This window comes from Anolis sagrei, chromosome 1 (genome assembly GCF_037176765.1).
Source record: "Anolis sagrei isolate rAnoSag1 chromosome 1, rAnoSag1.mat, whole genome shotgun sequence".
Lineage (NCBI taxonomy): Eukaryota > Metazoa > Chordata > Lepidosauria > Squamata > Dactyloidae > Anolis > Anolis sagrei.
The window spans coordinates 218,908,768-218,969,715 of NC_090021.1; the positions used below are offsets into that span (position 1 = coordinate 218,908,768).

The 60,948-nt window shown below is 39.6% G+C and overlaps 2 protein-coding genes across 4 annotated transcripts in view; one reads left to right on the forward strand and one right to left on the reverse strand.

The window, feature by feature from the left end:
• The window catches only part of OSBPL11 (oxysterol binding protein like 11), a 76,354-nt gene extending 54,021 nt beyond the window's left edge, over positions 1-22,333 (forward strand). For both annotated transcript variants that reach the window (XM_060775172.2, XM_060775163.2), the window contains exons 6-13: positions 1,247-1,448; positions 5,300-5,445; positions 9,342-9,482; positions 9,816-10,314; positions 14,042-14,228; positions 15,068-15,250; positions 18,987-19,140; positions 20,552-22,333. In XM_060775172.2, coding sequence (XP_060631155.1) covers positions 1,247-1,448; positions 5,300-5,445; positions 9,342-9,482; positions 9,816-10,314; positions 14,042-14,228; positions 15,068-15,250; positions 18,987-19,140; positions 20,552-20,629 — 1,590 coding nt within the window. In that variant the 3' untranslated portion in view covers positions 20,630-22,333. The remainder of the gene's footprint in view (positions 1-1,246; positions 1,449-5,299; positions 5,446-9,341; positions 9,483-9,815; positions 10,315-14,041; positions 14,229-15,067; positions 15,251-18,986; positions 19,141-20,551) is intronic.
• Positions 22,334-24,412: 2,079 nt separating this feature from the next.
• Positions 24,413-58,427, reverse strand: LOC132774781 (TGF-beta receptor type-2-like). 2 transcript variants are annotated; one of them, XM_060775216.2, is made up of 7 exons: positions 58,160-58,427; positions 38,302-38,452; positions 37,499-37,649; positions 30,134-30,948; positions 27,228-27,369; positions 25,841-25,968; positions 24,413-24,732 (listed from the first exon to the last, which is right to left on the reverse strand). In XM_060775216.2, the coding sequence occupies exons 2-7, from the start codon at positions 38,314-38,316 to the stop codon at positions 24,523-24,525; spliced, it is 1,461 nt and encodes a 486-aa protein (XP_060631199.2). In that variant the 5' UTR covers positions 38,317-38,452; positions 58,160-58,427; the 3' UTR covers positions 24,413-24,522. The 2 variants fall into 2 exon arrangements, with proteins under 2 accessions (XP_060631199.2, XP_060631190.2); XM_060775207.2 differs by having other exon boundaries at positions 37,499-37,701.
• Between the last annotated feature and the right edge of the window lie 2,521 nt (positions 58,428-60,948).

A 60,948-nucleotide genomic window follows, 5' to 3' on the forward strand; every position in this document is an offset into this window, starting at 1 on the left:
TTTTTTCAAAATCCAATTGTTGCAGGGACAGAAAGTGAGGTGAAATCTTCTGAATAGGGGCACAGACAGCAAAACAAACATTAAAGGGTGTCAATCCTTTCCTACGCTATCCAAAACTTTTTTTAAAAATGGCTCAAGATGCAAATACTCATTCTGACTTACAAACAAATTAGACTTAAGAACAAACTTAGAGAACCTATCTTGTTTGTAAACTGGGGACTGCCTGTGTATGATACGTAGCTTTGGGATGAGACTGAACTAAGGCTTAATAAGAAACTCTGTATTGATTATCTTCAACTGAGTCCTAGAAAAATTGCTTTAATCAAGAGATAATGAAGAATCTTTAATCAGGAGTCTTTAATTTGCTTAGTATTTTTTAAAATGTGTGTGCACCAGTAAGCATGTGAAACTTGGGTCTTTTGAAGTGGAAATTGAAGTAAACTTCAGCTTTAAATAGACAAATGGACAAATATGACCATTTTTATCTTGTGAAATGGATTCTAAGGTGTTTGGGAGCTAAATGAAAATATAATAGCCAATGATGTGGTAATGTAATGAGTGGGTTTTGACTGGAAAGAAAGGATAGTAATAAGGAGCAACTGTAAAAAAGTTGAAAAAGTGAGCAGAAATTATTAGGATTAAATGCAATAAAAGAGTGTGCAGTTGGATAAAAAGCATACGTTGATTTTAATTGTCATAATTGATGACACGTTGATTAAGAATTAGAGCCAATTTTGTGCTGTCATAGAAGAATTTATGCGTAAGATAACAGGCAGCATCTCTGCTTCACTTGTATTGATAAGTCTTTAGATGGGGTATGTGTTGAGTTTTCCTAGAAGCCTATTACGTACCAAGATTCCTATTAGTTGGGAGAGAAGAGCAATCATGACTGAAGATTTGATAAAATTTGGCCTGCATTCAACAAGGGTATACATTATTTCGAATGAGTTCTGTGATTGATGAGTTGTGCTATCCCAAGATTTTGAAAAGTTACTGAAAGCAGAATGGCTAACATTTCAGTCATGAGGTAACAGATAATGCTCTTCAGTCTCTCTTCAGTGTAATTTGAATGCTTGAACAAATTAGATGATCACAAGTTTGGATTAACAGGAAGGAAATGGTCTTTTCATATGGTTATATTCAGATTTTGAATTAATTTAAATAGCAAGGGCTTTTTAAATAAGTGAGAGTTTTGATGAAGTTTCAGATATCTTAAATTACAACAAATTATTTTATTTGTGTGTAGAAGATGTATCAGGCTGAGGGACAGCAAAGAGACCTTGTAAGAAGCATAGAATGCCTTCCTACTTCTGGTCATTTTTCTTCCTTGGACCAAGATCTGCTGATGCTTAAAGCAACTTCCATGGCAACAATGAATTGCTTAAATGATTGCTTCCACATTCTCCAACTACAGCATGCATCACAACAGAAAGGATCCCTATCTAGCGGTGAGTTATGTTTTCTCTGTTATATTTTTTTTAAGGTAAAACTAAAAGTAATGTATTTTATTTTTGTTGATAAATCCAAGCAGTTGCTAACTATCTACTGTTTTTTATATGCTGACATGACTCTGCATTTGAGATTATGCTTGTGTAAGTGACAGTCAGCACTTTTTAGCCTTTTTAAGGAGATAGTTGCATGAGATGAGTATAATACTGACATCATGCACTTCTCAAAGTCATATCTTAAAACTTATCAATATCATTTTGTAACCCTATGGGAAAGTCTGCATCCCTTACCTTTTAGAGGAGAAGAGTTGTGTGTGGGTTGAGCAGGGCAGGCACAGAATTGATAAAATTCAACAACTTCATCCCTGTTGTCACTGGAATGAAAATCTAAATTGGAGATGGTCTGAATTCATTTTCTTCCATTGCTTAGAATTGGAAGTAAATTACTTTAATCCCTACCTGAATGGTTTTTAAAAAAAATTACACAAGGAAGTTGTTAGGCACTGGTAGTGTGAGATGTTCTAGTCTTTTAACACTATAACGCCATCCATAGAAATGCCATGCCTATCCTTTTTTTACTGTTAATCTAACATTTGGCTTTTCCAAAGTGTACAGTATGTGGTTCATAGACAGTTGTTCCAAAGGTAGTTGAATCAAATGGCAAATTATCATTCATGATACTACTAATAATAATTTTTATTTCTTGCCTGCCTCTCAAGGCGGATTACAACATTGCTAAAACACACATTCACCTAAAAACATTCTTTAAAGTACACATAATGTATTAAAATGTATTTTCACAAAACACATATTAAAATACACAAAATAGAGATTGAACATAAGATGCAAGTTTAAAATCCATCATTAAAACTGTCTAGGTAGGCCTGCCAAAAGCAGTAGGTCTTCACTTGTGTCTTAAATTATGATAACTGATCTAGCTGTGGGAGCTCTTCTGGCAGATTGTTGTTCCACAGTCTTGGGGCGGCCAATGAAAAGGTCCTCTGGGTGGTGGTTGCCTGTTGGGTTCTGGCAGCCTGGAGCAGAAGCCCCCCAGAAGGCTTCAGTATATGGGGGAAGGCAATCCTGTAGGAAACCTGGAGCCAAACCATGTAGGGCTTTAAAGGTCAAAACCAACATTTTATTTTGCCCGGAAACTAATTTGCAGCCAGTAGAGTGACTGTAGGATAGAGGTGATATGTTCACTCCTGGATGTTCCTGTAACCAATTTGGCTGCCATATTTTGAACCCACTGAAGAGCTGAGGAATTACTATACTAGAGCTGCATCAGTACTTTGGAAGAAATATGAAGGAATTTTAACTATTTGTATACTCCAGCTGCATACCAAAACACTTTTTGTAGGAAGCGTGTAAAAATAGCTATGTCTTGTGTTAGACTTCGAGGGTGGCAGATTTGTCATCTGATATGCACCTTCATGTAAAATGTCACTCGTGGTGTTGCACTCTGGCCTGGATTCACCTTTGCACCACACAAGAGTCCAGTGAAAGGGAAAGGTTTCCATTTGACATTAAGTCTAGTTGTGTGCAACTCTTGATGCTCATCTCAATTTCTAAGGCGAAGAGCCAGTGTTGTTCGTTGACGCCTCCAAGGTCATGTGGTTGACATGGCTGCATGGAGCGCTGTTACCTTGCCGCCAGAGCAGGAAGAGTCCAGTATTACTAGCTAAATAGTTTATTGAAGAAAACAAATATAAAAAGGCAAAAAGTAAGACAAAAAGCAATGTCCCAAAAAACAATAAGAAAAAAGACTAATAAAAGACAATAGTCCATACATCAGAGTTCATAAGAGTTATGTTCAAAAGTAACAAGGAACATGAAAAATCAGGAATCAAAACATAAACATAAATCCTCAGCCAGGAACACAGGAACTTCTTTCAAAACATGAATCCATGAACATGAGCACTAAACTTTCCCAAGGAACTTAAACATAGACTTGAACGTGGAACAAGACCAAGGTATGAACAGTAACGCAGCATTGCCTACTCTAACCCTTTTAATAAACAACACTTTAATTTAAGGACCACAAAGCCATGAGGTCATGTCTTCGACATCTGCTCTGTTGTTTCAAAGATATGTCATGGAGTCTTTGTGATATCCATAATCTGGCTTCCTCCTCCCAGAGATCGAGCCTCCCGCTCCTACTGACCTCAGATGTTTTCCCAGGGGAAAGATCTCTCCCTTCTAGCTCCTTATCTTCTGTTGCCAAGGAACGGCTAGGGGAAAGGTTCTCCTTATCTTCTAATGCCACAGCATCTCCATCTCCGCTCTGCTCTGAAGCCGTCGCTCTCTCACCAGGAGCAGACCCATTCTCCCAGAGAGAACTGTGCTCTAAAATCCCCTCATTTCCCACATGGAAAGCCCATCAGTCCTCAAAACCGCTGATTGGACAATCCCATCGTCTTAAGCCTCTGGTTGAACCACAACATGTGGCAAAATTAGACTGTAAGGTACTGATGAGATAGACTGTGGTGTTTCACTTAAATCTAATGCCTGAAGAATTATATGGTTTATCTGACTTGCATGAAAGAGTTGAAAGTATGACATAAAGCAGAACTGGAAAGAAAAGGGTGCATCATTCAGTTCTGTAACTTGATGTTTCAACTCTCAAAGTGTGTGAGTATTTGAACAGTGAATCAGATTCTGATTTTGGGTTCAGCCTCTTTTGGGTGAAGTCTTAATCTTTGATGTACATCTAAAGGGGTTTTAAAAGGCAGTACAGGCTCAACGATGAGCTTCCTGTTCCAAAACTAGAGAGTGTGTGTGCACATGTGTATATGTGATCCAGTTAATGTCATAGGGCTTTTTAAAGCAAAGGAAACTCAGAGATGATTTTGCCATTTCCATCCTCTGAAATATTGCCTATAGTGCCTGGTGCTGGCTGGTAGTCTCTTGTCCTAGTACTTAGCAGAGCTGTCAGTGCCTTAGGCTCCTGATACTTTCCTTTGCTACAGTTGGCCAGCAGTTTAGCAATATGGGAAGTTCAGTCAACCAAAATAACTGCTGTTAAATGAATTCCTCCAGATTGTATAGTCTTGTAGCTAAGCCTAGAATCCAACACTGCAGCAGATGCCAAGTTATCAGTAATGTTTATGTCCCAAACTGCCTATTCCTTTATTCATGTTTATGTGTGTATTTCTTTGACTAAGACTTTGTTAGTCTACATACAGTTGTCTTTGAGGACAGAATGGAATATTTTCATTATTTATGAGGAATTGTATCCATTCCAATAGATTAGCTGGGAGGTAATTGGAGACACCAGAATCATTAAATGAATGGGTGGCGGTTTCCAAAGGCTACAGCATTAACTTTCAAGCCATTGCTTGTTTAAGAGAGCACACTGCTGCTTCAGCTGTGAAAAAAAATGAAGTGCTTCCCCATCCCCTCCCCCAACAAAAAAACCCTGGAAAAATATGTCTGGGTTTGGCCTTTTTCCCTAGAAGTAAATTACAGTTTGGAATTGTTTTTTCATGAAACTATCTCTACAGTGCTGGTGCAGCAACCTGTCCAAAAGGATTATGTAACAACCCAGTCTTACTGGGTTCTTTATCTGGTGTCTGATTACACCTTTCATAACACCATCTCTTTCTCCTCCAGAGCAAGTGGAGTGTGTGCTGTGTGTGTGTCATCATTGCCCAATCACAGGCCTCCTCCTAATGATCAGAGAAGGTGGTGTTCTTCTGCGCCAACCCTTTTTTGGTTGTTGCTGAGCAAGTTTAGTCGCTTTATGTCTTTTTTAGGGGGAAGGGGGTAAATGACAATAGTTGTTTGGGGGGAAAAAATCTGCTACTACTAGAACATGAGTAAATTTCAGCGTAAGCTATCTTTCACTTCAGGAACAACTATCAGTTGGTTGGAACCCAAGATTTCGCTGCCAAACCACTTCAGAAATGGAACAGATCAGAATTTCTCAGCTGATCAAAACAAGCCATCATCAGTCACAGAGGAAGAGACTATATCAGGATCCGTTCAACTAACTAGGGTAAGGTAATGTAAAAGATGGTGGACTGAGTTTGTTTGTTTTTTAACCCCTTTATTTGACAAAAGGAACTGTTTTGTCTTGCAAAGAGGTTATTGTTTTTGGAATTAGATGTCTGCGTTTCAGCTGCTGTTGAAGCAGAAGAAATAACACCACATCGAAGTTTCTTCCCTTTTAACAGATTTTCTGTTACCATTAACAAGTATAAGAAGAAACAGGAATCAATTAAGTGAACTTTGTAGCACAATTCAATGAGTTGTAGAGTGTAACCCAGATTAAATGGTAAGAACAAACTTTACCCCCCCCCCCCCCCAAAATCCTACACCTCAAGTTTTCTTTTGGTTCCGAGACATTCAGATTGCATATGGTCTTGTAAAGTATTTTTTTGCTTAGCTCAGTGGATAGACTTTTCTCCTGAATTTCTGCCATTATTATTCAAATAATGAATAAATAAAGCTATGGACCAGATTGTCAAGAGGAGTTTGCAACTCATAGGGTGGAAAAGGGGTGGGGTACAAATTAAACAAAAATAGATAAACAGTCCCAAGATTAGAAGCAAAGTCCCTGGGTATTTGTCAAAAGTCTCTCAGAATAATTTGGTAAGGGAAATGTGAATTTATTTCACCTAATACAAATACAAAAATCATTTTAAAAACTGAATAGCATGTTAAAAGAGTATTAAGTTGAGGGTTCACATTTTTCATAGCTATATGATCTAATACTCTAAAAAATAATTGAAAGGATAGTGCAAAGAAATATATAGGAGTCCAGATCAGTTGTAATTAGATATACTAATACCATTTTTGACATTGCTATTTTCATCAAATCAGTGGAGCATCTTCATGAATAAAAACTGTAGCAAACAAGAGAGACACTCCCCTCCCCCCTTTTCTCTTTAGTGAAAGAAATGACTGTTTCTTCCTGTCTTACTTTGAACTAGGAAAGTAAATGACTATTGGCCTGCTCAATTAACATGTGTGTGCTCTACTTCATTTTGTTAACCTCTGGAAGCAAAATCTAGAATTTCATTGTAGTTGTCTCTTGAATCAGTTTGTTCCAAAGAAGCTGAATCTGGGTCAGTTGCACTCCCTGGTGGATAGATAGAGATAAAGCGCAGTAATGGACTTGCTGAAAACTCTGCCGTTATTAGCTCTGTGAAGAGGCTTTCTCCACTTACACTGACAGAATAAACAAAGATTCAGAGTTCAGCATAGAAAGCCCTAGACCTAGATTAGTGAAATCAGTCATTTTCACTTTCTCGTGTAGTTGATTCTTTCAAACTCTGTTAAGTTTATGAAGATTTTTTCCATGATCTTGCATTTCCCCCATCAAATAGATTAATATATTTGGTGAAGTTTTGATTGTTGCTTTTAGTATAAAAATGAACAAAAACAAAATTGTTAAGTATACCTGCTCCAAAGTAGATAATTCAGACTGCAAGGTGTCTTGAAGAGAGCAAATATACCTTTGGCTCAATAGATCCAGTTGGTCCAAGCAAGTAAGCCATGCCATATATTATCAAATATAGTACAAAAACAGAGCAAACCAGGACGGCAGGCTGTTCTGTCTTGTGGGAAAGTTTCCTCAAAAGCTAATAGGATAACAACATGCAATTACTGGATAGTGCTGCATTTCTGGTTGGGAAAAGAAATGCAGAACGATAGCACAGTTCTCAGGACCTACAGATAATGTGTCTATATCACCCTAAAGCTTTGGCAAATACTTCAGTAAAACATGTGAAAAATAAGCATTGCTACATTAGTGGTCAATAAGGAATTTACTTTTAATAGGTTTTTAGGACTAAAATAACAGAATATTGGGCATGAAACTCTGATTTTTCATGTTTCAGTTTGCTTGGCTCTAAAGTTGTGCTGCTTCTTCCAGTTAAAGGAAATTCAACATTTTTCCTGAACTGGGAGATTGTCCTTTTGAATAAAGACCATAGTGGTTAAGTAACTAAGATTTTTCTTAGTTACTTAACCTTAGTGAGGTTTTTGGGCTTGTCTTTCTCTTCAGCCTGCCTCTTCCAAGGCTTGTTTAACTGAGGTGAGATATGATACTGAATATATTGTTCCCTTTGTGCTATAAGAGCTAACAGAGTTTTGAGTTTCCATACCAGGTCATCTTTCTAAATTCTCCTGTTGTTTTTGGTCTGTAGCAATTGTGGAGTTATTTCCCCAGTTTGGATAATAGTTGTCTTTTGGGAGATCATATTGCCAGCCCTAGTATTCAAGTGCCTCTGATGCACAGATAAAGGCAAACCATTGATTCCCCCAGTGGATTGCTAAATCTTCCATGTGTGGTAGATCTACTTGTGAGTTGTCCTGAAGCGTGACATACATCTTGCAACATAAAAATAATTATAGGAGAAGTGATGAATACCCAAGCTGGGCTAGTTTAAGCTCTCTTGCATTGTTACAACTAGAAGCATGAAACTATTGCAGAAGCTAAGAGCCATCTGTGGACTCATCTGGAGGCATGTGTGCTAAAGATAAGAAAACTGCACATACAAAAACCTCTCAAAACCCAGAACTCTTGAGAGCTACCTCTGACGTATTCATTTTATATCAGGTTGTGGAACTTGCTTGTCCTCTAGTTTATCATTCCTCTAGTTTATCATTCAATATAGAAACATCTTTATTGTAATTTATATTTCACTTCAATTATTTTAATTGAAATTAATCTTCTTTATTTCTCATAATGAATTTTTCTCACGATATTCCAGAAAATTTCACACATGCACACCCCTCAGAAGCGTTTTAAATATATAATTCCTTTTCCAGCACAGTCAGATTTTTTTCTATTTAGCAAATTTGTACACTAATGTTAAAGTTGATTAATTGTTCATCTTTTAATCAATATAACAAATAAATTTGTGTCTCCCCAAAGCTCAAAAAGTATCTATGTTATGTTTACTGTAAATAAATAAGTCATAAATATTGAGTATAAGAACCTTAATTTTTAATAATGAAAATTTACTATTGGTTGCTTCATTAATCATAAAGCATGTTTCTTATTAGAGTTGACCTATAACTATTAACTTACTCTAATGGCATTTGTCACTATCCACTATTGGCTTTATTTGTTGTAGCTCTCATTATTAAATGTATATTTTTTATCATGTCAGAATCGAATTAAGTGTACAGTTATAATGTATTTAAAACACAAATAAACTTAAAAACTTGGTATTGTACTAGATTTCCTTTGATCAGTAGCTGGCCACTTGGAGTGCCTCTGGTGTCACTGTAAGAAGGTCCTCCATTGTGCATGTGGCAGGGCCCAGACCACATTGTAGTAGGTAGTCTGTGGTTTGCTCTTCTCCACACTCACATGTCGTGGACTCCACTTTGTAACCCCAATTCTTAAGATTAGTTCTGGATCTCATGGTCCCAGAGAGCAGGCTGTTCAGCACTTTCCAAGACACATTAGAAGTGAAATTGTAAATACATGCTAATTTTAAACAGAATCTATAAATTAAAACTGATCTATTAAAGTACATTTTTCACCCAGTCTTCCACAGGGAAGCAAGAACTAGGGAAGCAAGAACTGAGACTGAAGGATCCAATAATGGATCCTTCAGTCTCAGCCCTACTAATTCAGATGCTGGTTTTGGTTGCCAATAAAAGGTTTACTTGATTAAAGAATCACAGATTCTCCAGCAATTTTGCAATTCACAGTAACATGGCATAAATCACAATTAAAACTATAGGCTATACACCTGAATATAAATTAACTTCATGATTTGTTGACATCTAATGAGCAATGACTGATCATTTGTGGGATTTGGGAGGATGACTAAACTGCCGTACTTAGGAGGAAGAGGAATTCAGTTGAAAAGCCAAAATACTTTGAGATGGTAAATTATTTAAAGTGCCATTTATTTTTGGAATTTACATTAGGAACCAGAGGAAATAAATCCAGATGAAGAAGTGGAAGATACATGTGACAATAAAGAAGATGACCTTGGAGCTGTGGAAGAGCAACGTAGTGTCATCTTACATCTTCTGTCTCAACTCAAACTTGGCATGGACTTAACAAGAGTAAGTGACTAAAGCATTAATCTTTCTCAAATTGAGACGGATGTGCTTCTGTAAACTAGAAGTTGACCCACATCTGGATATGTCCTGAGAATTTAATTAACTTGGAGGTTAGCCATCATAGTGATAGAGGAGCAAAAATAACTAACAATGGCCAGTTTTGAAGTCATGCCTGCTACTTGAGCTAAAATAAGCCACAGGGATTAGTCTTGGAGTTGCTCATTGTGAATTTCTAAAAGTGAATGTTTTATGTTTAGCATTTAGAAATACAATATGCCTTGTATACCTCCAGCTCTTCGTTTGAATTGATATAGATCCTCTTTTTTAAAATTTCAGGTGGTTCTTCCTACTTTTATTTTAGAGAAACGCTCTTTGTTGGAAATGTATGCCGATTTCATGTCCCACCCGGATCTCTTCATTGCAATTTCAAATGGCAGCAGCCCTGAGGAGAGGATGATCCGCTTTGTCGAGTATTACCTCACTTCCTTTCATGAAGGCCGCAAAGGGGCGATTGCAAAAAAGCCATACAATCCAATCATTGGGGAAACATTTCACTGCTCATGGAAGATGGCAAAGAGCCATGTACCATCCGACACAAATAGTAACTCTTCCTCCCATTCCCTTTGTGAACAAGGGACTCTCTCAGAAGATTCACAGGACCAAGCAGAGTCGGACTGTTACACGGTCAGATTTGTAGCAGAACAAGTATCTCATCATCCTCCAGTCTCAGGGTTTTATGCTGAATGTGTGGAGAGGAAGATGTGCGTTAACGCTCATGTCTGGACAAAAAGTAAATTCTTAGGCATGTCAATAGGAGTGACGATGGTTGGGGAAGGTAAGTGGAAAACACCGCGCTTAATTGGGAAATAAGACTGATCTCATGTATGATAGTCTGGTATAATCAAGTTTGATGTCTTGGGAATAATCCAAATCTCTTTCTTAATCCCAGGGATAAACAAGGCCGTTGAATGCCCAACTAGTTTAGAGATCATGAGCCCATCCAAAATCTGTATTTCTGTTAAGCATAGACCATTGCAAAGAAGAAGCCCCAGCATGATTCAGTTAAGATAAAATATCCATCGACATAGGCACTGTAAAAAGGAGTTATTTAAAATGACTCTACACTGCAGTATTTCCCACATTAAGATTTCTGAAGCCCCCTAAGGCTTCCTTGTTAAGTAATTCAAGATTTGCATTCCAGTTAGTTTTGCCTTTTTCAGAATACTGCTAGACTAGAAATAGACACTGGAGCCCTGGTGGCGCAGCGGGTTAAACTGCTGAGCTGCTGAACTTACTGATCGAAAGGTCAGCGATTCAAATCCAGGAAGCTGAATGAGATCCCATTATTAGCCCCAGCTTCTGCCAACCTAGCTATTCGAAAAAAAATGCAAATGTGAGTAGATCAATAGGTACCGCTCCAATGGGAAGGTAATGACTCACCATGCAGTCATGCCAGCCACATGACCCTGGAGGTGTCTACAGACAATGCCAGCTCTTCGGCTTAGAAATGGAGATGAGCACCACCCCCCAGAGTCTGACATAACTAAACTTAATGTCATGGGGAAACCTTTACTTTTACCTTATATATTTCTGTTCATCCAATCGCAATTAGATTCAGTTGGTGAACTGTGTCACAAAATGAGCAGTAGATGTTCTCTAGGAGGAGCACACTCCTTAGAAATTCACAATGAGCACAACAGAGGACACACTCAATCTTCTGTACAGTCATTTCGAGAAATGCATCATCCTCGGAGTTGTAGTTTTACAAGCTCTTTCTCCTTCTCTGCAAAGAGTGCTAGTGCTTCACCAAACTACCACTCCCATGTTGAGCCATGGTAATTAAAATCGTGTCAAACTGCATTTAATGCTACTGTGTAGGTGCACCCGTCATTTGCATTTTAAATGAGGTTGAAACTTTTCTGTTCATTTTATGCTATGGGCTAGTTAAATGGTCATGAATCCCATAGCCTAATTTTCCCTTTTGAGAGTGATGTTTGAATAATAGAAACGGAGGTGTTCGTAACTGTGTAACATAAAAAGTACATGAGTGGACACTTGTAATCTATCATATCTTGTCTGTTTCTTAGCTGATTAAAAGCTGTGGAAAGTCTTTTCTGTAATGGCTTGTTGTGGGGGGGGAGGGAGGTGAAGAATACAATTAATCTGTCTGAATGGGAATTTCTGATTGGCTGGGGTTAAGATAATGATTCCTTTTTTCTTCATGGTCTCTGTGCACTACTGGTCAGAGCACCATTTTAGAACCTTCAAGAGCACCCTGCCTCATTCTCCATGTATTGTGAAATATAGCTCACACAATTTCTGTCTATTCCTGGACTGAGTGGGATTGCTGAAAGTTGTAGAGCAAAACATCTGGAGAATCCCAAATTGTGGAAAGATGTAGTAGCATAGTCATTAAATGTTCTGCCTTGTCTTCAAACAAGAAAGTACTGTACTTTTTGTTTGGCTTTCTCCATAGTTTGTTTTTTACCTCCACTTAAGGAATACAGATTTTTCTGGAGATTTCAAAACCGACATTCCGCTCTGCATCACTTCTAAAAACATAAAAATCTTGCTTTATTTTTCAGCTAAATCCTCCTGTCTATTTTTGTCTTTTAAAAACCTTTCCCCATCATCCTTGTCTAATCCATATATCACTGAGAAACCTTGAAGAAAACATTCTATTATCAGTGTAGACCAGTGGTTCTTAACCTGTGGGTCCCCAGGTGTTTTGGCCTACAACTCCTAGAAATCCCAGCCAGTTTACCAGCTGTTAGGATTTCTGGGAGTTGAAGGCCAAAACATCTGGGGACCCACAGGTTGAGTGAGAACCACTGGTGTAGACAAACCCCTGAGCTCTGGTTTTGTTGTAATAAAGATGTCTGTGTCTTGAATAAGTTGAAATTCCTCATTTTTTTTCTTCAGAGTCCTTGGCGTATATGATTGCATTTTAAAGAAAAACAGTGTTCTTGTTTCCGAGGAGAATTAGATAATTGAAGTACATAGGTGGCCTTGTTAATAGTTCAAAAAGGCTTCTGTTTCCAGAAGGTGTCTCTTCATCGCCTTATATCAGGGGTCCTCAAACTTTTTAAACAGAGGGCCAAGTCACAGCCCTTCAAACTGTTGGGGGGGCCGAACTATAATTTGAAAAAAAAACATGAATTAATTCCTATGCATACTGCACATATCTTATTTGTAATGCAAAAGATACTTAAAAACAATACAATAATTAAAATGAAGAACAATTTTAACAAATATGAACTTATTAGTATTTCAGTGGGAAGTGTGGGCCTGCTTTTGGCTGATAAAATGGGATTGTTGTTGTTGCTATTGTTGTGTGTTTTCAAGTCATTTCAGACTTAGGTTGACCCTGAACAAGGGCCGGGTAAATGACCTTGGAGGGCCGTATCTGGCCCCCGGGCCTTAGTTTGAGGATCGCTGCCTTATATGATCCCAATTTCCTGATCCTTATATATTCATTCACTGACTTCATTTCATCCCATTGTTGCTTTTCCACTTCTCCTTTTGTTTATATCACTGTTTCTCTATTCCTCCAGGTGTTTTGAGCTTTTGCTCCTAGAAATCCCAGCTAGCTTACCAACTGTTAGGAACTGTGGGAGCTGAAGTCCAAAACGCCTGGAGGAGCAGAGTTTGAGAAACACTGGTTTATGCAATTTCAGTTAATTTCAGACCTTAAGCACATCATTTCGGGCACATAGATGAGGCCTCCTCCGATTATTGGACATGGGACATTATGTAAATCATTGCCTCTGGGGTGAGGCACAGGATCAGCATAATCAGAGATTAGTTTTCCTCAGCATCATGTTCAGCAAATGCATTTTTGTAATCCAAAATTGTGCGGTTCTACTTTTCTGAAATAAACAGTTACTATGTCACTGCCAAAACACCATGACATATTGATACAAGGGAGATTCAGAAAGGTAGAAAACGCCTTGGCGGTCTATGGGAGTAAGTGTCACAGTTGTCCTCATTCTAAATTTATTTAGCATCTTGAATGGGAAAAGAGGGTGGAGATGAACCAAATAATTTCTGAACCAAAAACCTCTTTCATTGCAGTGATGTTATGATCCCCTTATATTCTTACTCAATATCTATAGTTTCACTGACCATGCTTTAAAAGATATCCCCCCTCTCTCTCTGAGTCCTCTGGTGCAATTCTGTTGTATGTTTCCAGCCCAAGTATGATCAAAATATAGGGTTCCCTCTTATCCAGTTTCAGATATCAGTTGGAGGGGCTTGGAACATATGATAGTTGAACTAATTGTAATAATGACAGTTTCAGCAATGCTATTTTTCCAAATAGAGTTTTTCTGCAAGTTCATAGAAGGGACTGTTGCTTTGTGATGTTTTAGATGACACCACATTGTTTCTTAGTAATGCACAATGGGGATGGTGGCCGTTTAAAGGTCTTTTAATATCATCCCTTTGATGATGCTGAAATATACTGGGACTCCTTCCCATTTTCCCTGTCCTTCTTTATCCTATAATGTAAGCATGAGATGTGTGACTTGTTTGAACATTATACCCACCTTTCTGTATTACAGGTATTTTAAGTCTACTGGAACATGGGGAGGAATATACATTTTCCTTGCCTTGTGCGTACGCTCGATCAATTTTAACTGTCCCTTGGGTAGAATTGGGAGGAAAAGTCAGTGTTAATTGTGCAAAAACAGGATATTCTGCAAGTATTACTTTTCACACAAAACCCTTCTATGGTGGCAAGCTTCATCGGTAAGTATTGTCAGCTAAGCGTAGCATATACTGCAAAATTGGTTGAAAATACAATTTTGTTATGGGAGCATTATGGATTAATATTTGAAAGAGCTTTTGTATGATCTTTAAAACAATAAATGCCATATTGACTCTGTTGTTAATTGATATTTCACACAACAAATAGTGATTCTATATTTTTGAGTCACTTTTAAATGCAGGTGTTTTCTGAGTCAATTGTATTGTCAACTGCTGACTTGGAACATTATGATTTGCATTTTCTTAGACTTTAGATACAGATCCATTAGAAAGATAAAGCAGAAAGGAAGAAATGGTTTTATTTTCTATTCAAGCTGCCAGAAAAATCTGTAATATTTTGCTATGTGGATCAATTTTATCCAGTTTAAAATATTATTCTCTTGAAAAGCATAAAAATGAGACCTAATGTCACTTATTGCATTTTAACAAAAATGCTGCTTTGCCCATGCTGTTTGAATTTTCTTGCTCATTTTACTTGTAGTATTAATTGCTGAGCCATACGCTTAGATAGTTTCATTTTGAATCTGCTTTCAGTAATAGCAAATAATTATTTTTAGAATGTAAAATTGCTGCAGTCTTTAAAAACCACAAAAAGAGAATGCAGTCATCATGAAACTTTGGCTTATTACTTTGATTGCTATTTTAAATAAACCACACAGCAAAACCTTAGGAACATATTTTTTACACAGACCTAAGTAGTGGTAATCCAAATTCTGTTGTACTAAGACTACACTGTTATATATTTGAATATGATCCCATGTAAAGGCAACATGGACTAACCAACCTGTTTTTGTGTCTTCTTTTTAACTACTGGATTGTAGAGTTACTGGTGAAGTGAAGCAGAATTCTACCAACACTGTGGTTTGTAGAGTACAAGGCGAATGGAACAGTATCCTTGAATTCACCTACAACAACGGGGAAACAAAATGCATGGATTTGACAAAGTTGTCTGTGACAAGGAAGCGAGTGCGACCCATTGAGAAGCAAGGGCCATTTGAATCCAGGTAAGTGTAAAAAAAAAGTCATGCTTTTATGATTAGAGCTTGATTGATGTGCACTAGTATCTTATTTTAACCTGTAGCACTCAGCTGTGGAATTTTTATTCCCTGCCTCTTCTATCACTTATGTTTTTATGTTTAAATTTTCTCTTGCTCCCCAAATGGATTATAATTGGCTAATAACTTATTCCTACATTAATATTAGCTATGATTAATCGTACCTGTAGATGAAACTAGTTTATACAACTTTCTTAAGAGCAGTTCTCAACCCGTGGGTCCCCGGGTGTTTTGGCCTACAACTCCCAGAAATCCCATCCAGTTTACCAGCTGTTAGGATTTCTGGGAGTTGAAGGCCAAAACATCTAGGGACCCACAGGTTGAGAACCATTGCTTAAGAGGGAACCAATTGATAAATCATAGAATCATAGAATCAAAGAGTTGGAAGAGACCTCATGGGCCATCCAGTCCAACCCCCTGCCAAGAAGCAGGAATATTGCATTCAAATCACCCCTGCCAAATGGCCATCCAGCCTCTGCTTAAAAGCTTCCAAAGAAGGAGCCTCCACCACACTCCGGGGCAGAGAGTTCCACTGCTGAACGGCTCTCACAGTCAGGAAGTTCTTCCTAATGTTCAGATGGAATCTCCTCTCTTGTAGTTTGAAGCCATTGTTCCACGTCCTAGTCTCCAAGGAAGCAGAAAACAAGCTTGCTCCCTCCTCCCTGTGGCTTCCTCTCACATATTTATACATGGCTATCATATCTCCTCTGAGCCTTCTCTTCTTCAGGCTAAACATGCCCAGTTCCCTAAGCCGCTCCTCATAGGGCTTGTTCTCCAGACCCTTGATCATTTTAGTCGCCCTCCTTGTCAATATCTCTCTTGAATTGTGGTGCCCAGAATTGGACACAATATTCCAGATGTGGTTTAACCAAAGCAGAATAGAGGGGTAGCATTACTTCCTTAGATCTAGACACTATGCTCCTATTGATGCAGGCCAAAATCCCATTGGCTTTTTTTGCCGCCACATCACATTGTTGGCTCATGTTTAACTTGTTGTCCACGAGGACTCCAAGATCTTTTTCACAAGTACTGCTCTCGAGCCAGGCGTCACCCATTCTGTATCTTTGCATTTCATTTTTTCTGCCAAAGTGGAGTATCTTGCATTTGTCACTGTTGAACTTCATTTTGTTAGTTTTGGCCCATCTCTCTAATCTGTCAAGATCGTTTTGAATTCTGCTCCTGTCCTCTGGACTATTGGCTATCCCTCCCAATTTGGTGTTGTCTGCAAACTTGATGATCATGCCTTCTAGCCCTTCATATAAGTCGTTAATAAAGATGTTGAACAGGACCGGGCCCAGGACGGAACCCTGCGGCACTCCACTTGTCACTTCTTTCCAAGATGAAGAGGAAGCATTAGTGAGCACTCTCTGTGTTCATCCACTTAACCAATTACAGATCCACCTCACCGTAGTTTTGCCTAGCCCACATTGGACTAGTTTCCTTGCCAGAAGGTCATGGGGGACCTTGTCGAAGGCCTTACTGAAATCCAGGTACGCTACATCCACGGCATTCCCCGCATCTACCCAGCTTGTAGCTCTATCGAAGAAAGAGATCAGATTAGTCTGGCATGACTTGTTTTTGATAAATCCATGTTGACTATTAGCGATGACTGCATTTGTTTCTAAGTGTTTGCAGACCACTTCCTTAACAATCTTTTCCAGAATCTTGATAAATGCCTAAAGTCAATGCAGATCATAGACTGGACTTTTACATCTTACTGGAGTGTAGTGTTAAAAGAAAATAATTTTTTTAATCAGTTGGATTGATTGATGCAGTATATTGCTAGAAAGATTTCCATTTCCTATCCCACCGTAATCTTCCAAGTATCTCAGAAGTGTCATTTTTTGTTTGTTTGTCACTGTTCAGCCTGCCAGGGCTTCCAGAACAATGTATAATAAATAGAAATATAAAAACAGGTTTAAAATGTTTCTAAAGTAAAGCTAAATCAATGTAATATAATCCAGTCTTCGCTGCCCTGAGAAGAATAAGGCAAATGGAACCAACCTTGACTTCTGCAGCTAAGGTGCTTCTACAGAGAAAGTACTGTCCTGTGTATTGACGAATCTAGCCTCCCGTAGTGGTGGGACATGCAGTAGGCCCCCCACTGAGGATTTCAGATTCCAGACAGGCTCATATAGAAGCTGAGCATCTGGAGGTGTACCAGTCACGTCTCATTGCATAATCATTGGGCCTTTACACTCAAATCTTGTAAACTGATAGACAGGTTACCTCAGTAGAAGGATAGACTGGCAATAGATCAATGCAACTCTATCTCCCTGCTTGTCAGATTTGGCTTACCGCTGCTCTCGGAAAGTTGATGATATTGACAGGTTGATACCCAACTATTCATTCAGCCAGGTTTCAATGACACATGCAAGGTCAGCTTAAATCTTGGATGGTACAATGCTTCCCAGTCACTAATGTAGGATTAAGCAGCAGCACTTCTTGAGCTGATGGTTCCATTAGAGTAGCCAGGAATCTGTTGCTTTATAATGAACCAGGAATAAGAGCCACAAGGTACAGTTTAGTTGTGGATTTCTGCATTGCCAGAGGCTTAGACTACATAAATTATATAATTTTGTAATTCAGACATATTTCAGAGAAGCAGGCTTCTACATTTTAGGGCTAAATAGGCATTTTTAGAAATGAAGTGAGCAATGCCTGGTTAAAAATCAGAAACGCTAAAAACTGGACTGAACATTATTTCCTGAGGCAATGATAGAGCAGAACTCCACCTCTTCACCTTAGTCCTTTTTTTGCCATGGCTAACAAAATCAGAAAAAAATGAAAATAAACCAATGTACACCATCTATAAATAATTATAGAGGTTGCAGAATTACCTTTATATTTATAGAGGTTGCAGTATCACCTTAGTGCAGAATTTTCATTCATCTTGGTAGCATTTCTCCTGCATTTGGCTCCATTAGTTGTGTATTATTTTCACTTGTAACTGAGCCAGTTATACCTCCTAGATCACAACCAGTCCAGGAGCCACCACTTTGAACAGTACTATTTATTTATTTATTTTATTTTTATCCCGCCTTTCTCAGCCCGAAGGCGACTCAAGGCGGCTTACAAACTGGCAACAATTCAATGCCACAACGATCATAAATACAATTAAAACACTTAGAAAACATTATAAAAATACATACAAAAAACCATTAAATACAAAAAACCATTAAAAACATATAATTGCGAATGTCTTCTTGTTAATCACATTTTCCAGTAGCATCATCTAAACCGTTCCATGTTTCGTTCTTTCATAATTCCATGATTATCTATTACACTGCATTGTCTTCAACTAATACTGTTTCAAATGGTAGCATTAAGTGTTCTTCTGTTGCTGATTATGGAATTACCGGTACTCGTTTCATATTGGGATGTATTCACACTAGAACATAGTGAATTTCAGAACTGGGCTGAGGTTCTTTCTGTTCTGTATGTCTTAACTGTTGAGCTGTATGACAGATGTATTTTAAATTGCACCGAAAAGTATCCATCCAGAGGCACTTTTGGGAACTAGCATTTCCATTTGCCTGCCTTCTAGTCCACCTCTTTCTGTCTACCTGACAATAAAGGGAGATAGTAGTTTGAATTATCCTCACTTGTAAGAAAGAAAGTGGATACTGGCATTTCACTGATTTGCTGAGAGAGCTTGTAACCGATTGTAGCCCTTATAATGCAGGAAACTGTGGCAGCATGTGACAGAATCCTTGAGGGATGGGGACATTGACAAGGCAACAGAGCATAAGAAAGCCCTTGAGGAACAGCAGAGAAATGAGGAGCGGCTTCGAGCTGAGACAGGCACACCCTGGCAGACGAAGTATTTTGTTAAAGATGTAAGTAACTAAATGGAACTTTGCATTCATAAATATCCAGACCTTCTAACCTCTGAAGAGGTTGTTGCTGTGTGCTTACTCTATGGAAAGCTTGCAAAGCATTCATCTTGATTACCTAAAACTGATCTGCAGCATGGTATGGGAATTGGAGATGTCTTCCATAAGTGACATTCTGCCCATTTCATAGTGTGATGGTGGGGCTTGGGCAGGAGATCGAGACTGAAAGAGTAGGGCCTACCTAGAGTTACTCATACTCTTAACCAGTATGCAAAACAAACTCTACTGCAGTCAGAGTTTACCCAAAAAAGTTGAACAAAATAATTCTCTCAAACTCTGGGTATCCTTTGGCTATCTTTGTAGTTCATGGATTTCTTAGCTGTGTCCTAAGGTAAAGATAAAGGTTTCCCCTGACTTTAAATCTAGCCATGTCTGACTCTGGAGGGTGGTGCGCATCTCCATTTCTAAGCCAAAGAGCCAGTGTTGTCTGTAGACACCTCCTAGGTCATGGGGCTGGCATGACTGCATGGAGCACTGTTAACTTCCCGCCGGAGTGGGATGAGTCCAGTATTACTAGCCAAATAGTTTATTGAGGAAAACAAATACGATCTACTCACTTTGCATGTTTTCAAGCTATTAGGTTGGCAGAAGCTGGGCCTAACAGCGGGAGCTCACTCCGCATCCCAGATTTGAAATGCTGACCTTTCAGTCAGGAAGTTCAGCAGCTCAGCAGTTTAACCCACTTTGCCAATGGGGCTTCCTGACAGCTGATAGGAATTGTGAGAGTTGAAGTCCAAAACTCATAGAGAGCTGAAGTTTGCTCATACCTGCTATAGCCACTTGTCCTTCCATCATTTCCCGGACTCGATCCCAACTGCTGGTGGACAAGACACAATGGAGCTGTACCTTCCTGGCTGCCCTTCTTCACTCTGTGGCTGCAGAGTGGTAGATAGAGTTGCTGAGAGGGGCTCCCATCTGATGGTGCATGAGACATGATGGAGCTGTGTCTTTCTAGCTGTCCCCTTTTTTTTATACATTATACACACTAAGACTATCTGTAAAAGCAACCAAGTCAGGTATGCCTTACATAAGTAAAGAAAAATATTTTGAACCTTCTAGAGATCATTGTAGACTTCTTCCAAAATGCCTTACTTTTCTTATAATTTCCATTTTGATTGTCAAATGTGTAATGATATACTTTCTAACATGCTGAGGGTAGCTGGGAAGGTACACTTGTGCACTTCCCCATATCTCTCTGTTCTGCTTTTCTTACATCCACAGTAAGGGACTCTAGAGTCAGCTGCTGTTTGCCTTGGTTGTATATCATTTGATGTAAAAGACACTTAACATTTACTGTGGAACTTATAGAAATAATTTTTATTTAACAGACACCCCTTTTCTATTTGAATTGCAGGGAGATGGTTGGGTTTATTATAACCCCCTTTGGAAAAGAATGGCTGCCATACAAAATCAAGAAGTGGACAACAATTAGATGGAGTTTGATCAACAGTAATCTTCACACATGTCTAATCCCTGCAACTTCCAAAATGCTGTATCTCACTTCAGAGTCCTTGGGGATTTTTATATAATTGCACAAAACTAAGTAAGCATATAAAGGCATAAAACGGCTAGGGCACTTTAAAGTTGCAGCAAGACTAAAGGTAGCGAGAAAGAGAATCTTGCCAGATGCGTTTCCCCATCCCCCAAAAACATTTTTATATAACGCTCAAGATTTTATCTGAACTGTATATTGTGTTCTTTCTAAGCACACCCTGCTGCAAAAGCTGCCTAAAGTGTTTTTTAAAAACAACAAAAATGACAAAAAAATCCTGCTCCTAGAAGCAGTGATATTCAGAGCTACTGTGCTGTTTTACCCAAGTGGATTTACCTCTGGAGTAAGACCTGAACCGTGTTTCAGAAACTAGGCTTCAGTTTCCACTCATTACTGAACTACTACTCAGTGCCCATGTAAAAGGGGGAGGGGGGCTGTCTTTTGCTGCTCTGAATAACTCTCACTGGAAACATTGAAGAGGAGGCTTTGATAAGTTTGACCTTGGAATCAGTGTTATGAACTGTCTGGATCAGGACTTAATACTTTCTAAAATATATATTCTTCAGAGGCAATATGTGCATGGCTGTGGAACAATGCGGGATTCATGTAAGCCACATCTTTTTTTAAAAAACCTAAAATGAAAGATGTAACTGGGTTTTTTTCCCTGTATCTGGAAGAGTTCAGTGGAGAGGAAGGTGAGGACAGGGCTAAAAAATTAGAGTAATTTTCAGACCCAGATTTAGCCTCATGTCCTTAATGAACTATTCATTACTGCTTTATATTGTAAATAATACAAAGAGGCTCTCTTTCTTAAAAGACCAAGGCCTGAATGATGCAGCTTTTTCAGAAAAACTGTGTTGGTTTCCTTTAAAGCCCTGCCCACACTCCCCTTCTCCTTGAATTCCCTCTGAGATAGAGTCAGTGTTATAAGCCGTCCAGGCAAGTAATCCCATTTGTCTTCGCTGTATATTCAAAGTCAAACACCTGTGTGTGCCCACTGAGTACAAAGACCTGTGACTTTGCTTTTTCTATTGCACCTGAAAAGGCTTGTTTTTTGCTATGAGACTGCATGCAGAGCCAGATGCAATCTGATATCAGGAAGCCATGTTCAGGCAAAAATGTTCTTCGTTTTTTACGATACCAATGTTTTATTGAAGTCTAAGAATTGCTGGCAATTAAGAATAGTACTGATTTCTGGCTTTCATTCTTGTTATTACTACAAGCTACCTTAATTTTTCTAAGAGTGGTGCCTTACTCCGTCTCTTCTGATGTAGTCTTCCAATCAGTGTAAATATCATAATCTGTCGATTTCTGGTTCTTGTCAACAGTGGGGGCCTCTTCCTACCATCATGAAAAACGTATGAATTCTGTGTGTGCTGGTCAAGTGTTTTGATTTTCCCCCCTTCCATATTCAGAGAAGTACCCAACTGGATTCTAGAGTGGTTAAATAAACCTAACTCATTTTACACAAAGACCTAAACGTGTGCAGAGAAAGAAGCTGGGGTTTTTATGCACAAGTGTTGAGATATCCTTGTACCTTTTTTTCTTTTGCTGTGAAATGCACTGAAATCTTAATGCGAGTAGTGTACAATTCCATGTGTGAGAAGTGGGGAGGGGAAGAAATAAAGCTTCCAAAATTAACAACTTGCTTTGTCTGCTTTCATAAGAATTTCATTATGAAGTCCATGCTGGTGACACATTGGTCCTTAGATTGTGAAATCTAGATTTCAAGCTCACACTTTATTGGCTGTTAGTGTCCTCCTCCATTTCTTTGCTTATAATATCCTCATCCCCTTCCCTTTTTATGGTTGAATAGATTTTTTTAACAAAATGGTTTTGAACCACTTTTTCTTCACAGATTGCATCAGGCGCTTTGCTAGTAGGATATGGTCATCCTGTGGAATAATTAACAAGATCACAATTTACATGAATGTTACCATCAGAGCTGTTGCTGCAGGGGAAAGCAGCCAAATAAGAGCATTCTCCCTTCTCGAAAAAATAAATTTTCCCCCCTAAAGTTTTCCTTCAGTATTGAAATAACGGGAAACTTCAACTGAGCATTTTGAACTGCAGTTATAACATCAAAAAAAGTTTGTCGGGGGGGGGGGGGGAGAGAAGGGGACAAGCAGAGTCGCCGAAGTAATGTGAACACACAAATGTATGAGTTCTAGATGTGACTGATTTTGAGTGTCTCACTTTCTGAAACATTAGAAACCAGGAGACAAAAATGTCATGCAGGGAGGAGGCAGAATTATTTTTTGGGACAGTGCCTTATCTCCAAACCCCAACCCCACAACCTCCGTCGTTACAATTGTTTTAACCTATACAAAATATGACTTGACTGCCAGTGCAAGCAAGGGAAGTGGGCATTTGTCTGTTCTACCATCTAACAGCCAATAGTAGAACAATAAGCAGTGTCCTAAAAGAGCCTTTGTAGTTCACTGTGAAAATAAATATTTGTATTATTTTGTATGATGTATAAATCCCATAGATTTCCATAGAACAGCATTTCAGGTATACTGCCAGTTGCAATATTAGGTCATGACCATGTCATGCTTGTATCTAAAGCATCTGGATGCATAAAGGTCTTCTGGATATGTTCCTGTTCCCTTGTCTGACGTGATCAAACATATTGTACCCTGCCATCTAATTGTTTAGGGATGGGAATTTTGCATTACTCAAGGTCATAGAATCACAGAGCTGAAAGAGACCACAAGGGCCATCCAGTCCAGTCCTCCTGCGATGCAGGATCACAGAATCAAGGCACACCTGACAGGTGGCCAGGTCCTGTTAAACTGCAGTTCCCAGCATTCCTTGCCATTGGTTGTACTAGCAGTGGCTAGGGTTTCTGGACACTAGTTTAGAAACACCTGGGGTGGGGCATGATACTCACTTCTGCATTAATGGAATTTGAGCAGCCTATGGCACTCTTGTGAGAAAAAAGAGGCGCTGAAAAGTCCTTGAGACTTACGTTCATCCCTTTGGAATCTAGCCTTGCTGTATGGACAAGTAAGACACCCTCTCCTGGTTAGATAAAATGTGGGCTTTGACTAGGAATGAGAATATATCCTAGTTATTAAAAGTGAAGGAAAGAAGATTACAGAAGACACTTCAGGACTGAGTTGTGTTCCTTTCCTGTTGAAACCCAGTATTATAGTGGCAATGCTTTCTATCACTGAATTATGTAACAACGCTGTTTAAAATGTTTAAGATTATAGTAAAAAAAACTTACTAAAAAAAGGGGTTTTTTTGGCTTTCACTCGATTTGACATACCTGTTCTTTTCTGATGATTTCTTAAGCTAGCGTTGAGATTCTGGTTTTCCCCACATAATGAATAAATATTTAAGATAATGCGTGTCAGTAGCTAATTTTTAAAAGGAAAATGCTCTTTGATACTAGTGGCTTACAACTAATATTGCAGGAATGGGCTTTCAATTCATGCAAGTGTAAATGTCTTACATCACCGTCCCATTATAGCTGCCTGCCACCCTCTTCCCTTTTATCTGTTCTGAGCATTTTCAAAACCACCTGGGAAAGAGAAAAAAATGTTTGTGATAGTTGTGCATTAGTGGATTACAAGACTGTGCAACTTAGCAGGCAAAGAAATGTAAAATGTACAACTGCAATACAAACGTGTAGCATACAGGCACATTGATTGCATACAACTGCTTCTGTAGGAGAAACTATGCATGTGTACATTACCAACAGAATGTCAGCCAGGCTCTTACAAATCCATGTTTTAATTCCTTCAGGAATCTAAATAGTGGGGCCTTGGGTATAGTTTTGTATAGTGGTGTGCCCATAAGTGCATCTATTCTTTGTAGTCCTTCAATCACTGGATGTCCTTATTGCTATTTTGATTTTCTTCTCTTGGACATCCCATTTTGTTGGTCTCATTGTCAATGCTGTTGTTGTTGAGGATGTCGTCACAATCTGTCTGTGCTATCAGGTTAAGCCGCTCTGCTACACAGTGTGCCGTGAGCCTAGCTTCAGGGTCATGATCCCAGCATTCTGTAATAGTGTCACAGAAAAAATGCATTCCCTACAATAAACAAGACAGATGTGAGGTTAGCAACCTGAAGCTGGAGGAAAAGAAAGTAGTTTGACTTCAGAATAAGCATTATATCAGATTACCTTGTTTCCAGCTCTGATTTTAATTCTGCCTGATTGTAAGGAAAGCAGTTTCACATATTACATGAGTTTGTGTTAGATGGTTTCTGTTATATGCAAAGCCCCCCTCCAGGTATGACAGGGAGAGCAATAGAGGACCTGGTTGACCACAATGAGCTCACAAAAGCAGTCTCCTCCCTGAGAAACCTGGCTTAATGCACTCCTATGCCTCTCTTCATCAAGAGAAAAGTTTGTCTCCTCCCTGTGTGGAGAGAAGTGATGGAAGTCTGGCTGCACTACTGTCCACTGAGAAAGGAGTCCAGAGCAAAGTGACCAAAACCTGGCTGCATTTCTGTTCACTGAGCAAGGAGACACAATCTTTTGGGGAAAGAAATGGATTTGGCCTTTGGTCTCTTCTCTCCACAGATAAAGAAATGGACTCATTCCTCTGGGGAAGGAAACGTAACCAGACTTCACTCCTCTGCAAAGGAAGGAAACAGACTACTTTCTTGATGCAGAGGGGTGCATGGCTCTACACAGCAGAGTTTCCCACCAGATTTAGCACTAAAGGAGATAGGAAGGCAAAGGCAAACCCTTTCTAAACAAATCTTGTCAAGAAAACACCTGCAGGGAGTTTTCCACATTTCCCAGAATTGCCATTGTAGAATGACATAAGGCAATGCTTACATTCATACCGTTGGAAATAGTTTTGCATCCTACATTGTGAAAATGGCCTTTGTTTCTGATTTCATTATGCCAGGTGTAGGCAACTGGTTTTTTTTTTTTGAGGGGAAGGGTACATCAACCTACTCATGAGTAGTAGCATCATTCCCGTTCTTGTCACCACTTCAGTGACCGTGGTGTTGAGCCTCTAATATTGGAAGTATCCAGGATGTCTTTCCATACCACAAAGCTCCAGTTTACACCAACTCTTTCGCTTCTGTTGCTGGCACTATATTTTGGTTCTGCAATTCCATAGGCAGTGGGAGCAACAAAAATTACATCTCTGGGAGTTGCATGTTGCTCGCTTTATAGCTTACCTGATGTACTAGCCAGTTACTTGGTATCTCAGGACGCCCTCGGCCATGCAGTACAATATCTCTCATTACTTCCATACACAGCTGTTCCCGGATCTTTGCTTGAAATGGTAGCTCATAACTCTTAACCTCTATTAAAAAAAGAAGTGTTGGTATAGATCACAGACAGAATGCATATTTGTTATTGGATGCTTGTTTCACAGAGTAATTACGTTGGGTCTTCCTCTGCCTGTGAAATACAAAACAGAGGAAGACCCAGCATAGAAACAATTATGGATAAAACCAGTAGTATGAGAAGGGCATTGTGGAGTTTGTTTCTGGGTTAATCTTTTCTAACTTAATCCCTGCTTACCCCATTCTTCCAGCCCCTCACCATCCCAACCCAGATATGTTGGGAGGTGAATATGGGTCCTTTATTTACTGCAAAGTGTCTGCTCCATCACCAGGACTAAAGAATTTGAACCAAGGTCTAGAATTAAAATTAGCACCAAGTAAACATACTGTTTTTATTCATTAGCTGCAAGTTTGGCATTACCTAGAATCATAAGAGTTGGAAAAAGCCACATGGACCATCTAGTCCAACCCTCTGCCATGCAGGAAAAGCACAAAGTACCCCTGACAGATGGCCAAACAACCTCTGTTTAAAAGCTTTCAAGGAATGAGCTTCCATATACTCTGAGGCAGAGAGTTCCACTGCTGAATAGCTCTTACAGTCAAGGCTATTTGGAAGAAAGTAAGACATTCTTGGAAGAAAGTAAGACATCATTGTTAACACCATCAATAGAATATAATATTTCTGACATTCCAGCTGGTTTCTCCAAGATAATAATTTAATATTATCTAAAGTGAGGAGTGATCTTTTAGCAATATCTCTTGTAATATAATGTTGTAACCATTATTTCTTAGTGGAAATACAGTGCTTGGTCTTTGGGAGCCTTCTGAAGCTGTATTACAACAGACCCTCTACATTCACTGGCATTAGGGGCACAGGATCACCACGAAAGTAAAAAAAAATATGGAAAAATTGCCAGAGATCATCCCTCACTTTCAGCAATCCTGATAAGAACAATCTATGAAAATATGTGGAAAGTGAGCAGAAAGTGATATTAGTGGAAAGTGAGAATCTGGAAGAAGCAGCCAATATAATTTTTAGAAGCTTCACTGACCAGCAGTCAGGTATGTTCATTCTACTGTAATATCTTGCAGAATTAGATTTGTATTGTCAGAGGGAAGTTGAATTTAATTTCTCATCCATCACAGAAAATAAGGGTAGTGGTCTTCAAGGATGGAAGTTGTAATCTAATCATTTTTGGAGAGTAGACAAATGCTTCCCCATTATGTATGCAAAGAAGCGGGACTTGGAGGATAACAACTGTAGAGAGCCTCTTACCTCCTATAACATCACACCTGGAGGCTATCTCCCATAACACCAAAGCCATGGAGTAGACATCCATTTGTTTGAAGGATTCCAGATCTTCAAGATTCACTCTGGATTCCAAGACCTCAGGAGCCATATATCTAGCTGTACCCACCTAGTCATAGATTTTAAGAGATCAGTATGTATATATGAGTGAGAAACCATGTTGCTTGGAGGCTAAAGGAAGCTACGCTGCATTATAACATCTGACTTATAAGCAGGACTTTATATTGCAGACGATTTCTGTTAACAACTTCAGAGATCCGTTTTTTAAAAAAATTCCAACATAATTGAACAAGAGATAAAGCGCTATTAAATGACATCCAACAAGATACACAGTTAAAATACAAGCTAAAATCCACTGATAAAATGCAGATTAAAATTCACAACTTGAAATTAACCCGGTAGACCTGCCAGAGGAGACGAGTCTTTAATTTTGTCTTAAATTTCCACAGCTGATCTATGATAGTATTTGTGATAGTTATGAATGTTTTTAACATTTATTTTGTGGGTTCTAGGTTGTTCAGGCTGTATGGCCATGTTCTAGAAGCATTCTCTCCTGACGTTTCGCCTGCATCTGTGGCAAGAATCCTTAGAGGTTGTGTGGACCTTTCACAGATATATAAACCCAATCTTCCTAGTTTCCAACAAACCTCGCAACCTCTGAGGATGTTTGCTACAGATGCAGCCGAAACGTCAGGACAGAATGCTTCTAGAACATGGCCACACAGCCCGAAAAACCTACAACAACCCAGTGATTCCGGCCATGAAAGCCTCTGACAATACATTTATTATGTATAGAGCTGGACTATTCTCATACAGAGTTGTCAAAATGAAAATTGGAGACTTAATTGAAGACTCTATCTTTAATTGTTTTGCAGAAGATGTTGCTTGTATGAAAATTTCCTCTTCCACCTAACTACTAAAGCTATAGGAGTCCTGTCCCTTATTTCACTTGGTAACCCTTCATTCTGAAGAATGGTATCATGGATCTAAGTGGAGATTAAGGGCCAAATTAGATACAAGACAAAAATGAGAACATCCCACAATTTTGTGTTTTCACAAAAAAGTCTTTGGCAGCTGTGAGCCTGAACTGAGAGGGACTGGGCCTAGAGATGGGACTGCTTAGCTCCAACTGTGGTCTGTTTTCTGCTCCAAGCACTCCCACACACTCCTCTGTGAGCTTTTCTATGGTGACCTGTTTTGTGAAAAGGCCGATCTGAATACAAAACAGGAGAGAGGAGTAAAAGTTATGTATCCACCAACTCCTTGCTCTCCTCAAACTCTCTGTATAATGAGTCACGAAAAGGATCCTTTGCTGCTGTTGCACAAACAAGCCCTGGGGCCACTTTTCAAAGTGTATTGATAATTTGTTTAGACCACACAAAAGAATCATGGTGGGCTGCACCTTTTCATAGAATTCGCTGATGAGCAGCCAAAAAAATGAAATTGAAAGTGACTACAGTTTCAGCTGTTTGTGGTCCATTTGCTTGAAGGTGGAGGAATGATAGCTACTCCTACAGACTTCAGGAGAGCCTTTGGATTGGAGTGAATTGAGGACCTTCCACCTATTTGTGGGATATGTGCAGATTGTAATAGCATGTAGCTTGATTGCCTTCTGTCTGGGATACTGTAATACATGGGATGGGTCAGCTAGAGTGATGACTGTGGCTGGTTCCAGGAAACACATAGCTCCCTTGCTGAAACTACACTGGGACAATTTCTGGGACAATTCAAAGTGCTGGTTAGGATATAAAGCCCTAGATGGGCTAGGACCAGATTTTCCGAAAGACTAATTTTTGCTGTATGAGCCTGGGCAATTTTTAAGATCCTTAGGAGTGGGCCTTCTAAGTCCCACTACCTTCACAAGAACATTTGGTGAGGATGCAGGAGAGAGAGCCTTTTGAACAGAACATTCTGCAATTGGAAGCCTGTCTCATCCTCTCCTTGCTCTCTTTTGGCCATTTTAGCTGAACAGGTATTTGGTGGCTACCTAGTTATGTAGACATGTGTACTTGCATTGCATTTTTAATGTTCTTATTATGGTTTAACATTTATTTATTTATTTATTTATTTATTTATTTATTTATTTATTTACATCGCTTGTATACTGCTTTTCTCACCCCAGAAGGGGACTCAAAGTTGTTTCCAACATATTTATGCCAGAATTTAATGTCTCACATACATATAAACATGTATAGAGCAACCATAACATATAACTATCAATGAGATCATAAAAAGTAACAACATTTAGAGAACTAAAACATGGAGTTAAAAACATATTAATACAAATGTTAAAATCACATACTCCAGAAATCATATTTTCAGAAAATATCACTTTAAAATTATTACAGTTAGAACATGATTTGTTATCCAATACTATTTCAATTTTTACTGTTAACTTTTAATTTATGTATCATGTTTTTACTCATGTGTGAGCCACATTGAGTCTTATTCAACAGATCATTGAATTAGAGAGTTAGAAGTGACCACAAGGGTCAGACAGTCCTACCCCTGCCATGCTTCGGACTACCATTCCCACAATCCCTTATCACTAGTCCTGCTGGCTAAAGCTTCCAAAGGCAAAGTCCCAAATGAAGAGCAAAATTTCTGCATTGAGCTTTAAGCATCTAGAAATCACATAATGTAGTGTTTCTGACCTCGTGAAAGACTATCTATTTGGGAGTCCCTTTTGCAGATGTTCATGCTCAATGTGGGGAAACTGGGATGAGATGAGACAGAGTTGCTGCACCATCTTGGGAGCAGAACCAGTAGTGTGACTTCTCCCGTTCTACATGTGTGAAGGAGATTATGAAGGCCTTTCCACTTTCCATCAAGCAGAATTAACTGCTTTTCCAGTTTCACTCTACAGCACTTACCTGTCCGCTGTTAGCAAACTCTTCCACTGACAGTGACGGATCCAGCCTCAAAGCTATTCCAAAATCACAGAGTACACATTCCTGACCACTTTTCATCAGGATGTTGGTACTTTTGATGTCCCGATGGGCAATGGGGATCTTTGGACGGCCGCAAGCAATATAGTCGCTGTGTAAGTGGGCCACGCCATTCACAATGGACCCGGCTATCTTTTGCAAGTCTCTCCAGCTCAGAATATTCCTTGACAAATAATCCTTGAGGTTTCCCTGACTGTGATAGGCCGTGATGAGCCAGTATTCCTTCTGGAGGCCCAAATGTCTCTCCTCCGCTGCGAGGAACTGAAGAACGCCATCATGTTTAAAGTTGGCATCTCGAAAGATCTGGCTTTCATTTCTCCATGAAGCATACTCCTCACAAGGAAAAATCTTGACTGCCACCGTTTCATACTGGTCACTTGAAGAGGCACGCTTGAGTTTTGCTCTCCATACTTCTGCAAACTGCCCTTTCCCTACTCTTGCATCGAGCTCAATGGGCAAAAGTTCAGTGCCGTAGTCAATATTGCTGGCACAAGCTGAGTGCACAGCAGGGTGGTTGTCTACATAGACAGATGATATCCCTTCATAGCCAGTGGCTCTGCTTGACTCAGGCAAGGTATGACGCTGTGATTGTTTCTGGGTCCATTCCTTGGCTCTCCTTCTCTGTCTATGGGTTCGGCAGAGGTAAAACGTCACGATTATCATGATGGCAACAAGCAGCGGGGGCAACAGACTGATGGCTGCTACAGGAATGATCTCCTTGCTTTGCAACATGGAATATCCTACAGGGAAAGGAGAGGTAGGGACATCATAGATAGCAAGGTTGTTTCTGCATAAGCACATAAGTTAATGTGAAGGGCTTTTCTCTGAGAAACCATAGACTCATAGAATTCAGAGAGACCACAAAGGCCATCCTCTCCATTATGATAAGAATGCTCTTTTTCCAATTTCCTAGGCCCAAGGTGACCCTCTTTTCAAACTGTGGTAATTGTTCTACCATGTTTTGGTTTGTTGCCCATTTTTATAAAATACAGTGTGAGTTTATACATTCAAAGTATACAAAGTCATGCTCTGCCTTGAATACCATATTTTTCATGGGTGCAAACCGTCAAACCACCAATGCAAATGGTAATTATTCCACATGTATTAATTCACTATTCAATAATTTAGTCAATGGGTCTATACTAAATAGGGACTGTGCAACAAGATTCTCACAGCAACCCAAGATTCTGCATTGCGTGCTCATCTTTCCATCTCTTGGCAACCAGATTTCTGGGGATGACCTTTTCTGTACTTAGGCCTCTAAGAGTAGCATGCAGTTCATAACAAGTCTATACCATATCATCCTACATTTCACAGATGGAAACTGGTGCATGCAGGCACAGCAACACAGGAGAATGTTCAAAATAGTGAAGAGGAAGAACACAAAGAGGAAGAGCGCAAAACTTAAGAAATGCTGAATCAGTTTGCTTTTGCCTAAGCCTTACTGGGAAGGGCACAGTACCACACCCTCCTCTCTTCTCCTGCTGCTGAATTAACTGAATGCTCAATTGAGCCAAACCTTTCTCCTGATGGAAAGTAATCATCTTTACAAAAAACAAAACTCAGCTCAAGGTTATGAATGCTGAAACCCAAGGGAACAGGCGTGGAAAGTGCTGCAAACACATTTTCTCCAGACCTTTTGAAAACACAATTGGCAAGACCATGAATGAATAGATCCTCCTGAGGCTAGTGTACAAAAAAAAGTAAGTCCACTTTTGATACATCCCAAGGCTAGCAAAGCAGCTGGGGGGGGGGGGGGGGGCTTTTTTAAAAAGTGACAAAGAAAGTACCACAATGAACACCAACATTCAGAAGCAAATTGCTCTAAGTTTGAAATGCTAACCATATCAGTCCTTAAAAACCTGGGAATACATACTTTATTCCTGGTATATCACTGAAAGTGTTCATGGTACCAGGTGGAGGCATTGCAAAGACTCATACTAAAAGGTTTTGAGGCATGTAAGAAATCACTTGGTGTGTGTGTTAACTGTGAAATGCAGAGCACGAAGCTGATTGGTTGGGCCATACCGGGTAGCTAGCTGAGCCTGGGAGTTTTGATTATAGTTGCATTTTCAGACTTAAACTGTGCAGGTCTCTTAAAAAGGACATTGTGTGACTCAATGCAACTGATCACATTATTGTATATATATGTCCTACATTACGAAGAGTTCTTTATTGGTCATCTATGTGTCATATTTTCTTTCTCTAGCAAGACAGTGTGTGGACTGATAATATGTGAACTATGCATGAATTTCATTACCTCACAAAAGGATCTGTCCTGGTACCAAGTACTGCCATTTTCAGCATTGGACAGCAGTCCTATCAGGGGGCATCTTGGTGCAGGAGTGGGTGGTCAGACATCTATTTGATTCCTCACCCATGCAGAGCTTTAACATTTTAAGCCAGTGTGCTTCGAACCAAGCTTCGAACCAAGCCAGTGTGCTTCGAACCAAGAAACACACTGTGAGTCCCTAGAGTAATCTCTTTGCCCCACTGTGAAAAGATATATGCTGTTCCCCACCACTAGTTGCAAAAATAAAGTAAAAAATGTTTTAGAGAGGACTCTTGGCCAAACATAACAGCAGAGGGAGAAAGGTTTGAGAACTATCCCCTCCGAACAAAAAGCTGGGTTGTATGACCTCAGTGGGATGCAGCCTACAATTCAAATACTGGAAAAAGAAACCCAAAGCACTTGGCTGTTTTGTTTGGCAGTTTCCGAACAAAGCAAAAAGCAAAAGCGCTGCAGCTAACTTCTGCTAAACTGTAAATGTTTCTAAAATAGGCATTCAGTTCAAGCCACAAGATCAGCCTCAAATGATATAATTTAAGTTTGTTTTGGAAAGTGTGAGGCCTCCTCCTCCTCTTGCTCTAATGGATTTACCTGATGGGGATGACAACATCATTGAAGTTGTGAAATCCAGTGGAAAGCAGAATGTTTTCAGAGCATTTACCAGGAGCACGGGGAGGTAATGAGTGTGTACACAGCTCCCACAAGCTGCTTAAGTATGTCGCCCCCTCCCTTGCATTGCAAAGTCATCAATTTGTAGCAGGGATCCTGAATTGGGCCTGAAGGCTATCAAGCAGGCAGTCGTTTTCTCTGAAAACAACTGCTGAGACGTCAAGAAGAGGAAAACGTCATCTCATGTTTCTCAGTGCTTCCAAGGGCTGCCACAGCCAGAAATGAATTGGTTCTGCATGAATTGAGGTTTGCTGATTGCAAAAATGAGAGGGCACCTAACTATTTCTTGGTAGCTGCTTTTTGGCTCTAGCAATATATTTCACGTTGGGTATTCTCTCAATATAGGCTGCCTCCCAGTCTCCTTCCCATGATCTTGGACCACTTTCAAAAGGCTATAGGAAGGGAAGTAACACATTCGCAATATAATGAAGTCCTTTCTGGACTGCAGAGCAAATGACTTTGCACAATACTAAATCTAAACTTTGATTTAAAGACGTGGTGCAGTGGCTAAAGGCTGTAAGGTGGTACTTGAGAAACCAGAGGGTTTTCTGCACTACATAGTTATGACAATTTCATACCACTTTCATTTTCATAGTTCCAGTCTATAGAAACCTGGGACATGTAATCTAGTACAGTCCTTCAGATTTTCTGTATTGAAACACTAGAGCTCCAAGACAAAATCTGACTGCCTCAGTATACTATAGACAGAGGCGGCCCTAGGTAATTTTCAATGGTAAGCAAACAGAATTTGCCCCCCCCCCCCCCCCAATCAGTCATTGATATATATTTTCTGTTTGTCGTGGGAGTTCTGTGTGCCATATTTGGTTCAATTCCATCATTGGTGGAGGTCAGAATGCTCTTTGATTGTAGGTGAACTATACATCCCAGTAACTACAACTCGCATATGTCAAGGTCTATTTTCACCCAAAAGTGCCTCAAGAGTGCCCCTGGGCAAAATCAACTATACTGCAAATGCTTACTTTACGTAATGGGTTGAGCCGCCCCTGACTATAGAGCCCACAATTACATAGGAAATTACATACAAATTAGGGGGGCATCAAATTGTTGTAATTACATAATATGCATATGCCTCCATGTTGAAGTCCATATTGAACTATGAAATTCACTGTGTAACCTCATTAAGCCTATAACTAGGCCGTTTTATAAATTTAAAAAAGATAGAGACACAGTAGAGAGATGGGATATAAATGTATGAAATGAAAAGAACAGCTTTCCCCCATGCTTCTCAATGAGAATATGAGAAGCCTCCCGTGTACTCAATGCTCCCTCTTACGACACTTTCACCTCAGTTCAGGGACACAGCCCCACCGGAAGTAGATGAACATTGTATGATGGGATCCAGCAGGCTCCATCCCTGAACTGAGGTATGCCTTCTAAAATGTAGGATCCATAAGAATATACAATGTTTTCGTAGAAAGGTGAATACTGGTATTTCATTCTCTCTGATGGAGAATGAAATCCCTTTCCTAATAGACAACTTTTCTCAACAGACAACCAGCATCACCCATCCATTCCATCAGCCTATCTTGAATATTTTCCAAACCAGTAATTGCAAGAATGTAAAAGTGAGTGGTTTAGATTTTTTTCCTCCTCCATCTCCTCTTTTGTATTATGTCCTGCAGTTACTGAGTTGCAGTTGATCATTAAAAAAAAACAAGATTATGGCAACCGGACTGATTGATAACTGGCAAATAGAGAGAGAAAAGGTGGAGACAGTGACAGACTTGTATTTCTAGGTGTGAAGATTACTGCAGAGTGCAGCCAGGAAATCAGAAGATGTTTACTTCTTGGGAGGAGAGCAAGGACCAATCTCGATAAAATAGTGAAGAGTAGAAACATCACACTGGCAACAAAGATCTGCATTGTTAAAACAATGGTATTCCCCTTAGTAACCTATGGATACAAAAGCTGGAGCATAAGGAAGGCTGAGTGAAGGAAGATAAGATGCTTTTGAACTGTGGTGTTAGAGGAAAATTCTGAGAGTGCCATGAACTGCAAGAAGATCAAACCAGTCCATACTCCAGGAAATAAAGCCCAACTGCTCACTGGAGGGAAGGATATGAGAGGCAAAGATGAAGTACTTTGACCACATCTTGAGAAGACAGAGAAGAGAATGATGCTGGGGAAAGTGGAAGGGCAGAGGAAGAGGGGCCGACCAAGGGCAAGATGGATGGATGGCATCCTTGAAGTGACCTTGAAGGAACTGGGGGTGGCAACAGTTGACAGGGAGCTCTGGCCTGGGCTAGTCCATGAGGTCATGAAGAGTCGGAAGCGACCGAACAAATAAACAGTAACATCAAGTCTTGCAGATTGAAAGGCTGAGGCAGGGGAGAGTGCAGTTCATGAGCACAACTAAAATTTGAGCCTTGCAAACATTTGTGAACTTCCATATGCAAACACAGATCCACACACATACATGTATTCTGACACACCCTGGTTTGAAAGGCTGTTGGTTATTCTCTTTATTAATATTATTTTTACCACACTCTCCAGGCAATAAATACATAAAATGTCTCTCAGAGTAGTTCAAAATGAGAGAGAGAGATTGGCTTGAAACATGTTTTCCTCTCCATGAGGGCAGCAGAACTGGGGAGAGACATTTTGTTCCTGAATATTGTTGCTCCCCCACATAACGAAGCCTGGTGTTTTATTGTTTTTATGTATATACCTGACAAGCAAGCTTTCAGTGGAATGTTTTTGGAGCTGGGGGTTCTGCCATCTCTCTCTCTCTTTAAAATATAACAGGAAACAAATACCATTCCTTGCAAAACTAACACCAGATAAGGTCAACACAGAAAGCAATGGAAAATCTCAAAAGGGTGACAATTATCTATAATCAGAGCTTAGAAATGTTACACTCGGGAGCCTGAATTTTATTACTTGTGCTGGAGTACACCCATTGAATCCCCAACTCTCCCAGTTTGGCAAGACAGTTCCAATTAATTATCTGCCAGCCCACTTTCTCAGCTGTTTTTGAAATGTCCTTTCTCTCTCTTCATTTTCCACTTTCCCTTTTTGCTTTGGCTTACTTCAGTTGATGCAAATTGAGTTCAGTGTGTCACTCCATAGAATCATTCTGGAGGACCTAGAACAGTAGTTCTCAACTTGTGGTCTATGGACCACCAGTGGTCCACAAGAAAGAAAATATGGTCTGCAGCCTCACTATTACTACAGCGTTGCCTCGAAACTACGCAGTAACAAGAGCAACTGGTCTTGTGAAACCCTCTTATAGTGCCAAGGCAACGAGCATGTCTGGAGGGGAGAGGCTGACTATCCACGAAAGATTACTACTACCACATGAGCTGTAGATTATTAAATATAGTTTTCTGTGGGTGAGCAGATGGTGTCATATGTTCTGTATCAGAAACTAGAGCTGATGTGGTCTATCCAATGCCATTTTCTGAATTAGCACCCCAAATAACCAAACCAAATCTAAAGTTGACCAAAAACTGATTTGTAACCCTTTAGGTTGGAAAGTGGTCCCTGGTCAAAGTGGTCCCTGGTTAAAAAAAAAGTTGGGAACCACTGACCTAGAAAATGCCAGAAGAAGGGTGCAGTACCATGGTCAGTGGATCTTCCAGCAGTAGTTGGCCATAGAATTGCATTTGGATACATAGAGAGAATACTTTGCAAGCCTTTTAGGTCTTTTTGAATTATTTTATGGTATTCAAAGCTTTTAGTATATAAAGGAAACCACATTCAACAAGCACACATAATAAACAGGGCTACTATCAAGATAATAATAGTAATCCTGATGGAGGTAGTGATGTAAAGCCCTTATTAGGCCTCTGATGACATTTCCCAGAACCCTCTTTTTAAAAATACCTTTGATGTTGTTGGCAGAGGAATTCCAAAAAACACAATGTTCCAGGTTCTGTGAATAACAACTATGTTTGCTTGGATATAGATGTCTACAAAGTCCAGCTTTTCCAATATTGTCTACTCCAGGAGCAAAAAATATTCTCTCATACTGCACATGAATGCTATTGATCACATCAGATGCACAGCTGTGTAATATTGATTTTTTTAAAACTGTTGTCACGTTTTTATCTGTATTTTGCTTTAACTGAAATGATGATCTACCTTTGGTCCCATATCGGGAGGAAGGTGGAAAATAGATCAATATGTCTAGATAAACAGGTAACAGTACCACTGTTGCTCTGAATCCATATTTGATCTCCCTTCCTCAATATGTGCATACATTTCTAAGGTAGGGTGTCTTTCTGTATGCAGTATTTTGAGACACTAAACACTGAAAATGTTTCAACCCTACATCCTATCCCTGAGACCCAGTTGGTAGGAAGACTCACCATTTGTATGATTTTCAAATATAAGTTTGTCGTTGCACTCCTGCTCATCCACACAGCCACATATGTAAAATATCCCATTCTCGTTGTGCTGACGGACCATCACACACTGGGAGGTGTTATACTTGGGAACCATGACATTTTCAACTGGCATCTGTGGGTTGTGACAAAGCGTGCTTACTCTAACACTTTCATTGTCTTGTTTCCTAAAATACACAAGATTTTAAAAGAAGGTGGAAGTAAGATATAAAGTAGAGATGGCCAATATTGTAGCCCTACACAAATTGCCAATGTTTTTAACAATAACAACAAAGTTTATCTTCTTAAGCTTATTATCTGTTTTAGCAATTTGATGGTACCATTCATCTGTGAGCAACAAAAATTTGCTTCCCTTCTCCTTGACATTGCTGGATGCCTTTGATCCCATACCGAAAGAAGGAAGTATGTAAATTAAATAAATAAATAAATAAATAAATAATAAAATAACTAGACAGATAAACATTAGACAGATTACATGTTTTGGAATATAGGAAAAGGTAAAGGTTTCCCCTGACATTAAGTCCAGTCATGTCGGACTCCGGGGGTTGGTGCTCATCTCCATTTCTAAGCCAAAGAGCCGGCGTTGTCCGTAGACACCTCAAAGGTCATGTGGCCGACATGACTGCATGGAGCACCGTTATGGAATATATTAACAATTTATTATTGAAAGCCACCTTAAGTCCTGCTCCTTTTTAAAAACACACAGAATTTTAATAGTTAGAAGCTCGTTTTTTTCATTTGCTGGAATGAAATGTTTTTCTACTCACCATATAGACACACATATTTCTTCAGGCTTTTCACAATAGGAGCTTAAACCACAGTTGCTGTAACACACCTGATCTTCACATACTGGATATGTATTATCACACCACTTGCAAAGATTGGTCTTCACATTACGCCCCGATTGGCTGTTGCACGCTGTGAAGATAAAATCAAACAAGAAGGGCACTTTGACATTGTTTGGTTATGCATTCATTTATTGAGTTCACAGATTTGTTTTAAGTCAGGGATGGGGAATTTGTGAACCCCTCTTCTCCAATAATAATAATAATAATAATAATAATAATAATAATAAATTAATAACATATTTTACAGATCTTAGTTAGATTTCTAACCCCAGCCTAGCCCCAAACAGTCCTGGGAGGATTAATCTAATCATTTATCAAGCTTAAAACTTGTTTGGCAGGAAACCTCTCAGACCAGAGACAGTGCCCATCTAAAGAAGACAATAACCCCATATACAGGTTTGCCTTGACAAAATACTTTGGAACTCCTATGTCTAGATTCAGGTTTATTCTTTATTAATAAACAGAGGAGGAGAAAACTCACATATATATACACAAAAACTGGGGTGCAACCATAGGCATATTCCCAGACATTCAGTGAAACTTGATATAAAATATAAGCTTGTGAAACTGTTGTGGGCAGGGTGGGTTGAACATCCAGAAAGCCAGCCTGATATCTAGCTGGAAGAGAATCCACTTAGGGAAACAAGGCCTCTTTAGAGATGTAATAAAGGTCGGGCTCCAAGAAAACCAACCAAGTATTTCAGAAATATAAGATAGGAGATGTTTGTCAATGAAATCTGCATTGTGTTCTATGTTTTCTATTCAGTGTGTATATTTACATAAGCTTTGCCTTTTGTCTTTGGGGCTGGCTCCTATTGTAAACCCCATAATCTCATCATAGACTTTTTCAGATCATTTCCCATGTCTTGCCCTTTTTCTCCTGGGAAGATTTTCCAAATGATTTCTGCTTCAAATAGCAGCTCCAATTTTTCCTGCCACAGGAGACACTCCATCAACCTCTGATATCACAGGGAGTCCCTAGCCAATGCTAGCTCAGATCCTAGCTCAACCATTTCTGAGCCAACAGGGTAGACAGCAGATCTTCTGAATGGCTGCAAAAGGGGATAAAATGCTTTGCACTGTATTATATGTTATGTCAGTTCTTTGGGCTATGACACTGTTCTGACATCCACCTGGCCAGATGAATAAAACTTCTGCTTCTGTCTCAGCCATGTTCATCTGGCTTTCAAAGTGCCATGGTGTAGTGGGTAATGAATCTACACTACTACCCCCTTGATTTTTAGTAACGATGTTGTTTAAGCAAACAGAAACATGCCAGTATGGAAACAATCATTTTCACAACTAATCTACAATAGTGTTATGGTGCTGCTTTGGTGACACACATTCCCACAATCAGTCTTCCACACTTTTTCCCTTGACCTCACCTTCCTACCTTGAGTCTCTCTTGAGAGAGAGAAAGTGGGATGATGATGATGACGACGACTGTGTGCATGCTATTTGATTTTTGATTTTTTTAATGCTACAATTGTGGTATTGCTCTGAATGATTTAACATGCCTGTTGCTTCCAGAATTATTCTCATATGACTCCCCCCCACACACACACACACACGAGCATGAATAGGAGGATGCTGAGCAAAGGCTGAAATGTAGCTGAGCCACAATGTTGGCTGATCATGCAGAAAGACCTTCTCTTCTCTCACACGTATATTTGTGCTGACCCATCTCCTATTTGGCACATCTCCCAGAACTAGTGGAGATCAAAGCAGCCGAGTAACAAATTAAGGCAAGATGGCCAATTCCAGGATCAAGACAGAAGAGGAACATTGATGGGCTAAGATTCCCAATTTTGGATGTAAACTCACAGATTTCCCTGGTATTGGGGAAAAGAACATTTGATAGGATTTTCAGATAAAAGAGTGACAGTGGCTGTTTAAGTACCTCCTATTTGTATATTTAATTCCCTTTTTTAAAGCTAGTAATTTTCAAATAAAGCCTAGAGTATAGAGAGCAAATTCGATTCCAGAAAACATGCTCAAGCAATATGATATCTTGGTTGAACTTGAACATATAGGTGTTTAATTTGTTTCTCTATTTTTTCTATTCAGTATGTATATTTACATAAGCTTTGTCTTATAGTCTCTGGGGCTGGCTCCTATTGTATAGCAGGTCAAAAAAAAAAAAGTCTGAGCCCAGAGATTGAAGCTGAGAAAGTTACCACCAAGAATAACCCTGAACATGGCAAGCATGATGCTCTTCTTAAGAGCAGCTTTCCAAGGGTTGCATCCAGAACTGGCTTCTCTACCACTTTATGGGGGCGACTCTAATTCCCTATAAATGCTACGTAAAGGGTTGGTTCTTAGGGAGCAACTAGCTGACTGATATTCCTATTTAGGCCCCTTCTACACTGCCATATAATCTAGATTACCAAAGCAGATTCATATCTTCTGCTATGAACTGGATTATATAAGTCTATACTGCTATATAATCTAGTTGAAAGCAAATAATCTGGATTTTATATGGCAGTGTAGAAGGGGCTTTGTTCTCTTGTGTAAGCAATCTCTGATGCAAGGGGCAATTGCTACAAAGATTCTGTTCTGTCTGTCCATAGCCATTGTCCATGGGAAAGGGTGAAATAGCCATTGTCCATGGGAAAGGGTGAAAAACTGTACTGAGTGACAAGGAACTGGGTCTGTGCATCAGCTCTTCCTCCAGTGATTGCAGCAGCTGCTTCCCACTAACTGGAGATAGGAGTTGGCCAGACTAGGGGGTTATTTACATGCCATTTATTTATTTATTTATTTAGTATAGTTAGTTAGTTAGTTAGTTATACTTATGTGTTTGTAACTCCCCAATAGAATTCTAGTCATTTGCTCTGACTTAGAGTCCATCTACATTGTAAAATTAATGTGATTTTGCTCCTCTTTAACTCCTGTGGCTCAAGTCAATGGAATCCTGGGAGTTACAATTTGATGAAGCACCATCATTCTTGGGCAGAGAGGATTAAAAACTTTGGACTACTACAACTCCCAGGATTCCATAGTCATTAAAGTTATGTCAAACTGCATTAATTGTATTAACTGTCTAGATCAGGGGTCCTCAAACTTTTTAAACAGAGGGCCAGGTCACAGTCCCTCAAACTGTTGGAGGGCCGGACTATAATTTGAAAAAAAAACATGAATTCCCATGCACACTGCAAATATCTTATTTGTAGTGCAAAAGACACTTAAAAATGATACAATAATTAAAATGAAGAACAATTTAAACAAATATAAACTTATTAGTATTTCAATGAGGTATGGGCCTGCTTCTGAGATAGGATTGTTGTTGTTGTATGCTTTCAAGTCGATTCAGACTTAAGTTGACCCTGAGCGAGGGCCAGGTAAATGACCTTGGAGGGCCGCATCTGGCCCCCGGGCCTTAGTTTGAGGACCCCTGGTCTAGATGGACCCCTAGGCCCAATAATTAAGTTCCAGAAGAGGTGTACAGAAATTCATTTCATATTATGAGATCACACCTTAAGTTCTTTCAGAAAGAGAATGTGTCCAAGCTGTTCGTAGTGGTTCATGCAGACATCTCTATCGTTGTCAAATTTAGGTTCTTGTATGTACCCAAGTGAGATTATGGCTGGATCTACACTGCCCTATGTCAGAGGATCTGATCCTGGTGTATCTGTCTTGAACTGGATTATATGAACCTACACAACCAGATAATCTGGATAAACAGATAATCTAGATAAGGCAATGTAGATCCAGTCTTATATACGTCTCATATAAACCAGTACAAAGTAGATAATCTGGGATCCAATCCTAGGCTATAGCGCATTGTAGAAGAGGCCTGAGTTGATGGATCCATCAAGAGATTCTTAACGTCTTGTTGAGAAGCATGTTACACTGCTTACAAAGAGCCACCACCTAAGGCTACCCAAATTAGGGCTTTATGAATTAAGCCATGAGTTTCTAGTTCCTATAAAGTTACAGCTGGGGATGAAATGATAGGAGGACAAGTGAGTTGGCTAAGTGCTCTGGTTGCATCCTTGTAGTGGGAACAGGCTTCTAAGGGTTAGCTTTTATATAAAGGTGGAGATATTTCATTATACAGTATTATATAGCCTCCCAATTTTTTTGTCCTACAAATCCTATCAGTCCCAGCCAGTATGACTGTTGTTAAGGATGATGGGATTTGTACCCTAAAACATATGGAAGACAGAAGATGGTTTACCCTAATAGTCAAAGAACTTGCTTTGGGTCTACTTTGCCATATAAAATCCACATTATCTGTTTTCAACTGGATTATATGGCAGTACAGACTCAAATAATCCAGTTCAAAGCACATAATGTGGCAGTAGATATGGCAGAGTATATGGCTGTTTAGATCCAGCCGAAGTAAACTGACCTCCTGATATGCTTTGGATTTAACAATACATCATATTCAGAAGAAAAATAATAGCTTCCTAATAGCTTTCCCATGGTCCCGATATTTGCTACTGAAGCTTTACAGTTCCAAGGGCAAGGATCCACAATTTGAGTGTCATTGGAATACGGCATACATAGCACATTAGCGAAACAGTTAGAAGCAGGGCTGTTCCAAGTTTCTTTATTTGCATCAGCCATATGCCTTTACAAGCAATATGTCATACTAAATGAGAAGAAATTAAACTATTGCACTACAAGAGCAAAAAAGAGAAAGAAAGCAATAATAATAATAATAATAATGCTTTTTACTCCTTTCATTCCACCCACTGAAATAAATAACAAAAAAGTTGATGTGTCCCCTTTCAGAAGCTGAAAACCAACCCCAAATCTCTGGTCCTGATTATCAAACTTATGCTGTTCATCCAAACAATATTTTATTCCAGCATTCAGATTTGACCCTTTCTTGTTCTGTGAACCCTTCTGCTTCTGGCAATGAACAGTAAATCTTTCCGTCCCATTTCATGATGCATCAGAATGATATTTTTTGCATTACCAAAGAGACAGTGTTTGAAATGATTCTACGATTGATGAATTCAGATGTGTGTGTGAAACTCTGACATTGTGGTATCATCGAACCCTTCTGTCTTCAATTTATTCTTGGAAAACCCATCCTCGTATTTAATTAGTTTATGGTTTGTTCCAAGTTTTGCTTTTCCAACCATTTTTTGAAGTTTTTATTTTGATGTTTTGCATTTGCCTTGGCAACATCTGGAAAGCTTTTTGTAGAAGCTTGTTGTTACTTTTAACTGCTTGTGCAGCTTTATTAAATTATCCAAGTATTAACATTGAAAGCATCCATCTGGGTTTAATTAGAAGTAAGATGAGTGATGTGGCAGCAAAACTGTGAGTTAATGGTTCAGGGACACAGCGTTCTAATCGTGGTTTTAGCAAGTTTCTTGCCCTGATTTTCACTCATTAAGGAGCAGCTCTCTTATTCAAAAACTTGCCTTCCAAAAAAAAAAAAAAAGATAGTGAAACCATGCTGAGGAACTAGGTTTTTCACAATAATATGCCACTGAATGCTGCATCTGGATATATTTTTCTTCTCTGTGACTTTAAATTAAGGTTCCAACCTTAAACACATTCAAAGGAAATTATCAGCATAGTAATTTCAGTGTTGAATTATATATAGTATATATAGCTCTGGGAAATCAAGGGTTGAATCCTCAGTTATGGAAAAAAATAAAGAAGATATGACAGAGTATCATTTTAGGTTGAAGGTGATCCAACTGTTTATTTTAGGAACTTCAAATCATCTATAGGTAAATGTAAAGGTTTCCCCCTGACCTTAAGTCCAGTCATGTCTGACTCTGGGGGTTGGTGCTCTTCTCCATTTCTAAACCAAAGAAACAGCATTGTCCATACACACCTCCTGGGTCATGTGGCTAGCATGACTGCACAGAGTGCTGCTACCTTCCCACTGGAGCGGTACTCATTGATCTACTAACTTCTGCTAAGTTGGCAGAAGTTGGGGCTCACCCTGCTTATTCAAACCATCAACCCTTTGGTTATCAAGTTCAGCAGCTCAGTGGTTTAACCTACTTCACCATCCGGCGCTTATCTATAGAGTATTCTTAATCCCTGTATTGTCCTTGCCTTCAAGTCTTCTTTCAGTTTATGTGACCATTTTTATATAATGACAAGACATCTGTCTTTTACTTGGTCCTGAAATATGACCGTTTGTTTGTTTGGTTGGTTGCATATTGCAAGTTGCTTCTGGTGCAAGAGAATCAGCTGTCTACAAGACCACAGACCACCTATTATAATGAAGGGTCTTTGTATAGCAACACCAAAGGCACTCCAAGTGGCCACTCACTGGTCAATGGGCATTTAGTACTATAATGCCAAGTTTCTAAACTTTGTTTGTGTTTTTAAATACATTACAGTGTTCCCTCATTTATTGCGCATATTATGTTCCAGGACCACCCGTGAAAAGTGAAAATCCGTGAAGTAGAGATGGATATATATATATATATATATATATATATATATATATATATAGCATTCCGAGGGTGAGGCAGAAGCGAGGAGAGATTTAAAGGCACCATGCACCTTTTTCTTTTGCTAGCTATAAGGAAGGAGCTATAAGACCGTGATTTACATACTGCTTTGTATGTCCTCTCTCTCTCTTTTTTATGATTGTCTGCCTCTCTCTCGAGGGGGAGGGTGAAACCTCCTTCCACACTCCATTGTTACCAGGAGGCAAAAACCTGCGAAACAACGAGCCCGTGAAAAGCGAACCGCAAAGTAGCGAGGGAACACTATACAACCATATCCTCAATTTGCTTCTGACACGATAAATAAATAAATAAATCTCTTTTTAAAAAATACGTTTCTAGGACTCCTACACTGCCATATAATCCAGATTATCAAATCAGATAATCCATATTATCTGCTTTGAACCGGATTATATGAGTCTACGCTGCCATATAATCCAGTTGAAAGCAGATAATCTGGATTTTGTATGACAACGTATTAGGCCCCCTAGGATGACTCAAGTGCTGACTTTTTAATTCTTCCAATAATTTCTATTTAGCAGATTTCTTTTCAGAGGTCCAGTCTGTGAAATTAAAAGCTGCCATGCAAAACCATCCTAATTTAAGTCAAAGTATGCTGAGATGGTGGTCTATGCCTGAAAGCTGAAGGTGTGGGTAGGTCTATTAGAATCTACTGCTCAATGAATGCATTCCTGTCAACCTAATATCTTCATTTAGGAAGCTGAGAATGTGTCACTCTGAAAGGGCTTCAGCATTTATGTATAATGTAATGGAAGGATAATATCTATGTTTTTCCTCCAAAATATTCTCCACCTATAGTCTGAAAGGTTTCAGTTTACAATATAAAGTCAACTTTTGGCTATTTATTTGTTCTGCCTATGTGGATCCATCTTGAGAAGGACAAGCAGATGGAATTTTGCAGGAGGTGTATCTACACCAGGCCTGAACAACCTGCGACCCTCTAAGTGTTTTGGACTTTGGCTCCCAGATTTCCTGACCATTGAACAAACTGGCGAGGGCTTCTGAAGGCACAAATACCTGGAAAAACATAGGCTGATTTGCACTGTAGAATTAATACAGTCTGGCTCCACTGTAAGTGCGATGATGCAATGCTGTGGAATCATGGAAGTTGTAGTTATGCAAGGTCTTTAGTCTCCTCTGCCTGAGAGTGTTGGTGCTTCATCAAACTACAACTCATATAGCAGTGAACTATGGCAGTTAGGAACCCAAGGTGGCGCAATAAGTTAAACCCTTGTGGTGGCAGTACTGCTGACCGACAGGTCAGAGGTTTGAATCTGAGGAGAGCATGGATGAGCTTCCTCTGTCAGCTCCAGTTCCCCATGTGGGGACATGAGAGAAGTCTCCCACTAGGATGGGAAAACATCAAAAACATCTGGGCGTCCCCTGGGCAATGTCCTTGCAGACAGCCAATTTTCTCCCTCCAGAAGCGACTTGCAGTTTCTCAAGTTGCTCCTGACATGAAAAAAAAACTCATGGAAGTTAAAGTTTCATTAAATCTGGAGTGTAGATGCATCTAGAATAAGTGATATGAGAGATACTGGGTGTAAGAGAGCCCAGGAGTCTATTTCAGATTGAGAGTTTTGTATTGACAAATACTACTTTTGTGTTGACAGGGATTTTTGGCATGTAGGATTTTACACTGTGGCTCATTCTCTAATCATCTGGTAAGGGGGCCTGCATGATATCAGCAGTAAAGACAACTTTTGCCAAGATCAGATACAGTATTACATGCGTATTGTCTTCTTTTTCCACAGACTTCACCAGATTTTTAGATGCAGTGGCTCCAACCGTTCTATTCTGTTCCAACTAAACTTACATTCACCTCTCTGCTTCTTCCTTGTGGCTTACACCAAATATAGTATTGAAATTTATTGGATTAGACACCAATGGTTTCTTTTGCCAACAAACACAATGCAGTCTGTATTTTGTAGAGATAACTGGACTGGTTTCCAAGATAGGAAGATAATGGATATCAAGACGGCTGCCTTGTATTTCTCCAGTATATTTATACTAATATAGTTATGTAAATAATATGAACACTTAAACATTGTATAGAATACACTGTAATTGGGACATATAGGTGAGATCAATTACATACAGCTTAATAGCGCATTCAAGACCATTGCACATAATCATAGCCCATTTTAGCTGTCCTGGGTCCAGCCTAAGCATTCTTGGGGTTTGTACTTTGGTGAGGGACTACAAGATTGATGCATATCCGTGCATGATGCACATGGTGCACAATGTGCAGTTCTGTGTAATGTGCAGTGCTGCACAATGCTCATCAGTGTGCAATGCGCACCAAGCACTTTGGCAGCTCTGTATTGTCGAAGGCTTTCATGGCCAGAATCACTGGGTTGTTGTGGGTTTTTTGGGCTATATGGCCATATTCTAGAAGCATTCGCTCCTGACGTTTCATCTGCATCTATGACAGGCATACTCAGAGGTTGTGAGGTCTGTGACAGGCAGGCATTCTCAGAGTGTTATGGTGCTGCTTTGGTGACGCACATTTCCACAATCAGTCTTCCACATTTTTTCCTTTGACCTCACCTTCCTACCTTGAGTCTCTTGAGAGAGAGAAAGTGGGATGATGTTGATGATGATGATTGATGATGACGACTGTATGCATACTATTTCATTTTTGATTTTTTTAAATGCTACAATTGTGGAATTGCATCTGTGGCAGGCATTCTCAGAGGTTGTGACCTATCACTTAGATGCAGATGAAACGTCAGGAGAGAATGCTTCTAGAACATGGCCATATAGCCCGAAAAACTTACAACAATCTTTTGGCAGCTTTGCTGCTGAGTAACACAATACCTCTATTGGATGGACATTAAGAAATGGATACATTCTAATTTCTGCATATGAAAGTCATTTGCAAAAACATGTTTCAATTTTTAATAATACTAATGAATTACATTCATTAGTATTATTACAAATTGATGCATGCCAATGCCTTTTTAAGATGTAAAAATGCACCTTCTGTCACACATGGAGATACACAAGCAATACCCACGTTCTCTCTTTCTCAAAAACACAGACACATCTCTTGTTTTTGTTTTTTTAAATTTGGATAACAGCAGCCCTGATTTGTACAATATGAATGGCCATAACACCTCTAATCTCATCTTAAATGAAGTAAGATCCAACCTAGTCAGCATTTGGTTGGGAAACCACCAAAGGACTTCTGGATTAGTTAAGACAAAGAACCATTAGGAAGCCCCAGAGAGCCACTGCTGCCAGTCAGTGTTGGGGGTCAAAGTCAGGGTCAACGTTGGTATTGATGTAACAATAGTCTGCTTTGCTATAAGGTAGCTTCTTGTGTTCCTAATATAAACCGAAATAAGTAGATTTTTCTTTCTGTATTCCTATGAACAGGGAGCTGTGACCAGTACAATTTTTGGTGCACATATCTGTATGCTTGCTTATGGTTTAAAATATTCTGTTTGCACTTTTGAACCTTTAGAATGTTTTTTCCACTTCCACAAACAGGTCCTTAAAGAGGAATGACAGAAGGAATCAACACCTCCTCTGACTTTGCTATCAGATGGTTAACAAGGCAATCGTTTCCTTGCTGGTGCAGACGTAAGCCTCAGTGAGCTCAGTGGGACTGATTCCAAGATTTGTGTATAGAATAGCAGTCTAAGTGATAAACATTTACAGTAATCAAGCCAATTTCTCCTCTTATGGTCTTTCTCTCACACCCTGATTTATGATCACAATGTTCCTGGAGCACTGTGTGTTTTCAGATTAGGAAAGAAAGGAAGTCCTTCACATAAGGTGAAAGAGAGAAATGGTGGAAATGGTGGTGTTTGTTACTCAGTGCTCGGAGTGATACTAGTGGGAGTGACGACTCCTTTCCTCCCTTCCCTCTCTCACATTGCTTCATCGTTCTGACTGTTGCCATTACTGGCGTCAAGCAACATACACTGCCATTTTTGTTTCTGGTGGGCACTGCAAAACCCACACCATGCAACCAAAGTGAGGTGCCAAACCACTTCCGAGCTGCCGAGCTGCTGGGCCAACTCAGGGCCACGCAGTGTGGATTCCATACAGCACCTGACTCATCTCAGTGACTGTCAGAACAAACACAAACACAAAACAATCTATGTAAGGAGAAAGTATAGTATCCAAAGAGCATATAGTATACAATTTACCAAAATCCCCAGTACACAGCTCAATTCAGTGGAGCCCCCGGTGGCGCAGTGGGTTAAACCCCTGTGCCGGCAGGACTGAAGACTGACAGGTCGTAGGTTTGAATCCGGGGAGAGGCAGATGAGCTCCCTCTATCAGCTCCAGCTCCTCATATGGGGACATGAGAGAAGCCCCCCACAAGGATGATAAAAACATCAAATCATCCGGGCGTCCCCTGGGCAACGTCCTTGCAGACGGCCAATTCTCCCACACCAGAAGCGACTTGCAGTTTCTCAAGTCACTCCTGACACGACAAAAAAAAAAGTAGCATAAAGCAAAATGAAAAGGAGCAGCCACTCTCAAACATAACAGATCTAGGTCTGAATAAGGATTCCACTGTATATTGGCTTCAGGGATACATGCAATGAGAAAAAATATTTAAATGAAGTCAGCATTGAGTCATGAGGCTATATGTAGACTGAAGAAAATAATGAAGATGGAGCACCACTCTCAAAAAAAATTCTTCATGGGTAAAATCCAAGTCAAGTCCAATGATAATGGAGCTCTGCTTCTCAAAATATGCTCTTTGGATATTATAATTTCTCCTTACATAGATTGTTTTGTGTTTGTGTTTGTTCTGATACCCTACAAGTATTCTGGGATATTGTATAGTAGTATAGTCAGCTCAGTGGCTGGCCATGCAGACCATGACAACACTGATCCTGAGTACTCCATTCTGGATCAGTATTGCTGTTATTGTGTGTCAGTGGGTCCTAAGTGATGGCTGAGAACTGTGTCCAGGGGAGAGGATCAGTACAGCTCTTGGCATGGCAACAGACCAATCCCTTGCATTCCTGAAATGTATTCCATTAGAGCTCAGAACAGCAACAATGCATACTGGAAGCCTTGCAATGTTTAAAAACATTGGGTGTAATAATCCAAAAGCAAAAATAAATAACACCACAAAGTAGCATGGCATCACTACCTGTCATCCCAGATTGTGGCTGTCACGGAACAGCCAAAATTCAGATGACATGAACCTTTCCAGAGCATGTTGAACTGTAATCTAAGTTAGGAAGAAGAGTTTATGCAGAGTCTGACAGAAGAAAATGGGGCTCTCATGAGATACTTTTGCAAATGATGTGTTGCCATCTCTTTCAAGACAGAAAGAAAGTTGCCCTTATGTCTCCCAAGCAGCTTAGGCATCAATGATTCAGTTTTCTTCCCTGACTGGCACACATTTACCTCTCTGTGCCCCCCAAACCTCTTTACCCCTGCTGCCCCTTATGCTGCCATCTTCTCTTATACTGCTGTAGTTATGCCAGTCGATAAAACTGTAGCCATAATTTGGAGGTGTGCATTCATTTTTGTCTTAGTTTAACAGATATTTTTAACTACTCAAAAAGAAGTCCAGCTTTTCCTTCCTATTTCCCAATCTATCTGTATTCTAAATATTATGGTCACTAGATTTTAAAGTTCCCTTGTTAAAGGTTTAGGATAGAAAGAAAGAGGAATTCCAATCTGCATGATTATTGGGAACTAAAAATAGATGAGTTAATTGCAGGAGAGGAATCTGGCTTTCATTTAATTAAAGTTATGCACACTTAACCTTTGCAGTCATGTAATCAGATATGAAAAATCAAAAATAGTAATTAAAATAAATATATATAGAGAGAGAATGAGAGAGAGTTTCAACCTATTTTGACTAACAACTTATTTTGATGTGTTGTCAAAGGTTTTTATGGCTAGAATCACTGGGTTGCTGTGAGTTTTCCTGGCTGTCTGGCCATGTTCCAGAAGCATCCTCTACTGACATTTCACCCACATCAGTGACAGGCATCCTCAGAGGTTGAGAGGTCTGTTGGAAACTAGGCAAGTGAGGTTTATATATCTGTGGAATAATATCAAGGGTGAGAGAAAGAACTCTCGACTGTTGGAGGCAAGTGTGAATGTTGCAATTGGCCACCTTGATTAGCACTGAATGGCCTCACAGCGTCAAAGCCTGGCTATTTCTTGAATAATGATATACACTACTTTAGTATAACTTTGTATCTGCATATACGTGAATGAATGCATTTTGAATGGAAAAAGTATCTGAGGAATGATACACTTGTTCAAAAGTCACCATCCTGGTTCTTCCAAAATACTCTAAAATCCAAAACTGTCCACATGGATGGCTGAGATAACAACAGCTTTGCTTCTTAACTTTGTTTCATGCACAAAATCATTTGGAAATATTACATAAAATTATCATCAGGCTATGTGTATAAGATATATGCTGTATATGAAACACAAAATAATGTTACGCTTAGACCTGGTTCCCACCTCCAAGGTACCCAGTTAAGTCAACATATGGAAAATACAGGTTTTCCAAAACCCAGAAAAATCCAAAACACTTCTGGTCCAGCGCATTTCAGAGAAGGGATACTCTAAATGTACTTTCTTCCTTGTAGAAGTTGTATCAGCATCCAAGTATATGGGAAAGAATAAAAAAGAATATTCAGTGTAAAGAAATTCAGTGTTATCCTTGGAACAGTGAAACATGACAGAAATGTTATCTGTGTTACATTTGAGCAACAGGGGTTGGTGCCCTGTTTTAAGTGGAAAGCCTTTACTGGTGATTTAGATGAACTTCTTGGGGTGCGTTTGGAAATTTCTGGCAGGCGTTCTATTTCCCATCTGGCAGAAGGACTTTGATGAGCCTACAAAGACTTGTCAAAGCAAAGAAACTGCTATAACTTACTGACAAAGTTCTGAGGTCGACTAAGCTAAGCATTTTTTCAGCTCTTTTTGGGATTATTTTATTGCAATGATTAATTGATTGTTACAAATGGAAAAAAGAGAGTGGTTTCTTGCTTAATGACCTTTTTTCCAAATTAGACAGTTCCAGGAGCAACCATTTCCTTGTCTTTAATAAGATTGCTGACTGAACCCATTTTAATCTCTCCAAAGACTTCTATGTATATATTTTTTAAAATTGCTTTGTAATCAGTTGACCTATATTTCTTGCATTTCTGTTTATTTTAAAAGGCCTGCAAAAGGCTTCTTTATCAGTTACAGATGGATTTGCAAATCTCTTCAGATTAAGTAATGTCAAAAGTAGGCACCAAAATCAAATAGAGATATATATTTAAAGACTAAAATAAACATTTGACAGCAGCACTTTGTCCATGTGGCCACATGGCAGGCCAATTTAGATGCATAAAAATATTATATTGGCCAAAAAAACAACACCCCAATATAAACTGCTGAGCTGCTGAACTTTGGACCAGAAGGTTGACGGGTCGAATCCGCAGGATGGGGTGAGCTCCCACTGTTAGCCCCAGCTTCTGCCAACCTAGCAGTTCAAAACCATGCAAATGTGAGTAGATCTATAGATACCGCCTTGGCAAGAAGGCAAATGATGCTCCATGCAGTCATGCTGGCCACATGACCTAGGAGGTGTCTACGGCCAACGCAAGCTCTTCAGCTTAGAAATGGGGATGAGTACCAATCCTCAGAGCTGGAAGGGGAAACCTTTACCTTTATCTGTGTTTGTTGTTTCTAGGCATTGAATATTTGCCTTTGTGTTTGTGTTGGCTGGAATCCACCCTGAGTCCTCTCAGGGAGATAGGGCAGAATACAAATATATTATTATTATTATTATTATTATTATTATTATTATTATTATTTGCAGCCAGACTCACAGAATCATATGCAAACAGCTGTATGATTTTTCATATATTCAATATTCATATTGAATGCGATTTTCCTGCTTCTTGACAGGGGGTTGGACTGGATGGCCCATGAGGTCTCCAACTCTTATGATTCTGTGATTCTATGATATGCCTCCATATTAATTATGCCAAGAAATTTGGATAGAAATAGGAAATGTAAGCATGATAGGCTTAAATCAGATGGATATCCTCCAATGTCAAAATTAATTCAAAATGGACAATTCAAAATAAAAATATCAAAATGGACAATTCAAAATAAAAAAATACTGTTATTTATCTCAGAAACATTCATTTTCTCTTATTTGTCATTGATTTTTTCATAGGAAAAAAATCCCCAAATATTTTGTCCATGTGTTAAGCAGGTTTCATTTGATTTTCCAGTTCAGCAAAGATTAGAGTTGGCAGTAGTTCACAGTTTAACTCAACGCATTTGACTTTCAAATGATCAAATTATATTCTATATCATTTGCATATTATAAAACCTCAGATTACTGTTTTTTTGCATGAGGGTGTCAGGAGAAGTTAGTCTTGAGTATAAGAATTTAATAAGCAGTAAAGTCTCTAACTATTAAAAGGAAAATGTGTATTTGACTCATTCAGTTGGGCATCAGCAAAACAGGAAACAGTACTTGCAGATGTGAAAGTCTCCAAGTTTATTTGTACATCTGATATATCTTGAGTTTCACATTGCAAGACCCTTGAGAGAGGTGTATAGTATTATTTTTTAAAACTCTATATAAGTTTGATATGTGGCATTAAAATGAAATTATATTAAGCACACATTTTACATTATGTAGTGTTTTGAAATGTTTAGTTCATACACACACTCAGACACACATACCTAGCCAACAGAAGCAAAATGTATGTAAAAAACAGTAACATGCAACTGAGCGATTTGAAAGTAGCTATAACTACAGCATATATATGCTTGTGTTGTTGTTTTTCTTACATATTCTTAAGAAAATATTGCCTTTTTCCCCATCCCAGGAACTATGAATTAAAGATTATTTATCTTTCCTATCCTCCCGTCATGAGTGACTTGAGAAACTGCAAGTCGTTTCTGGTGTGAGAGAATTGGCTGTCGGCAAGGACATTGCCCAGGGGACAACCCAGATGTTTTACCATCCTGTGGAAGGCTTCTCTCATGACCCTGCATGAGAAGCTGGAGCTGACAGATGGGAGCTCACCCCACTCCCCAGATTCAAGCTGGCAAACTTTTGGTCAGCAGTCCTGCTGGCACAAGGGTTTAACCCATTGCACCAGTGGGGGCTCTTTCGATCCTTCAAAGCGACTCTTCAATGCTGGCAGCAAAAATAGAAGTAGCTGTTGCTAAGTTTTTAAAAAAGAACACCAATGGTTCCCTCTTTTAAGAATGGGAATGGAGAAGAGCAACAATTTACAGAGACTGAAGTACATGATGGTAGGTGAGGGGAAAAAAAGGAGGAAATCAGAACTCAAGTGGAAGAATACCATGTCAAGGCTATGGAGCTACATAGGTTCACCATCAAGGAAAGCAGAATAACAAACTTTCAATGAAGTATAGAGAGCCAGAGTGATGTAGTAGTTTGAGTATTGGACAATGGCTCTACATACCAGGGTTCAACTCACTGGGTGACATTGGGAAACTTTCTCAGTCTCAGAGGAAGTCAAGAAGCCAAGAAAGCCCCACCATCAGTTTGCTTTACAGTGGCCACAAATCAGAAAGGACTTGGCCGTACACAACAATGGGGTATAGCAATCATCATTGCTTGAACTAGGGCTAATGATGGCTTCCATACAGAAAGTAAACTCATATTGTTTATTTGTTAATATGGAAATCACCAGGTTCTTCCTGAGGACTATTTCCCTTAGACAGACTGGAGAAGAGAGGGAAAAATAGCTCATGCCAGATGTGCTTCAACTAACATCCAGAGGAGGACTTGATGAACCGACAGTAACGTAGGACTCTCTGCTCCAGAATAGTGGAGACATCTGCCCTGAAACTATAAGTCAATTTACACTAGTAATGCTCTCTACAGGGACCAGTTTGGCCCCTTCCCACTGTTGAATATGTCACACCCCATGAAGGCTGCACATGGTCTTACTTTTGTCCCCTTTTTTCTGGGACTTGTCAGAAGACTCAATCTTACCCTAAGTATTCCATGTGTTCATAAAAAAAAGATTAGTTCACTTGCTTGGAGAACCATATCCTGGAAAAGAGGAGGCAATTATGATTGTAGTTGCAGTAATAGAATTAGTAATAATAGGAGGAAAAGAAGAATATGTGCTGGACTGAAAACAACCTAAAACTATCATTTTAAACATCTGGTGATAATATCTTTTGGTATTTTCCAGTGACACTGGAAAGATGCCCATTTTCAAATTAAAGACAGGAATTAAGGGTTTGAAGGCGTCACTGTTCTAGCTTGTGTGTCCGCTTGTCCCTTGTGCCCATTGATTAGCCATCGGCAGGGTCTATCTCTTTACCTCCTACCATGAAAAAGATTACCTAAATTAAAAACATCTGAAATTCAGGCATGGGGAAAGCATTGTTTGTTTGGTATTTTGTATTGTTGTGTGATGTGTGATTGTATTTTGAGTTTATAGCTCACAGATTGGGATGAGGCCTCAATGAGAAGCATGAGGAAGAAAGCATGGAAGGGTTACATGTGGGTGTGACTGAATTTGGACAGCTCTCCCGTCCCAATACAATTCACTGTGTGAGTACATGTATGAACAAAACTTGGAAAATTTCATTTTTTGCACTACAACAGAATAACACAGAAAGCTGACTGACATAACCTGGGGATCACAACCAGATACAGTGAAGACATCTACCCTTGTGCTTTGCTACTCTGCTGCTGAGTACGCATGCCCAGTGTGGAATACATCTCACCACACTAAGACAGCGGATGTGGCTCTTAATGAGACATGCAGCACAGGATGTCTACGCCCTGCACCATGGGATAAATTACACTGTTTAGCCGATATTGTACCACCTGACATCGACTGAGAAGTAGCATCCAATAATGAAAGGATCAAAGCAGTGACATCTCCAGCCCATCCCCTGTTAGGATATTAGCCAACATGCCATTGCCTTAAATCAAGAAATAGTTTTCTAAGATCTACAGAGGTACTTGCAGGAACATCTCAGCAAGCAAGAGTCCACAAGTGGCAGGCTAAAACCCGGAACCTTGATCCATGGTTGATACCGAATGAGGGACTCCCTCCTGGGCACACTGAATACGGGTGACTTGGAAAACGCTGAATTGAATCTGAAATGCAGAGCCAGCCTTAAGAAATGGGGCCACAAAGTGGAGTCCACAGCAGGCAAGTGTGGAGAAGAGCAAACTACAGACCATCTATTACAATGCAGCCTGAGCCCTGCCACATACACAATGGAGAACCTTCTTAAAGCAACACCAGAGGTTCTCCAGGTTGCCAGCTACTGGTCAAAAGACATTTAGTATAATGGCAAGTTTTTAAACTTTGTGCATTTTAAATACATTACAACTGTACCCGCAGTTCACTACTGATACAATAAATAAATAAATAAAACCATTAGTGTAATAAGTAGAATCATGGAATCACAGAGTTGGAAGAGACCACATGAGCCATCTAATCCAATCCCCTGTCATGCAGGAAAAGCACAAACAAAGTTCCCCCAATAGATGGCCATCCAGCCTCTGTTTAAAATCCTCCAAAGAAGGAGCTTCCACCACTGAATGGTGAGTTCCCCTGCGGAACAGCCCTTACAATCTCCTTTCCTGTAATTTCAACCCATTGTTCAAAGTCCTAGGGCCCTTCTACGCAGCCATACAACCCAGATATAAAGGCAGATAATCCACAACATCTGCTTTGAACTGGATTATCTGAGTCCACACTGCCAGATAATTCAGTGCAATGTGGATTTTATATGGCCCTAGTTTCCAGGCCAGCAGAAAACAAGCCTGCTCCCTCTTTCTTATAACACCCTTTCACCTTCCTCTGGACACCTTCCAGCTTGTCAATGTCTCTTTTGAACTCTGGTACCCAGAATTGGACACAGTATTCCAGGTGAGGTCTAGAGAGGCACCATGACTTCCCTCAATCTAAACACTATACTCTTTTAGATGCAGCCCAAAATCCCATTGGCTTTTTTAGCTGCCGCATCACAGTGTTGGCTCATGTTCAACTTGTTGTCCATGAAGACTCCAAGACCTTTTTCACATGGACTGTTGTCGAGCCAGGCATCACCCATTCTATATCGTTTTGTTTCATTTTTTTCTGCCTAAGTGTAGCTCTCAGGGAGAGACTGGCTTTCATCCTTCTAATTACCAGTATGCTGTTTGAACATTGCCACTCAAATTGATCCTTGGTCTAGTGTAAAAACTAGTAATAATCATTAGTACATGGGCTGGAAGACCTAAACCCAAGTGGTTTATATGTTACGGAAAAGAACACAAAAATTTTCAATCTAGGAGTGCCCATATTATGTAAAGAGCTCTATAGCATCCAATTTTAGCAGAAATTATATGCATCAGTAAAATACTGTAAATAAATTCCATAAAAAGTCATATTCATGGAGGTTATTACATGTGTATTTGCTTTGTTTTGCTTGATTCCTTTTACTCATATGAAGCAAGAGAAAAAATGAAGTTAAGGGCATTTATAGTACAGCGAGACATACTTCTCAAGCTCTGGCAAGGAAGCTGTATCTTCAGTAATAACAGATCATTATAGAAATATAAAGAGAGGGTGTGTAACAAAGAATGCTTCTCTTGCACGCAAGCTGGGCTGCCTTGCTAAATAGTAAGATGCTGTTGCAAAACAGGGAGGACGGGACACAATATTTTTTTTCTTTATCATTCTTCATTACCATAAAGATAATTTGTTCTTGAGTGGAGTCTGTGTGCAGGTGTGGATTTGTGCAAAAGATAATGACAGGAATTATACTGCATCCAAACTACACAATGTATACCATGTGTACATTTCAACTCATTTTAATGTGGCTAAAATGAAAACTTCCAAAGGTTTCTTTTCTAAAACAGATTTCTGTGCACATTTAAGACCCAAATAACATAAAGGCACCAAAGATAATCTGATCTGGAAAGCTAAGCAGGGCCAGCCCAGGTTAGACTTTGGATGTGAGACTGACAACAAATATCAGGTGCTGCTGGCTCTCTTTAAGAGGAAGGAACTGGCACCTTTGACACTCCCTTGCTTAAAGAAACTCTACAGAATTCATGGGGTTGCCATAAGTTGATAGGGAACTTAAAGGCACACACACACAATACCATAACAATGCCTATCAGAGCAGCTGGTTACAGATGCTAAACACTTTTCCCTCTCATAGGAAGAAGCCAGAGAAGATTTTAAAACAAGCATTTGCAAGGGAACCCAATTTTCCAGCATTCCCTCTCCATCTGTTCCCGGCAGAAGAGAACTGAGCTGGAAGAAGGAAAATAAATAGCCCCTTGCTTCCCCCAGCTGTTCAGCCTTTTCTGTACTCACAGAGCAACCGCATCAGTAGCAGCAGCAGAAGAGGAAGGCTCCTCCAATAACTCATTTTCAGGATTTTCTCAAGCGACTGGATCCCACCTTCACAGGGTAGGTGGGTTCATCTTCCGCCAGGCAGCCCAGGGCTTGAGGGGCTCCGGGCTAAAACTGAAGGGGAGGCAGATCCAGCTGTTTCAAATCCAGCTGTATGTGTGTGGGGTCCGCCCAGGAACTGAAGTTTATGAGCAGGCTCAGCTTGACTTTCTGAACACACACAAATATGGGTGGGGGGAAGGAGGGGGAAGGAAATGTTGGCATTGGAGCAAGACTTGATATCATGATGACAATGCTAAGCTGCTCCAACTCCTCCTCCATACTCATACGCACTGCCCAAAGCTCTTTGAAAAACACCTAATTTCAGACTCTGATTTTAAGGGAGCCGTGAGATTAGATATGTGGATTATTTTCTTGGGAAGAGAGAAACAAAACACTGGGTGAAGGAGTCCAGTAGCACTATATCAAGTATTCCTCCATCTTATCACTTTTGTGTAGAGAGTAAAAAGACTTTGACTTTTAAAAAATAGCAGTACACTAAATTCAGGAAAGCAATGGTGTGTTAATTGCTCTAAAACAGGGGTTCTTAACCTTTCTAATGCCATAACCCCTTAATACAGTTCCTCATGTGGTGGTGACCCCCAACCATACAATTCTTTTTGCTGCTACTTCACATCTATAATTTTGCTACTGTCATGAATCATAATGTAAATATCTGATATGCAGGATATATTTCATTCACTGGATGAAATTTGGTACAAATTTGAATATTGGTGGAGTTGCGGGGGGATTGATTTTGTCGTTTGGGTGTTGTAGTTGTTGGGGTTTATTGTTCACTTACAATCAAAGAACATTCTGAACTCCACCAATGATGGAATTGAACCAAACTTAGCACACAGAACTCCCATGACCAACAGAAAATACTAGAAGGGTTTGGTGAGCATTGACTTTGAGATCTGAAATTGTAGTTAACCTACATCCAGAGAGCACTGTGGACTCAAACAATTATAGATCTGGACCAAACTTGGCACGAATAGTCATTATGCCCACATGTGAACACTGGTAGAGTTTTGGGGAAATAGACCTTGACATTTGGGAGTTGTTGCTGCTGGGATTGATAGTTCATCTACAATCAAAGAGTATTCTGAACCCCACCAATGATTGAATTGGGCCAAACTTCCCACACAGAACCTCCATGACCAACAGAAAATACTGTGTTTTCTGATGGTCTTTGGCAACCCTTTGACGTCCCCTCACAACCCCCCAGGGGCCCCGACCCCCAGGTTGAAAAACACGGCTCGAAATGAACGGCCATCAGCTTATTTAGGTTGGAAAAAAAGGTTGAAAAAAAGAACACAAAAAGACACAATATTTTATTAACATGATACAACTGGCATTTTTACAATGCCAAAGGACATCACAGGAGACACTGGAAACAGCATGGAATTGGGAGCTGAATCCAAAACATTGTACTCCAAGGGCTAAAGTCTTCCTCAGTCAATTCAACGGACTGGTAAGAGAACATAGGACTGGTGGTCCAAAATGACTGGACGAGGCATGCGGGAAACTTGGAGAGGATTCATTGTTGGTGTCGTTCAGCTTCAGTTCTCTGTTAAGTATGAATAATTTCAAATACTTTTGATTCCATGATACAATGATAACGTTTATTTATATTTCCCCTTGACTCCCAAACTTGTTATGTCCAACTCTGGGGGGTGGTGCTCGTCTCAATGTTTAAGCTGAAGAGCCGGCTTTGTCCGTAGACACCTTAAAGGTCATGTGGCCAGCATGACTGCATGGAGTGCCGTTACTTTCCTGCAAAAGTGATACCTATTGATCTACACACATTTGCATGTTTTCAAACTGCTAGGTTGGCAGAAGCTGGATCTAACAGTGGGAGGTCACACTGCTTCCCGGATTCAAACCACCAACCTTTCAGTCAGCAAGTTCAGCAGCTCAGTGGTTTAACCTGCTGTGCCACAAGGGCCCCCTCTCTGATAGAAAAGGGCAAATATGTATCTCACAAAAGTTGCACTGGAGGACCATAGGATTCTGTGAATAATAAAACCCACAAAATTTAAACACACAAATGATCAAAATGAAAGACTGAATGGTCAAAATGCACTGAGTGGTTTTCCATAGTGGAGGTACTTGGGAAAACGCTGCAGGTTAGTGGCTAAGCACAAAATTTCCATAGAAAGGCTGTAGTTTAAGGCCTACTCTAGATTCAACAATGGCTAGATAGTTCTTGTAGCAAATACCTCTGGTGGCCAGCAAAGATAGTATTATGCTAGATAGATCATGTTTTGACTCAGTATAAGATCGTTTTTTGAAGTATTCTGGTAAATGAGTGCTATTCTTCTACTTTCACAGGGGTTTTGGGGCACACACCTCTCACTCGCCTCCTGAGAATGGGTCTGCCATGTGGGATGTTGACATGGTAGTCCCAACTTTGAGAGACAGCAGGTATAATCAAAACAGTGAGTGTGAAACTTGCAAAAGTGGAAGGCTGAACACATATGTGATGGACTCTTCGTTGAAACCAGAGAAAACACAACAGTGAGAAGACAAGCCAGTAGAGGGAGACAAGATTTGCTACTGTACATAGAAAGCAATGAAGGGCTGAACAAAAACCATACAATATAACTGACTGAAGAGAGCAAAACAATAAAAACAATCAGTCTTGATAAGTTATACTTAATATAGTGAAGGAAAGGGAATATATTATATGTTATGACTCACAGGGCTCA

Excerpts from the sequence above, each read along its gene's own strand:
- LOC132774781 (XM_060775207.2), bottom strand. The coding sequence starts at position 58,214 with ATGAGTTATTGGAGGAGCCTTCCTCTTCTGCTGCTGCTACTGATGCGG. Across the intron at positions 30,949-37,498 it reads ATTTGAAAATCATACAAATG|GATATTCCATGTTGCAAAGC; the intron begins GTGAGTCTTCCT and ends CTTTCCCTGTAG. Across the intron at positions 25,969-27,227 it reads CAGGTGTGATGTTATAGGAG|AGGTTAAGAGTTATGAGCTA; the intron begins GTAAGAGGCTCT and ends TTTTTTTAATAG.